The sequence below is a fragment of the Neoarius graeffei genome, chromosome 3 (assembly GCF_027579695.1).
Source record: "Neoarius graeffei isolate fNeoGra1 chromosome 3, fNeoGra1.pri, whole genome shotgun sequence".
NCBI lineage: Eukaryota > Metazoa > Chordata > Actinopteri > Siluriformes > Ariidae > Neoarius > Neoarius graeffei.
This window is the reverse complement of record NC_083571.1, coordinates 16,373,944-16,446,032: the sequence shown is the minus strand read 5'-3', so window position 1 is coordinate 16,446,032 and position 72,089 is coordinate 16,373,944. Positions and strand designations below refer to the sequence as shown.

The window sequence follows — 72,089 nt, the reverse complement described above, 5'->3', positions numbered from 1 at the left end:
GGGTCAGTAAAAATCTAAAAAGTTATTAATCCTATTATTTTAATTCTTAATTCAAGAGTTCATACAAAACATGAACCTTGTCATATGGTAAAAAAAAAATCATTTAGTTTAAATCTGCACTTTGTGTTTGGAGAATTAATTCTGCTTTTTTGATATGCTTTTATGATTAATTGAAAGGGTGAAGGCTGATGGTGCATCAGGAGATCGTATTAGCAACACAGCTGGCGAGGCGTTAGGATGTGGGGGGCTGATATGTGGGGCATTAAGGATAAGGCCACACATAGATGGGGAGGTGCAGAGGGCAGAGGGACACACAGCTGAGTTGTTTAAAAGAGAAGGGAGGGTTCCCTGGGGATAGCGGAATGGAAGAACAATAATTACATTCGGTAAGGTCACTCAGGGAGATGCAGAGGAAACCTAATGAGTGCTGCGTCTTTCATTCGAAACTGCCTTTGTTGCAGAAGAGCAGCTGTCACTTTAAAATGGGTCAGTCAACCATTTTGCCTTCTATTTTTAAGGTTTAGGTCCTTGGGCTTTGAAGGAAAGATAAGGTTGATAACTCGGCAGACAGTCACTTATGGGTCTTAGTGATATGGCTGATAGCATGAATGAAAACGTCAATCATCAAATGTCAAATCAAGGACATTATTCACATGGTTTATTCCTTTTTTTAAACAATAATTGCATACTGACATTGACTGTAGACAGTACAAAAAAAGACCTTAGCAAGTCATAATCTCTTGAATAAAAAGCTCTTTTGAAAAGTCATGGAATATTTCTCATCATGAGACTATTACTGTATTCTAAGACCATTAATCCTATTTCTACACATATTTACAAATTTCAAGCTTAAAACTGTCATTCAATTGGTAGGTAAATTTGCTTCTTTCTAGAAACTGACACTTGAAATAATTAACAGTTTTTCCACGAAATTGAGTCATACATGAGCTGATAGCTGACAAGGCGCGTAGCACCGAGTTGGCTATAAACCATGTATGATGAGATTGAGTGGAATAATTGTGTTATTCTATCCACATTCACTGGATTTGGAGAAACAGAGCATTTTTATTTTCAGCAAAGTTGATAAATAAAAACTTTATACAAAATGTCTGACAATCATTTCCGCTTAGGCAGATGTCTTAAAAACCTATTAATGGCTGCCCAAATTGACTTTAGTATTGTTTTTGTTGTTGTTGTTGTTTTTTTCTAGAAAGTGTAGTCTTGATGCCATGCCAAGGTATAGAATAGCTTTAGGCATTTATTTAATTCTTCCTTGGACATTTCAGTTATGTAATTTTCAAACTTTTTTGAGCTTTTGAACCAGTCTAAAAAAATTTCAACAAGTTTTAATGCTTAAAGATGAAGAATGTAAACAAACCAGCAAAATGGCAGTGGCAATTTGGGAAAAATGCTATAGAAATAATTCTTGAAAAATAAAAAAGATACGTTCTTACCATCAAATACTTTCATTCCCTTTTTGTTGTTGTTGCATTTTGGGGGGGGGTTTGTTTCCCAGTAGAGTTTTTATTTCATCCTCAGTTGGTTCAGCAACACATGCCACCATTTTGTTTTTCTCTATTCATGGTATATGAGCTGATAGTCTAATAGTAAAGTAGCTAATCAAATGCACGATTGCTCATATCCAGTGAATGTGGATATAATAAGTAAAATTATCTGCCAATAGCGGAAGACATGTTCCAGCTTGAAATAGGCAAAAATATAAGAAATAAAAAATAAAACAAAATAAAAAATATTGTATTAGTTAAATTTGCCTATAATATTTGTAGTATATATTTGCAGTAGAATGAATTGCCAAGGTTATTTAATAGTGGGGCACGGTGGTGTAGTGGTTAGCGCTGTCGCCTCACAGCAAGAAGGTCCAGGTTCGAGCCCCGTGGCCGGCGAGGGCCTTTCTGTGCAGAGTTTGCATGTTCTCCCCATGTCCGCGTGGGTTTCCTCCGGGTGTTCCGGTTTCCCCCACAGTCCAAAGACATGCAGGTAAGGTTAACTGGTGACTCTAAATTGACCGTAGGTGTGAATGTGAGTGTGAATGGTTGCCTGTGTCTATTAGACTGGTACCAAAATTCAAAAAAGTGCTTATTTAAGGAGTTAAAGGACAAAGTCGGCAAACAGTCTTATTTTGTCAATTTGGGTGTGCCGAATTCAAATCTGCAATATGCCGAGCTCTATCTGACCTCTGTTGACCTCTAGAGGTCATTGAACTTTGGGCTTGTAAACATCTCAGCTGAACCCAGTTTCTCAGCTTTCTAAGGAATGAAATGTACTAAAATGATTAATGAAGTTAGCAAATGGCCTTGTTTGTTAAATGTTTGGGTGCTGAATTCATTTTTCATTTGTAAAACGACATATGACCTCTGATAACCTCAAGGTCATTAAACTTGGCCTATAGGCTTATGCATTTAACGGCATTTTTAAACTGACTTTACTCCCCCAAAAAGAATATGAACAGACAAAAAACAAATAGAAAGGAACAAATACAACATTAAATGCCAGTCCATGTACATGTGACTTACTTTTCACAATGAGAATGCCTAGGCGATCACCTTACATAACATTGCATTACATTTAGCAGTTATTGTTTATACAAAGCTACTGAAAAAAGGACAGATTCAGCAGCATACAAAATGTGGGGGCATACAGGATATACAGGTTAATCAGGGTTATATGAGAGTTTTTTCTTTGCTGTTTGTTTTTTGTAAAGGCTTTACCCCGTTTAAAACAAAACAAAAAACAAACAACAAAGAAAAAAAACTCTCATATATACTAACCCTGATTAACCTGTATACCCTGTATGCCCCCACATTTTGTATGCTGCTGAATCTGTCCTTTTTTCAGTAGCTTTGTATAAACAATAACCGCTAAATGTAATGCAATGTTATGTAAGGTGATCGCCTAGGCATTCTCATTGTGAAAAGTAAGTCACATGGACTGGCATTTAATGTTGTATTTGTTCCTTTCTATTTGTTTTTTGTCTGTTCATATTCTTTTTGGGGGAGTAAAGTCAGTTTAAAAATGCCGTTAAATGCATAGGCCTATAGGCCAAGTTTAATGACCTTGAGGTTATCAGAGGTCATATGTCGTTTTACAAATGAAAAATGAATTCAGCACCCAAACATTTAACAAACAAGGCCATTTGCTAACTTCATTAATCATTTTAGTACATTTCATTCCTTAGAAAGCTGAGAAACTGGGTTCAGCTGAGATGTTTACAGGCCCAAAGTTCAATGACCTCTAGAGGTCAACAGAGGTCAGATAGAGCTCGGCATATTGCAGATTTGAATTCGGCACACCCAAATTGACAAAATAAGACTGTTTGCCGACTTTGTCTCAAAAATGCCTTTGGGTGTCACAATTCTGGATTTTGGTACCAGTCTATATGTGTCAGTCCTGTGATGACCTGGCGACTTGTCCAGGGTGTACCCGACCTTCGCCCGTAGTCAGCTGGGTTAGGCTCCAGCTTGCCTGCGACCCTGTAGAACAGGATAAAGCGGCTAGAGATAATGAGATGAGAACTCTGACTTGGGACCACAAAGCAATTTCATCAGATATACTAGAAACAGTCTATTGGTGTAAGCACTGATTTGTGGTAACTGGTGCACAACACCACCAACTTAATGAATTCAGCAAATGCCTCAAGGGTCCAAATCTTCAAAAGTGAGCTGATTGGAATTCATATATGTGAAAACCAATGCTCTCATCCTTTAGCGTTAAACCAGGAACCCGATAAAGAACTTTTTGTTGCTCACAAGCCAGATTGTAAGAGCAGCATCTTTCCAACGAGCACATCATTCAATGGGTTTAGTTTACTGATTGTTGAACATGGTCACCTTATATTTACACGAGTAGTGAGTTAATCAATGCCTCATTCAGTCAGTCAATCAGATTGGTCCTGTGTTGCTTTTTTCCTGCCACAAGGTGTTGCTCTGGTACTCGTTTGGATTCCAGAGAGCTACAATATTTGCAGTGCCATGATCCTAATATACTAGTATGGACTTCTGAAACTGTCTTTCGTGTCCAGGGTTTCCCATACATAGACCATTGTGTGGCGCAGCGCCACACAATGGATTCCTATCGCCACACAATCAGACTCGCGATTTCGGAAAAAAAAAATTCCATTGAGTATTGTTCCGTTCATTCATAGTGCTCTTTCTTCTCGTTCACACGCGTGCACACACCCACACAGAGAGAGACGGAGAGGCGTGTACACAGGCCTGCCGTTGCGCATATACCCGGACTGCAAGTAGGCCTGTTAGGCTAATTAAAAATAATGCAGCCTTCCCAATTTGCTATCCGACCCCTTATTTTAAAAGGTAGCCTACGTCGTGCTCGTGATGAGCTTTATCATAGCCTTCTTGGCTTACATGAAACGGACATCCCTGAGTCAGGCCAATTTTGATGCATACAGTAGCAGCTTGACGCGAGGAACCGGCCTTATTGCATTATCCCATTTATCCCGCTTCAGCATTCATGCAAGTTATTAATAATGGCTTGACATTGCTGCTGTAAGACAGGCAGCTACTGCTGAAACAACAGGTAAGGTGGAAACAGATAGACTTAAAAAAAAAAGTGGGGAAAGTAAATTTGATTCTATGTTTCTGATAGAGGAGGCGAGGAGGAAAACTGGACATAGGGAGACTGGATTTAATCCAGAATGGTTAACTGTGCCCCAGTTTAAACCATGGTTATACCATACTCAGCATGGTAATCAGCATATTGATTGATTTATTTTTATTTACTTATTTTGTATTATACATAATTGTGGATGTTGAATTTAGCAAATTAGATGAATGGTCTTTTATATTGTTTAAGGGATGTTCTACAGACTTTGTAGGCAGCACAAGCCTGCACCCAAGAAAGGTGCAAATCAGAGGGCATTTGTTGAGGTGGCTGCAGTCATTTACCGCAAAGACTACTTAGAAAGACACCTGAAAACAGAGCACCACCAGGAGAGCATCAGATGTCAGACATCACTTTCCTCTGGTACTTTACAAAAGGGAAAATGAATAACACATAATTTTATGTTCCAAGGGGAACACCTGGCAGCCTGCTTATGAATCTCCATAAATGGTCCCGAACCCAATGACTTCCCTTACGATAGGGCACTTGAGTTTTTTTTTTCAGGAAGCCACGCAGAATTAAATGTTCTGATAGGGCATGCAGGCTTTGCACCAATTAGGGTAATGCTTTTTCATTATTGTTAGTTGCCTTGGTGTTACCTTAAGTGGTTTCTTTCATCTAATTATGATATTTTATTATTTTGTTGTTACATTATACTATTTATTTCATTTTAGTATTGGTTGAGGTAAGTGTTGAGTTCAATATTTAAAATAAAAACCTCCAGCTTGTTTTTTGCACTTTATTCCTTGAATGCCAACTAAAGAATGATTGAACGATTGCCACCAAAAAGGCAAAAAACTAAGGTAAAAACTAAACTTTAACTTCAATTTTGGTGAGTAATTTTCATAAATTTAAAAGACAGGTTTTCCACCAACATCAAGCCCAGCAAACTAATGGCCTGCCCTGTAATGTAAAGTTGGGTCGAGGAATGAAACCAGGCAGGGTTCTGGTAAAAATTGCTTTAGCTGTCTTCTCTTAAAGAACTTAAAAGAATTTAGATTGAACTGAATAATCTCAAATGCTTCTTGTAGCTTTAAAATAGTCCCAGCAGGTGACTCTGAAGAAAAATACTGTGTGTTTGAACACTGCCCACTGTAGGTGCATTTGGGTAATTGAGTGATCAATCTCATTAAATCTGAAGGTTAATAATTAAAATTGAATCAGTCTCATTTTATCATTAGATCACTCATGGAATCAGTCTCATTTGAATCATACCACTGAATCATTTTCATTGAATCAGTCTCATATTATCATTAAATCACTCATGGAATCAGTCTCATTAATTAATACCATTAATTTTGGCATTTAATAATAAATTACCAAACAGCTAAATTATGGTATATTCCAAATTATTATGATCGCTTACCATATTACATAAAATCATATGCACCTTTGAATTCTTGGAGATTGGGGACTTCAAAGATATTGGAACACAAATAAACACACAGTTTGAATAATAAATGAATTTATTATAAAGATAAAAATGAATAATGGCAGTTGAAATATATACAAACAGTGAGAGATCCTTGATGTGTGTGTGTGTGTGTGTGTGTGTGCATGTTGTGGTGAAGGCAAAAGATTAACTTTGTGTGCTAATTAAGGTGTGTGTGTGTGTGTGTGTGAGAGAGAGAGAGAGAGAGAGAGAGAGGCCTTGTGTGTGTGGTCTACACAAAAGAATTAGCTCTGGTAGCTAACTCCACGTGTGTTTGTGGGGGAGGAGTTGACGTGGTAAGGCCTATGGCCTAGCAAAAGAAAGAAGCTAGCGTGGGATGCTAACTGAGGTGTGTTTGTGAGGCCAGGTGAGGCCTGTGACCACGTGTTTGTGTGTGTCAGGCCTGGTGACCACTTGTTCGTGTAGGCCTAGATCATAGGTGGCCAACCCGCGGCTCGCGAGCCGCATGCGGCTCTTTGCCTGGTGTCATGCGGCTCTCACCTTCACGTCCAAGTTGGTGTTCGTTTGTGGTTTTATGTGCGTTTTCGCTTCACTGCAGTTAATTACGGTTATTTTATTAAAGGTGCTTCGCTTGGTTTCATTACGGTATTTTCACATCATGACAAATGCGCAGGTGCGTTTGGGCGCGCAAGCCTGAGTAGTGGGTGAGTGCTCATTCAGTTTTGATGCCTTGAGTGAGAGTAGAGTATACTGTAAGTGTAAATAGTCATGAGAACACAGAACACATTGAATGAGAAGGTGTGTCCAAACTTTTGGCATGTAGTGTATATACATTATGTATTTGTTCATTTGTTTTCCAGTTATCAATTTGTGTGTGTGCGTGTGTATTCTTCTTTCAAAAATTTGAGCATTGTATTATATTTTATCTATATTTGCACTTGCACTGATCACTGTTCCCAGTGCCTATGGAGCTTGTACTGTTTGAGGAAATTAAATTAGCACTTTGTAATTTCCATTTTCCGACTGACTGTATTTATTTGAATACTTATTTATTTGAATGCAGGTCTTGTGCAGGTCATGCAATTGAGAATTCAAGCTGAATCAAAATGGCTTTTGCATTTTCGATGTTAAACAGGTAACTCCAAAATGCACTAGAATACAGGAAATTGCATCTAAGAAATCCAAAATTTTTCAGGGGAGGCCCCCCGGAACCCCCCCAATGGGGGGAATTCCCACATGTAAACAATGTCTGCCTTTGTGCCCCACCTACAATTTTCTTCACCAGTCGCCACTGTTGAAAATGACTGGCCTGTGGTCTTGGTACTGCAGTAAATGTATCATTATCATGTTGGTGTGGGGCATTGGTTAAGTTGGAGTGTGACATCAATGTGGCTGTGTGTGTGTGTGTGTCCGCACGCGCAGAAGGAAGGGTAATATTTGTGTGCCCATGTTCATGTGCCGATGTGGCTCTTTGCCGTAACACAGTAAGAATTGTGGCTCTTGGGCTCCGACTGGTTGGCCACCCCTGGCCTAGATTAATCTCGTGTGGCTAAGCTAAGACAAAGGAATGCTAGCTAAGGTGTGTTTGTGAGAGGCCACGTGTTTGTGTAGGCCTAGATTAGCCTTGTGTTTGGCTAAGGCAAAGGAAAGCTAGCTAAGAAAGGTGTGGGGGAGGACCACCGCGTGGTAAGGCCTATGGCCTAGCAAAAGAAAGGCTAGCGTGGGTTGCTAGCTAAGGTAAAGGAATGCTAGCTAAGGTGTGTTTGTGTGTGTGGACCGCCACGTATTTCTAAGACAATACACTTAGCTTTGGATGCTAACAGGACAAAAGAAATTAGCTGTAGGCTATTTTCACTAGCTTAACAGTACTGAATCCACTGAAACCTTGATAAGGTCAAAATGTGTGATAAGGAAATTAAAGTGTTAGTGAGGAATAAAGAGAAGCATGCACAGCCTATCTATTAAAACAACTGAGAGATTAAAACAAAACAATAATCAATTCAACACGCTGCGTGTTTACAGTGTAACAAACAGTTCCTGGGTTTAAATTCACACTACTTCAATAAAAGCTAATTCCTAAGACTAGGTTTTTTGATTATGCCCAAAAATGCCAGTCTTACTTCCGTATTTCGCTTCTGCGCGAGATTATGAGATGTCCCGAGACTTTTGGAGTTTTCACCGTTATGGAGATTTCCGTGAAGCACAGGGAATTTCTTGGAGAGGCTGAGTTCACAGGAGCCCGTAGAGTCTTCTGTAGAAAAACAAAGAATTCTTGGTCCGGCGCTTCGTAGCTCGTGGGAAGGAAATTTTTGTAGAACAATGTGCACAGCGCTTTGTTAAAAAAGGGTCCAGCTGCTTTCTCAACTTTGAATTAAAACTGCTTGGGCGGCAGTCGTGACGTCACTTCTAATGCGAATAAAACTGGTTGTAACTCGATTGAGTTAAAGATCACGCGACTCTGGAGTCTACCTTGGCCAAGTGTAAGAAAGAAATTGCGCTAAATCGTGGATTTTGCAAGAAAGAGGTCTTTTTCTGGTTTGCTCGGGTGAGCAGCCTCTGTGTCCAGACGGATTGAAGTCCAGACGGAAAAAAGGAGGAGCTAGGAGTTCCCGGGTTTCTTATGCTTTCATGGAGGATGTGACGTTGGTGATCCTGCCCACGCGTGACGTAGGTCAACGCGGAAGTTGGCTGATGGGAAATGTAGTTTTTAAAGGGACTGTACCTACACCACTGTAAACACTTTGCATTATGCATGGGGTGTATAATGCACTTTGCATTATACACCCCAATGACCGACTCCACCGACCGCCACGACACCACCGCACGCGATTCCCTCACTGGGCACAGTGGAGCACCACAAATTGCTACCTGGTCTGTGGGGAACACTGGTGTCTTCTCAAAATTAACAGGGTCATCAAGAGAATCCAGAATTTATAACACGTGAAGGGCTAAAGATAGGATTAAAAAAAAAGAAAAATCATTACAACTGAAATATTGTGTTGTCTTTAAATATATATTTAACTGAGGATTTCTTTGTAAACATCAGTCATACAGTCATACAATATTTTTGTACCAGATGCTCTGTTTACAGGATGCATAGAAATGGCGTTGAAAAGTGTGCAATATTTTGCACCATTTTCGTTGGCTGATCCAATAACTAACAATCACCTCAGTAGTGCCCCTACGGGATACATTTACCACTTTTAACATCATCCACAGCTGTGTTGGACTGAGGCTGGTTCTAGAGGACTTGAGACAGGGACTCATTTGAAATGACTACCGTGTAGTTATTGTCCAGAACTGGAAATGATGGTGCGTTCATGTGCTATGGGAATTATGGTAAATACCAAACGCCGACATGGAAAGCACACATGAACACCTCCTCTTGTGGTATTTTCCACTGGGCAGCTTATAGAAAATTTTGATACACGAGTTGCCGAGATGAGATGAACTTTAACCTTTTCAACATGGCGGCGAGCGGTACAAGACACTTGAATGGTAAGCATTGTACGCTACTAAAGTTTTTTTTTTTTTTACTAGTACTAGTGGGTAGTTTTTGGTGTCTATGCAATGTTGTGTCATTAACAAGTGTAATATAATACATTAGAAATCTGTTTCCTTTAAAAATGTGTTATGGTTTGTTTTTACCTATCCAGAGCAGACACTATTGCTAACAATAGCTAACTAACTATTGCTAACTAGCAGTCCGCATCCTTTGTCAACAACAACAAAAGCATGTGAACACAACACACTGGTAAATACCACTTCCCAACTGGAAAATATCATCTTCCCATAGCACATGAACGCAGCATGAGTCAACACTCGACAGCGTCCATTCACTGTACATGTACTGACTGATTCGGAGTCCTGGTCTCCATGTTTTCAACGCTGCATTTTCAGAAGTTAGAAAGAATAAAACATTTCATAACTGACTCTTGTATCAACAACAGTTCTAGCTTTGTTGGTAACATTTTGTATAGGTTAAAGTTGGTCCCATGCAGAGGTGGACAGTAGCAAAGTACATTTACTTAAGCACAGTACTTAAGTACACTTTTTGAGTATCTGTAGTTTACTTGAGTATTAGTTTTTTTGGAAACTTATGACTTTAACTTCACTACATTTGAAAGACAAATATCGTACTTTTCACTCCACTACATTTCTGTCAAGGTCCTCGTTACTCGTTACTATGAAGTGGCTTTGAAAGTGGATGGTTTTTCTTTTCTTCCTTTCTAAAACGTGATTGTTTTTTTCGCAGGTGACACTGAGACAGCCTATCAGTAATCACTAGGATCACGTCATGCCCATAGACTATAAAATCAAGTTACATTTTTTTCTCAGCAGCATTATTTAACACGATCAGTTAATGGCAGAATGGAAGGAGGCAGTTCTTCTGGGGAATGCACACACCCATGGGCTATACCTGGAACCCATGTTTCAGTTTTCTGAAAGGATTAAAGATTCATTTCGTTTTAAATGTTTGCCGAAAACGAACCACATCACGGTCTTCAAAAACTCGCCATCCAACCTGCGGAAGCATATTGAGGTATATATATGTTTTATTCCAAGAGAAAGCTTGCAATGAAGTTGCCTGCGCTTTTATAGCTAGCGATAATGTTGCAATAGCTATGCAGTCTGGTTTGTCAAATGACTTTCTATGTATTTGCCTGCCAAGTTGCCACAGCCTTGTCCATGGCTGTTAACACATAGCTTGTTAACTTGGACACAGTTAGCATGTAAAAACGGAGTTACGCTAACATGAATCATGTTAACTTATCTGAAGTACTTTTCAGAAATATGTTTTAGCATAGCCCTGTGATGACCTGGCGACTTGTCCAGGGTGTACCCCGCCTTTCGCCCGTAGTCAGCTGGGATAGGCTCCAGCTTGCCTGCGACCCTGTAGAAGGATAAAGCGGCTAGAGATAATGAGATGAGATGAGATGTTTTAGCATAATCTTGCCAGGGCGGCATGGTGGTGTAGTGGTTAGTGCTGTCGCCTCACAGCAAGAAGGTCCAGGTTCGAGCCCCATGGCCAGCGAGGGCCTTTCTGTGCGGAGTTTGCATGTTCTCCCTGTGTCCGCGTGGGTTTCCTCTGGGTGCTCCGGTTTCCCCCACAGTCCAAAGACATGCAGGTTAGGTTAACTGGTGACTCTAAATTGACCGTAGGTGTGAATGTGAGTGTGAATGGTTGTCTGTGTCTATGTGTCAGCCCTGTGATAACCTGGCGACTTGTCCAGGGTGTACCCTGCCTTTCGCCTGTAGTCAGCTGGGATAGGCTCCAGCTTGCCTGCGACCCTGTAGAACAGGATAAAGTGGCTAGAGATAATGAGATGAGATAATCTTGCCAAATAAACAGAATATAGAAATTTTTCTTTTCTAGTAGCGTTAACTACCCAATATGATTTCAAGCTTGAAACGAGTTTGCTAGCATGTCAGGTGGAGCTTCACTGACTAGCTAGCTTAATGTTAAGCCACCATGATGACACAGCATGCATTCATTTTGTGAATTTACATTTCTCTCTTTGGTAGTGGTATTAGGTTTGGTAAGCATTGTGGCAATAATACAACAAGGCGTTGACAGAAAATGTACTTTTAATACTTAAGTATTTTTAAAAGCAAGTACTTCCATAGTTTAACTTAAGTAAAAAATTGACTGGACAACTTTCACTTGTATCAGAGTAACATTTGACCAGTGGGATCTGTACTTGACTTAAATAATGAAGTTGGGTACTTTGTTCACCTCTGGTCCCATGTTAGAAACAGAGAATCGGCAACTAATATTCTGAGATAATTGGCATGTTGCCAAAAATGAATTTGGCATGGTGCCAACCAATCAGTGAAGCATCAAATTAAGTTACCTATAGCTGTTTTGCAAATCCATAATGTCATTCTGGTCCCACTTTACACCTAAGTGAAACATCCTGGACATCATGAAGGCCTTCTTCTTGGAAAATGAACCATTTTGGGTTTCATGTCAGATTTACGGTAATTTCCCTTGGTCCAATTTCACTTTGGTTGGTATTTCCTGCATACGGTGGCTTGGTAGTGTAATGCAGCAGGTATAACTCTACAGCCATAATCTGAGCATCTGATGTGAAAATCTGGCGGACTCACACACACATGTATATATAAATGTGGCAATGGGGGCGTGGCCAAGCGTCGGTTTGTGAATGGAGGGCAGGGCCGGGGAAGGTGAGGCATCATTACACTTGATATCAATTAATGTACGTGTTTGTTGCAAGGATGGTGGAGCATAAAAGGAGGGGGAGAGCAGAGAAGAGGTCTCTCCCAACCAGAACACGTGTGTATGTGTGAATGAGTAAAGCTGAAAAGCTGAACAAAATAGCTAAAATAAAGTGTGTGTGAGAACATCAACTCTCGCCTGCCATGCTTCTGTGCTTCACCCACATCAGGATCTGTTACAATAAACAATTATTCGTCGAAGGCGACGTGAATATCGATGAATAATTACAGAGATGAAGTTGAGGTTATTATTCACCGATATTCACTGAGCCTGAGGCGGATAATTGTTTTAGTATAAATACACAGGTGATTATTTTTTTTTATTAAGAATTATTTATTTCAAACTTCAAAAGCAGCATGCAAATGTAATACCGGCGTGGCGCAGGCTTGTGTCACTTATCTATTCCAACTCATATAAAATACTTTGAAATCGATAAAATAAATCACAATTCCACCTTACCTTTGAATAGTTTTAGACCAAACTTGCATTTTAGTGCTTTTAGGAACAGCATTTTCTTTCATCATTTGTAATTCTTCTTCACTTATGGTGACGAAGTGACTGGCTGCCATTTTGCTGAGTTGTTCAAGGTGATTATCGAGAAATAGTCTGTGTGCAGACTAAGCCCCTTTACATAGTCTAGTACTGGTTGCCGATGGAAGATAGCCTAGTTAAGACGTACGCCCAGTGCGCTCAAAGATACCAAACGGAAGCGTCGGTTAGAATGATCTTCTTACACATTTATTTTCTTATCAGTTGCAGTGACAAACATTAACTCATAATAAATGTATCAAAATAACAAAACAAACCATTCACTTACAACATACTTAAAGCACACACGGGCACAGTCGAAAAACTGTTTGCTTCCCCAGTCAGCAACACCTGCATTCAATTTTTCCCTTCATTATAAAGGCCTAGCGTGGACTGCAATGACCCGGTATACACAAAACAAATAGATAACCCCCTGGTGGCGTGGAGCAAAATTACAGGACATGACAAAGAGTTACATTCATGACACACAATGAATTATGGCTCATACAGTCTGAACTTCTTGACCAATCAGCTCGTGCAATTTTCTATAATCACCTGTGTATTTATACTAAAATATACACACTCACATGGGTTGTGAACTTGCAGAAGAAACTTCACACATCACAGTCTCATAAATTTCTCATTTGCCTAGTTTGTCTAAAAGCAGACACACTGCCATCAGAAGATAATTTTGATATTTTTTCTGACCCATAATGAACAAATGTCATTTCTGTCACATCTAAATATATGACTATTACTTAAAAATAGTGTGACGTATGTCACCCCATAATAACATACAACTATTTTCATAACTACTTGATACCTTTTTCAAATTATCACACACACACACACACATACACACTTGTGAATGAAATTAATTTAATGTCACAAGGACCAAATAGCTGAACATACGTGCACCAATCCAACCAAACTGAAATATAATGTTGGCTTGGGCAGATACTGTTTAGAAATAAACAACTTGTATTATTTCATTAAGTAGAGTATAATCTCACAAATTGTGGAGGAGTGTCATGTATAGTTCAAACATTTTGAATATTTTTTTTAAAAATGTGTGCGGTGATGGAATTGATGTCATGTTAGGTTTTGATTTGTCTGTACCAAAGGAGGTCAAATTGACAAAGTATCATCTAGGAATGTAGATCTCTGCCGCCTAAGAGATTCTGCCTCATGGATCTGGGAGCAAACAAACAGTCACTGACAAAGACACAGCTGTTCAGAGATGCTTCTCAGTTTATTGTAGGACAAACATTAATATATATTCACATTCAGGAGTGTGTTGCAGCGATGTGATTAGATAATGATGATGTGATTGATGAAGCTAAGTTACCTGTATATGACAGGGTAATGTAATGGATGATGAAGCATTACATCACTGGTCAGAATCATAATCTTATAAAAGAAGAAAGACATTACTCATCAAAATAACCTTCATTAAGCAGAGAGCAGAATGTGCGAGCGAAGATAAATCTCAAGGATGTCACTAGCCAAAACAAGTAGCAATCAGAACAGCCTGTACCAGTTCAAGCATGCCAAACACATCTCTAGCAATCCCTTCTTAGATCCTAAAGGGATCTGATGCATGCTTGATCACACTGGACTTTCCTCATCTTTTAGTTTGAGGTCTTGCAATGGTGGTATTTACATGTTGTACCAACATACAGGTCACAAGTGATTGTTATGAGAAAGTTAATACAAAGATTACTATACGTGTATGTGAAAAGGTGAGATGAACAAGTCCTCGAAGGACTTCTTCATTGGTGAATTGCTCCTGTCTTGTCAGCTGAGATGACATAAGGTAGGGATGCCAGACGATTTACATGTATTCACTATGGCTGGGAGTCAGTCAACCACAGATTTTGCCTCATGCTTTAGATTATTTTTGCATCATAGAACACTATAATAATCAGTAAGCTATCATAACTGTCTGCACAGAATCCTAAAGGTACGGTTCCATGAGCACAGTTCGAACCTTGAGATAAAAAGGAGAACTGGTTGCTGTAGCCTGGGAATCAGCATAAACTACTGCCATCTCCTTTACTTTGGGCACGTGGCACAAATGTCAGATGGCAGGCTCCCTAAATTCCTGCTAAATTGAGTTCCCGCCCATGCCTCTGGAAGTGTTGGACGCCCAAGACTAAACATCGTGAAGACGCTGGGTAATGATCTTGAGCTGTATCTAGGAGAGGATTACGATATTGTGATGGGGAAGCTTTGTGCATTGGCTCGAGCTAATGGCACCGAATCCTATGTTGCACCAAACAAACAATGATTAATAGATTGTGAGCAGGCAGACCCATCGCAAGACGGATTAAGGTATAAGGTTATAGAACATACCCACAGTTTATTAGAAACTCCATGGAATTTTAAAACAAACAGAAGTACTTATTTTTTTTAAACCCCAGACACAAACGAACATACAATTCAGTTCCACAGTGAATGTGCACTAGAATTAATGAAACAGAAAATACATTACAGCTGCTCTGATTTTAACAGTCATTTCTTGATTGTCCAGCAACAACCCTGTTGTACAATAAATCAGTGAAAAATAATAAAAAATATTCTTTATATAAATTAAAATACGCTGTAATTTTAAACAATTCAAATCCCTTTAAAAACAATGCTCACCTTATTTATAAACCATTTGATTTTGAAGATCGCTTAACTTTAAATAAGCTCTATATCATTTGACAATACTAATCCTTTAAAACTAAGATGCATAACAATCATTTCTTATTTCTAGAATATAAAACTGAATTAAAAAAAAAAAAACACTGGATAAAGCTGGCTAGAAAAATGTGTTGCTCCAGCAGATCCAGAACATTCCCAGTCACATCAGTGTTTCCCCAACCATATATCCCATCTCATCTGATTATCTCTAGCCGCTTTATCCTGTTCTACAGGGTCGCAGGCAAGCTGGAGCCTATCCCAGCTGACTACGGGCAAAAGGTGGGGTACACCCTGGACAAGTCGCCAGGTCATCACAGGGCTGACACATAGACACAGACAACCATTCACACTCACATTCACACCTATGGTCAATTTTGAGTCACCAGTTAACCTAACCTGCATGTCTTTTGGACTGTGAGGGAAACCGGAGCACCCGGAGGAAACCCATGCGGACACGGGGAGAACATACAAACTCCACACAGAAAGGCCCTCGCCGGCCACAGGGCTCGAACCCGGACCTTCTTGCTGGCGACAGCACTAACCACTACACCACCGTGCCGCCCCCAACCATATATTTTATATTTTAATTTATTTGGGGGGGGGAGGAGGTGCAACGGGACCCCAGCCCACCCACACATTTTAAGGTCAGAGAAAAAAACAAACAAACAGGGATGCAGGCACTAGGACCATGCAGAAACATCCCCCGCTCAAGCTGCGCTCAAAAAACGATTTGATTCAAACAAGAGTGTTAGCAAAGTCAGTGGCCCCCAGGTGATGGGCAGGGACAGCATGCAGAAAGTGGAGAGGTGAGCGAATTACAGAATCAAGCAGTAAGGTAGGAGAGGCTGTGGTACAGATAGGTGACAAATTAAAAACCAAAATGAAGAAGTGTCTTAGTAGTGAGAACACCATGAGTCTCCAGAATATCTTCAGTACTCCTTGCCAAGTCTGTGGAACTGTATTGGAGGGATGAACTTTCCTCCAAGATATTCCCTCACTTATATACAACTTTATTCAATCAGCTAATTTAATTGAGATCAAGATTTCTTTTGCAAGAGAAACCTGAGTACAGCAGATAGACCTCAGGTTGAGCCCTTTTGAGGATTTGTGCCTGTATTTTGTCCCCTGTCCATATAGAACACGACCAGCTCTCCTGCTGAAACTGTATCCCCTCAACACAGGACTCACTACAAGATCAGTGGCTTTGATCCAACTTGTATTAAAAAAATAAAAACAAAAAATTGTTTAAAAAAAAATTGTTCTAAAATAAAACGTGAAGACTTAAATATGACTCCTTTAACTGTTTGCTCACGTCCAAATGCTCTGTAATGGAAATCATGGGGAGGAGTCGTGCAGGTGACCATCCTCACCCCCCATCCCACGCCCCAAACCAGCAAACTTCAGGGAAACACTGCACGTATAAGGTTTGGTTCAAGTCTTTAGCTGGCACTAAAAAGTAATAAATTCTACAGTTGTGCTTCATGTATTTTCTCTTTATTTTAAAAGAATACCTCTAAACTAAAAAGATAAAGGCTAAGATTTATTCCCTTTATGGCAAGTTAATAAAAAAAAAAGAGAACTCTAAAAAGGCTTTCGCCATTAAAACTCACCACTGCTGACCTTTTGCACACACTCTGAATAGGACTTGTGGTCCAAAAAGTGTACAGAACAAACCTGTACTGTTTTACACTCCTCTGTACAAGTGACAGTGGTATTGTAACTGACCATGAAATAAGTGAAGTATTTCTGGAATTCTTTACTTTCTGGTGCTTCAAACTTTAGTGCAAGTTCATGCAGGCTTTCTGGCTGAATGTCCTTGATACCAAAAGCTTTGGTCATGATGTATTCCAGTCTCCAGTTGGGCTTTTCTTCCTGATTTGCTTCAGTCAGATTCAAGTAGAACTGCCAAAGATCCTTGAGACAGAAGGTGAGAATGTGTTCAGCAAAAGGGCAAAAACTAGTGCAAGACCCACCTCTATTGATGCATGTAAGCTTTTGTTGACTGAAAATGATGAGTGCATAACCCTACATTCACACCAGCACTCATATTGCTTCTAAGTTGCTCCTTGTGGGCGTGTAGAGACCACTACTGTTGGCACTCATGAGCATGCACTATATTAACTATAGTTAAATCGAGCTTCTAAAGCCAACTTGTTATACATACATTTAATACCGCACAAACCAGTGTGAAAATTGGTTGTTTGTTACATGTTCAGTTTCTTAGGCCCTGGTCACACTACAGCTTGCGATGAGTTTGCGAATACTTGGTGATCAAAAATTGCTAGCATCGCCACCAATCATGCAATACACGGTGATTGTTCTCCGAGCTTCGTGAGTTGTCTTTTGTTGTGTCTCCGCCTTGTGAGTGGCCAAAAATGTCACAACAAAATTCAATGCAGGCATTGAAATTTGGTGGCAATGTTTTCATCAGCAAACTAAGCAGTGAATACTCGCAGATGGGTTTGGAAATACTTCCCAAAGCTCAGGGAACCTTTGTCGAGCCTCTTGAGATATATTTGTCTCGAATCTATGTCCACGATGCTCGTGGGAGCCTCATCAACACAGCAGCTCGGCATAGCCTAACCTTCGCTGAGACTTAAAAAGTGCATTTACATTTGGGGATCCTTTGGCGCGTGTTGTACATGCGCTTGGGACCCAGTTGTTATGGGAAACTCCTGATGCTGATTTGAGCGCAATCAGCACGTGCATATAAGGACGCTTTTTCTTTTTTTTTTTTACAGAGACTTTGCAAGCATTCTGTCAGGTATGTGGCGGTAGATGGGTCTAAGTGCAGGAAGAGTGTTTATTAGCAGGAGTGATATTTACAAAAACAAAACTTAAAGCCAAATGTCCTTACATGCGTGTGCAGATTGTGCTCAAATCAGCATCAGGTGTTTCCCATAACGACTGGGTCCTGCGAGCGTGGCCTCTTGAGCGCACAAAGGCGTGACAGTCAAGTGTTCATCTGCTGTGTGACCACAACTTTTAGCTCGCTTGTATATCACCATGCATCATCACCAAAACACCTCATTTGATAACCCATCGCAAAGCATCGTGAGCCGTAGTGTGACCATAGCTTTCCTAGCTTTATTGCCAGTTTAGCAAAGCAAGTGAACTGTACACAGTACAATCTCAGAGGCAACAACAATCTCTGAGACTTCATTCCAAGCTTTTTTTTTCTTCTTCGCAACAATAAATAGGAACTAACTGCACATAACTTTTTTTTTTTTTATGAATAGGGATGTGAAGAAATAATGGACCACACGTAACACAGGATTAGTCCAAGGAATTGTCTAGATGTCACGTTAACATGTCATGCCTATTTTCTTTAGAATTCTCCATCTCGATTGAAATGTCGCATTGTCGCTGCTGAAATCGCAGCTCCATGTTGTGTAGAAAAATAACAGCTGTCTGTGTATTTATCTTAACATTCAAATAATTACCTTTTTCTGGAAATACAATATCAAAGAGGACAGCCTTATGTTCATAAGGTTTAACATACCTGTAAGCCATAGTCCTGGGAGTTGTACAGGTACATGCGGACGCCAGGGTTATTCGAATATTGCTCGAGAAAACTTCTGTATGGGGTCACAGCCGGCGTCACAAAGATGGAGTTAACAGGCTTCCCTGTAAATAATTGAAGATTTATGACTTGGCATCCAAAGAAATTTTGAGACAGACTTTACAGTTCTAAAATTATGGAGTGAAGAGACAGGACTCATGGTAATATAGATATTTAGGCACTACCTAAAAGCAGCGCTCCTGATGAGTGTATGAGCAAAATATTTGCAAGGGCACAAAATCAACCTGAATAGAATATCATAGCATATTGCATAGCATTGAATTGTGTAGTGCCATTTATTTCATGTTAATAAATTGCTGCATTGTCTTATGAGAGGGAGACCAATGAGATAATGAGCATTGCAGTTACAAATACATATTTATCCCTTTCTTTGACACCGCATGCCATGCACCAGAAACAACACCATGACATTTATTATGGTGTGACTCTGCTGGGTGCCTGGTGGACAGCAGTGAACCAGTGCCTTCACTTTATATCATTACTATATAGTTACCATCCAATATCAAACTTGATATGTCAAAGTTGTCTGGTTATAGCTGTCTTGGCCACGTGCTTTGGAGCTCAGCATGTGCAGCTGCAGACTGCAATTACGCCATTAGGACTAATGGTCATGCACCTGTTCCTGATTAGAACTCAATCACAGTGCATACATATAAGGACTCTCAGTAACACACAGACTTTGCAAAAGCCTTGTATTTTTGTATCGCTTTTCTGGTTTTGACCCCGTTTGTGTTTTTAGATTCTGGAGTATTGTATTTCCTCTGATATCCTGTTTGTGCCTCACTGGATCGCTGCCTGTTTTTCTAGTCTGCCTCAGTTTTGGATCTGTTTGCTAACGTGCTTTCAATAAAACACTTCCTGCACTCACATGACAAAGTGTCAACTGCCCAACAAGCTAGTCGACTAATAAAACTGTTTAACTAGTTTTATATGAAACTGTCGTGAATATTTTCTGTAAAATATGTTAGTAAATAACCACATGTTATTTTTTTAAAAATTAAATTAAAAATAAGCGCTGGATTAAAAACCCATCTATCTTGTGGAAATAAAGATACAAATTTTGTTGCCCGGTGGTCAAGTGTTTGTGACATATGTTGCCTTGCACTTCCAATTGGGTTCCCTGTGGAACATGTTCGTCGTTTGTTGTACGTACATCATATGGTAAAAAAAGCCATTAAAAATCAGGTCAACGCATGACCATGTTCTCTTAAGTATGGAACACCACTATCTTGAAGATGTCTATGAAATTATACAAAAAACATCCATCGGGCAGGATTTCCATGGGCACAAACAACTTGCTGATGATCAGACTGGTTTGAGCTGACCGGAAGGCTACGATCACTCTTTACACCTGTGGTGAGCAGAAAAGCATCTCAAAATGCATGACATGCAGAACCTTGATGCAGATGGGCAAGAAGACCACATCAAGAAGACCACATCAAGTTCCACTCCTGTCAGGCAAAAACAAGAATCTGAGGCTATAATGGTCACAGGCTCACTGAAATTGGAGAGTTCAAGACTGGAAAAATATCATCTGGCCTTTTTAAATCTTCAACTGTCCAGTGTTGGAGAGTCTGTGCCCTCTGTAGCTTCAGATTCCTCACTGCTAATCCCTGCATGAAATTACTCTTTTCGGACACTTAATTCAGCACTCTATATATACCATGATTTTTATATTATCATGATAGCTCTGGTTTCTAGCATTAGAAGTCCAAGTCACTTTGGTGATTTATTCTTGTACTTTTCCTTCTGTAATCCCATTCTGTGGTATCGAAGATTATGGGTTCCCTTTTTTTCAGTTCTACATCACGATTTTCTTGTTGAAGTAAGTAACTGAACTGAAGCCCCAATAGGGAAGTCAATTCATAGTCCAGGGGAAGGAAAAAAAAAAAAAAAAACACTTCAATAATAGGCCCACATTGAACAAGACAGAGGCAAATCCGTCAGATGAAACTGAGAGGAACCAGCATTAAAAGGGAACTCATACTCTTCTGAGTGAAACCATTACAGCCAACAGTCATGTAGAGAAGTCAAACTGCTCTAACAATGATGAATTTACACCATCTCCTGTAACAGTCACAGGTCATCTGACTGTTGCTGATAGGGTGATAATGGGATTATTTGCTGTCTATATTAAATATTATTCTATCCACATTCACTGGATATGAGCAATCGCGTGCTCTGATTAGCTACTCTACTACTGGGATATCAGCTCATATACCGTGAGTAGAGAAAAACAAAATGGCAGAGCGTGTTGCTGAACCAACTGAGGACAAAATCAAAACTCTACTTGAAAACAAAACCCCAAAAATATTATCAAGTATTTAAAAGAAACAGAAATAGCAAAAAGAGTATAGCCCCCGCCATATCTCCTGTTCCACACTCCAGCCCAGTCGATGGCAGATACACCTTTAAGTTGGTTTGCCAACTGCCCAAAAAACCCTAAAAAAGAAGAAACAAACCCCCTAAAAAAAGCAAAAAAAAAGCAAAAAATATGGAAAAAAGTATTTGATGATAAGAATGTATTTTTTTTTTACTTTTCAAGAATTATTATTATAGCGTTTTTCACAAATTGTCATTTTGCCGGTTTGTTTACATTCTAAGCAGAAATTATTTTGTACAAGTTTTTATTTATCAAATTTGCAAAAAATAAAAACACTGTTTCTCAAAATCCAGTGAATGTGGATAGAACAGTTATTCCAGTCAATCTCATTGTACGTGGGCTTATATGCTATGCACCTCATTGGCTATCAGCTCATGTACAACTCGATTTCATGGAATAACTTAATTATGCTTTCTAGAGGAAATGTGTTACCTTTACGATCCAGAAGAACCATCAAGCTGTCTCGATGAGTATGACCGTAAAACTGTCCCTGAATAATGTCACTGTAGTTTCGAAATATCTCCACAAGTCTTTCATTGTCACTCTCCCTCATGGCTGTGGTGTTTTTCGCATAGGGCAGGTAACCAATCGGGACATGAGCAATCACATAAACCTGTGAATACACCGAAAGAGATCAACATTTTAAAAACATTTATTTCATTCGTTTAGTTCATTTAAACAAACACCCACAAAAACCACATAAAATTCTAACACTATTTTAACAAGCAGCTCTGCTTGTTAAAGCCAAATAATTATCTGAAACTAAAATGATTTCTGAAAATACAAAGTATGCCAGTTCATCTTAAAATTATTCAGCCTCTAAAATAAACCGAAATGCTTTACCCTCTCCATGTTCTGTTTGGAAAGTTCCAGAGTGTCCTGTAGCCACTGATACTGGCCAGCTGGGTCAGACATGTTCACGGTTACTTTGTTGGGACTGTAGTAAAGATTTGTGTTCAGGCTCACCAGTCGGAGTCCAGGCTTAATCAACTGAGAGTAAAAGCCCCCTTCAGAAAATGAGAATCAGTGTGAGAATATGTATATATACACATTACACACACACACACACACACACACACACAGAGTACCAGTCAAAAGTTTGTACACCCCTACTCTACTCATTCCTAGGTTTTTCTGTATTTTCTACATTGTAGAACAATACTGAAGACATCAAAACTATGAAATAACACCTGGAACACACATGGAATTGAACAAAAAAGTAATAAAAACAAACAAATGTTTCATGTGGTGCAGCCATGGCCTGAAGGTTAGAGAAGCAGCCTTGGGCCCAAAGGGTCGCCAGTTCGATTCCCAGAAACGGCAGGGGAGTTGAGTGAGTGAACAGCACTTTCCCCTCCCTTTGTATCATGGCTGAAGTGCCCTTAAGCAAGGCACGTAACACCCAACTGCTCCCCGGGTGCTGTAGCATAGCTGCCCACTGCTCTGGGTGTGTTTGCACTCATTGCTTGCTTGTGTGTGCATGTGTGTTCACAGCTTCAGAGAGGAATTTCACTGTGCTTGAGTGTGCATGTGACAAATAATAAAATAATAATAAAGGCTTCTTCTAAAACATTTTAGATTCTTCAATGATGCTTTACACACTATTGGCATTATCTTAACCAGCTTCATGAGGTAGTCAGCTGGAATGCTTTTCAATTAACAGGTGTGCCTTGTCAAAAGTTAATTAGTGGATGAGTTTCTTGCCTTCTTAATGCATTTGAGATCAAACAACTTTCCTGGACCGGCAGGAAAATCCATGGCTGAAGTACCCTTGAGACAGGCACCTAACCCCCAACTGCTCCCCAGGAACTGGGTATGGGTATGTGGGTGTGCTTGTTGTACGTTGCTCTGGATTAAAGCGTCTACTTAAAAAAAAAATGCCTGTAACATGAAGTGTCTTCGAATGAATAAAAATAAAGAAAAATAATTGAATTAGAAAGTGTGTCCAATCTTTTGGCTAGTAAGGTGTATTTATTGTCTCATATAAAGCAAGGCACGTAAAAGTGAGACATGTTTGAAACACTTGATAAGGATGACAACGAAACCTGTAATTAGAATTAGACTGAGCCATAGTTCTTCTCCTAATACTCATTTCTCAAATCATCATGTTTCTGTCTGCAGAATTATATACAGTATGTATACTACAGCGGTATATTATCTATCCAACCAGGGAAAATGAATATTGCTAAAATACTAAAACTGTATGGTATACACACTGTGGTCTGGGAAAACCTACTGGATGCCTAAAACAGAAAAATTCTGACACCTCAACTAGAAGAAACCATAAATATACAGTCCTGTGTAAAAGTCTCAGGCACATGTAAAGAAATGCTGTAGACCAAAAAATGGCTTAAAAGATAATGAAAATTAAATGTTTCAACATAAAATATATATTATAAACAGCAGTAAGCCATAACAAATGAAACAAAGTCAATATTTGGTGTGAGACGACCCTTTGCTTTAAAAAAAAAAGTATCCGGTACAATGAGTGCAGTTTTATAAGGAAATGAGCTGTAGGTTTTACTGAGCATCTTACAGAACCAGCCACAGTTCTTCTGGACACTTTGACTCTCACACTTGCTCCTTAATTTTACAGCAAAACTCAGTAGCCTTCATGATGTTTTCTTTTTTTAATCTGAAAATTGGTCTCTTATGTAATATGCTGCTCAGATACAAACATTTATTTAGTTATTACATTTTTAATTTTGTGCTGGAAAACGAAAGTTTGGAACTCTAAAATGTTTTTGTGTTGTTGACTCGATAATGTCAAGTCAAATAGAAATCTATAACAAATTTGTATTGGAAAAAAAAAAAACCAGGGGGCCTAAGACTTTTGCACAGTACTATAGTTCACCAAAACAGTATTAACATCTTTTTATAGGGATATCTTGTGTAAGGAGCCATTTTAACAAACAGAGGGGTAAAGCAGTCAGTTTGCATGAAGATGTCTAAAGCCTTGCTAACTAATCATTATTTTCTCCCAACAAACATCATGCTTTGATCACATTTGTGGAGCGTAACAGGCTGAAGCAAAACAGACATACAGTTAGGGCCATAAATATTTGGACAGAGACAACATTTTTCTAATTTTGGTTCTGTACATTACCACAATGAATTTTGAACAAAACAATTCAGATGCAGTTGAAGTTCAGACTTTCAGCTTTAATTCAGTGGGTTGAACAAAATGATTGCATAAAAATGTGAGGAACTAAAGCATTTTTTAAACACAATCCCTTCATTTCAGGGGCTCAAAAGTAATTGGACAAATTAAATAATTGTAAATAAAATGTTCATTTCTAATATTTGGTTGAAAACCCTTTGTTGGCAATGACTGCCTGAAGTCTTGAACTCATGGATATCACCAGACGCTGTGTTTCCTCCTTTTTAATGCTCTGCCAGGCCTTTACTGCAGCGGTTTTCAGTTGCTGTTTGTTTGGGCCTTTCTGTCTGAAGTTGAGTCTTTAACAAGTGAAATGCATGCTCAGTTGGGTTGAGATCAGGTGACTGACTTGGCCATTCAAGAACATTCCACTTCTTTGCTTTAATAAACTCCTGGGTTGCTTTGGCTTTATGTTTTGGGTCATTGTCCATCTGTATTATGAAATGCCGACCAATCAGTTTGGCTGCATTTGGCTGGATTTGAGCACACAGTATGTCTCTGAATACCTCGGAATTCATCCGGCTGCTTCTGTCCTGTGTCACATCATCAATAAACACTAGTGACCCAGTGCCACTGGCGGCCATGCATGCCCAAGCCATCACACTGCCTCCGCCGTGTTTTACAGATGATGTGGTATGCTTTGGATCATGAGCTGTACCACGCCTTCACCATACTTTTTTCTTTCCATCATTCTGATAGAGGTTGATCTTGGTTTCATCTGTCCAAAGAATGTTCTTCCAGAACTGTGCTGGCTTTTTTAGATGTTTTTTAGCAAAGTCCAATCTAGCCTTTTTATTCTTGAAGCTTATGAGTGGCTTGCACCATGCAGTGAACCCTCTGTATTTACTTTCATGCAGTCTTCTCTTTATGGTAGATTTGGAATATTGATACGCCTACCTCCTGGAGAGTGTTGTTCACTTGGTTGGCTGTTGTGAAGTGGTTTCTCTTCACCATGGAAATTATTCTACGATCATCCACCACTGTTGTCTTCTGTGGGCATCCACGTCTTTTTGCATTGATGAGTTCACCAGTGCTTTCTTTCTTTCTCAGGATGTACCAAGCTGTAGATTTTGCCACTCCTAATATTGTAGCAATTTCTCGGATGGGTTTTTTTCTGTTTTCGCAGCTTAAGGATGGCTTGTTTCACCTGCATGGAGAGCTCCTTTGACCGCATGTTTTCTTCACAGCAAAATCTTCCAAATGCAAGCACCACACCTCAAATCAACTCCAGGCCTTTTATCTGCTTAATTGAGAATGACATAACGAAGGAATTGCCCACACCTGCCCATAAAATAGCCTTTGAGTCAATTGTCCAATTACTTTTGGTCCCTTTAAAAACAGGGTGGCACATGTTAAGGAGCTGAAACTCCTAAACCCTTCATCCAATTTTAATATGGATACCCTCATATGAAAGCTGAAAGTCTGGACTTTATGTCCATGTCCATTATATAATTATAACTTGAATATGTTTTAGTAAACAGGTAAAAAAAAACAAAATTTGTGTCAGTGTCCAAATACGGTATATATGGACCTAACTGTATTTAACAATTAGTCAATGAAATCGAGTCATACATGAGCTACACGCCATGTACGATGAGACTGTGTGGAATCATCTTTTGGCTGCTCCCGATTAGGGGTCGCCACAGCGGATCTTTCATCTCCATTGGTCCCTGTTTTCCGCATCCTTCTCCACCACACCTGCCACTTTCATGCCCTCTCTCACCACATCCATGTATCTCCTCTTTGGCCTTCCTCATTTTCGTGTGCCTGGCAGCTCCATTATCAACATTCTCCTTCCAACATGCTCTGCATCTCTTCTCAGGATGTGCCCATACCATCTCAGTCTCATCTCTCTTGGCTTAATTCCCAAGCTCTCCACATGTGCTGTCCCTCTGATGTGCTCGTTCCTTATCCTGTCCAACCTTGTCACTCCCATTGCAAACCTTAACATCCTCAACTCTGCCACCTCCAACTTTGCTTCCTGTCTCTTCGTTAAGGGTACGGTCTCCAATCCATACATCATAGCTGGTCTCACTACTGTCTTATACTGTACATCTTACTTTTTCACTTTTGCTGGGACTTTCCTATCACAAATGACTCCCGAAATCCTTCTCCAACTGCTCCACCCTGCCTGCACTCTCTCACCTCACTATTGCAGCCCCCATTTTCCTGCACAGTTGACCCCAGGTACTTGAATTCACCAACATTCTTTATGTCTACTCCTTGCATCTTCACTACACTCTCATCCCCATTCTCACTGATGCACATGCATTCTGTTTTGCTACTGCTCACCTTCATTCCTCTTCGTTCCAATGCATACCTCCATCTCTCCAAACCCAGCTCAACCTCCTTTCTACTTTCACCACACATCACAACATCATCCGGAAACATCATGTTCCATGGTGACTCTTGCCTCACTTCGTCCGTCAAGCTATCCATCACTATGGCAAACAAGAAAGGACTCAAAACAGATCTTTGATGAAGTCCTACCTTCACCTTGAACCATTCAGTCATTCCAACTGCACACCTCACTGCTGTTTCACTGTTCTCATGCATGTCTTGCACCACTCTAATATACTTCTCATTCACTCCACACTTTCTTATACAATACCATAACTCGGAGTTCTGGCTGAGCATGTGAGAGAGCAAGACGCAGGTGGAGAGAGCTCCCGGGTGTTGCTAACAATTTTTCATATTTCGCAGACATAGTTACGCCTCCGTATTATTATCTGTGGCAGCGGGGCCGTGGTCAAGCGTCAGTCTGTGAATGGAGGGCGGAGTCAGGGAAGGTAAGTGGTGGAATCACTGCACCTGATGGGAATTAACCTGTGTTTGTGTGTCTTCTCCAGTGACCGTGCCCTATAAGAGGAGAGGGAGAGCGGAAGAAGGCAGCTACTCCCAACCTGGATACTTGTATGCGTGCATGTGTGTGTGTGCGTGCATGTGTGTATATATGTGTGTATGTATGTAGTTGAAAGCTGAAAAGCTATAATAAATGGGTTTTTGAGAACTCAGTTCTGGCCTGCCGTGCTTTTGTGCTCCACCCACCTAGAACACTTGCTACAGTGGTGCTGAAACCCGGGACGGAGCGCAGGAGAGAACAGCCCCATGGAGTCCTCCACCTTCAAGGACCTGATCCATGCCCTCGCCACGGCCCAACAGAGCCAGCACCAGGCGCTGGTCGCCCTCCGGGAAGAACAGGAGCAAAGGTTTGAGGCCCTGGTGCTGGCGCAGCAGGAAGATTGCCAGGTGTTCCGGCACCTACTCGCGTCGGCGGGGTCCACCACCTCCACCGCCGTGGGCCATTCCCACCTCACCCTGACGAAGATGGGCCCGCACGACGACCCCGAGGCCTTCCTCGGTCTCTTTGAGCAGGCAGCAGAGGCATGGGGTTGGCCGGTGGAACAGCACGCGGCACGCCTCCTCCCCCTGCTCACGGGCGAGGCAGAGCTGGCCGCGCTACAGCTCCTCACCGACAGCCGGCTGGTCTACGTGGACCTCCGCAGGGCCGTCCTCCAGCGCGTGGGTCGCACTCTGGAGCAGCAGCGGCAGCGCTTCCACACGCTGTGCCTGGAGGAGGTCGGCCGGCTGTTCGCGTTTGGCCAGCAACTCCGGGACGCCTGCCACCGGTGGCTGAGGGCCGACAACCACGACGCCGAGGAGATCATTGATCTGGTGGCGCTGGAGCAGTTCGTCGCTCGACTTCCAGAAGGAACCGCGGAGTGGGTCCAGTGCCATCGCCCGGCGTCGCTGGATCAGGCCATTGAGCTGGCGGAAGACCATATGGCGGCCGTTCCAATGGCAGGACAGTGTGTCTCCCCTTCTCCCCTCCCCTCTCCCCTTCTGTTCCTCTCCCTCGCCCCATTCCCTCACCGCGGGGGCCGGCTCCACCCCAGCCGGCCCGCCGCACCCGCGATGTCCTACCCTTTCCTACTTCCGTGTCTGTGTCTTCCCCCCCTCAGGTGAGTGATATCCAGAACACCGGTGCAGAGAGAGAGCCTGGGCCAGTGTGCTGGTGCTGCGGGGAGCCGGGGCACCTCCAGCGCTCTGCGCTGGAGGTGGGCGCGGTGGTCCGGATCCCCGACGTGCCAGGAACCGTCCTCGATCGGGCCGGAGCGTATCGCATACCGGTGAGTATCCAAGGGGATACGTATCAGGCTTTGGTGGACTTTGGCTGTAATCAGACCTCAATCCACCAAAGCCTGGTGCAAAACGAGGCATTGGGGAGAGCACAATTGGTGAAGATGTTGTGTGTGCACGGGGATGTTCACAACTATCCTTTAGTGTCAGTCCACATTCTGTTTCGAGGGGAGAAATTTAGAGTTCAGGCGGCGGTTAATCCTCGCCTCACTCACTCTATAATTTTGGGGACTGATTGGCCGGGATTTCGGGATTTAATGACGCACTAAGTGAAGAGTAGGTCCTGCCGTAGTTTAGTGGGGGGAGGTCCCGGAATGGCATTGGCGGGAGCAGCTGTCACAGAGCCGCCTACGTCATCACCGCGTCAGAGTGAGGAGCAGCAAGCTCCTCCTCCCTCTCTCTGGGAATCCCTCACGGATTTTCCATTAGAGCAATTGCGAGACGAGTCTCTGCGGCATGTGTTTGACTAAGTGAGAATAATCGATGGTCAAATGTTCCAGCCAAACGCCACCCTGTCCTTCCCCTATTTTTCCATTATTAAGGATAGGTTATACCGAGTGATGCAGGACACTCAAACTAAGGAACAAATAACCCAACTTTTGATCCCAAAGAGCCGCCGGGAATTGGTATTCCAGGCGGCTCACTTTAATCCCATGGCTGGACACTTAGGGCAGGATAAGACACTAGCCCGAATAATGGCCCGGTTCTATTGGCCAGGGATTCGCGGCGATGTCCGTAGGTGGTGTACGGCATGCCGCGAATGCCAGTTAGTAAATCCAGTGGCCATCCCAAAAGCGCCTTTGCGCCATCTACCATTAATCGAGACCCCGTTCAAAAGAATTGGGATGGATCTTGTCGGGCCATTAGATCGGTCAACACGAGGGTATCGTTTATTTTACTTCTGGTGGACTATGCAATGCGATATCCGGAAGCAGTGCAGTTTCGCGATATCTCCGCACATAGTATTGCGGAAGCACTCTTCCACATTATCTCCCGAGTCGGAATCCCCAAAGAGATTCTGACTGATCAAGGCACTACGTTCATGTCACGCACACTGCGCGAACTGTATGGGTTATTGGGAATCAAGCCGATCCGCACCAGCGTTTATCACCCACAAATGGACGGCTTAGTCGAACGGTTTAATCGCACCCTCAAAAACATAATTTAAAAAATTTGCAAGCGAGGACGCACGTAACTGGGATAAATAGTTCGAACCCCTGCTTTTCGCAGTGCGAGAGGTCCCACAAGCCTCCACGAGGTTCTCCCCGTTTTAATTATTACATGGGCATAAGCCGCATGGCATCCTAGATGTGCTGCGGGAAAATTGGGAGGAGGGACCTTCCCCATGCAAAAATGAAATTCAATACGTTATTGACCTGCGTGCAAAACTCCACACACACACACACCTAACCCAGGAGAATTTGCGGCAGGCTCAAGAACGTCAAGTCCGCCTGTACAACAGGGGCACGCGCCTTAGGGAATTCACACCGGGAGACAAAGTACTCGTGTTATTGCCCACATCGAGCTCTAAATTAATCGCCAGGTGGCAAGGACCCTTTGAGGTCACACGGCGAGTCGGGGATGTCGACTATGAGGTGAGGTGAACGGACAGGGGTGCGGCGTTACAGGTATACCACCTCAATCTGTTAAAACGTTGGAGCGAGGAGGTCCCCGTGGCACTGGTGTCGGTGGTTCCAGAGAAGGCGGAGCTGGGACCAGAGGTTCAAAAGGGAAAATCGACATCACCCACCGCTCCGGTCCCCTGTGGAGTCCACCTCTCCCCGACCCAGCTCACGGAGGTCGCCCGGTTGCAAACAGAATTTTCTGACGTGTTCTCGCCCCTGCCCGGCCGCACCCACCTCATAGAACACCACATTGAGATGCCCCCGGGGGTGGTAGTGTGCAGCCGCCCTTACAGACTGCCCGAACACAAGAAAAAGGTGGTTCGGGAAGAACTCGAGGCCATGCTCGAAATGGGCATTGTCAAGGAGTCCCACAGTGACTGGAGCAGTCCGGTGGTCTTGGTTCCCAAGGCCGACGGGTCAGTCCGGTTCTGTGTGGACTATAGAAAAGTCAATGCAGTGTCTAAATTTGACGCATGCCCAATGCCTCGTATTGACGAGTTGCTTGATCGACTAGGCACGGCTCATTTTTATTCGACACTGGATTTGACAAAGGGATATTGGCAGATCCCCTTGACTCCACTATCCCGAGAGAAAACGGCCTTTTCCACACCATTTGGCTTACACCAGTTCGTCACACTTCCATTTGGGCTGCTTGGGGCGCCTGCTATGTTCCAGCGGCTTATGGATAGGGTCCTCCGACCCCACGCCACCTATGCGGCCGCATGCTTAGATGACATTATTATTTACAGTAATGACTGGCCGCGGCACCTAAAACACCTGACGGCTGTCCTGGGGTCGCTGAGGCGAGCGGGGCTCACAGCCAACCCAAAGAAGTGTGCGATTGGGCGGGTGGAAGTACGGTATCTGGGCTTCCACTTGGGCAATGGGCAGGTGTGTCCCCAAATCAATAAGACAGCAGCGATTGCAGCCTGCCCAAGGCCCAAGACCAAAAAGGGGGTGAGGCAGTTCCTGGGGCTGGCTGGCTATTATCGTAGGTTTATACTCAATTATTCGGACGTCACCAGCCCGCTGACTGACCTCACTAAAAAGGGGGCACCAGATCCGGTCCAGTGGACAGAGCAATGCCAGCGGGCTTTCTCTAAGGTAAAGGCTGCATTGTGTAGGGGGCCACTGTTACACTCCCCTGACTTTTCTCTCCACTTTGTTTTACAGATGGATGGATCGGGCTGGGGGCTGTTCTGTCCCAGGAGGTGGAGGCGGAGGACCGTCCAGTGCTGAACATCAGCCGCAAGCTGTCGGTGCGCGAGGGCAGGTACAGCACCATAGAGAAGGAATGCCTCGCCATCAAGTGGGCAGTTCTCGCCCTCTGCTACTATCTGCTGGGGCACCCTTTCACCCTATGGTCAGACCACGCGCCCCTGCAGTGGCTCCACCGCATGAAGGATGCCAACGCGTGGATCACCCGTTGGTATCTGGCACTCCAGCCGTTTAAGTTCGAAGTGGTCCACAAGCCGGGGGCGCAGATGGTTGTGGCGGACTTCCTCTCCCGTTGGGGGGGTGGGGGGGTGGGAGTGTCGGCTGCAGGCCTGAGTCGGGCAGTGGGGGTATGTGGCAGCGGGGGCGTGGTCAAGCGTCGGTCTGTGAATGGAGGGCGGAGTCAGGGAAGGTAAGTGGCAGAATCACTGCACCTGACGGGAATTAACCTGTGTTTGTGTGTCTTCCCCAGTGACTGTGCCCTATAAGAGGAGAGGGAGAGCGGAGGAAGGCAGCTACTCCCAACCTGGATACTTGTGTGCGTGCATGTGTGTATGTGTGTAGTTGAAAGCTGAAAAGCTATAATAAACGGGTTTTTGAGAACTCAGTTCTGGCCTGCCGTGCTTCTGTGCTCCACCCACCTAGAACACTTGCTACATTATCTTTAAAGTTTTAGAACGTTTTTTAATTGAAATAGCATCAGAGAAATTGCATCAGTACAAGATTACTGCCACAGCTATGCCTGCTACTAAGCCCATGTTTACATTAGACCGTATCAGCGGATCATCAGATTAACATTTTTAAAAGGATTAGTGTGCACACAGCAACACCAATACACGATTTGCGTGCACACAGCAACACCAATACACGGATACGCTCGGCTCCGCAGGCATCCTGCGCTCCAAATCACTCCGCCCTGAACAGCGAGTGCCCTCTGGAGGGTGCGCACTCCGGCCTTGCGCAGCTCACAGAGCAAGCGAGTGAAGTGCACAAGCTGTGATTCGGGACTGAGCCGCTGTGTGTGTGATCCCAGCGCATATCACTTACCACTTGCAAGTGGAAGGATGGCAAGCCTAAAGACGATCATAACTACACAATGGGCAGTATTTGCATCAGTATTTGCAGTATTTTCATACTTTTATACTCTTTAATGAAAGGTGATACAAGGCGGAAGTCCGCGCTGTTTTTCAGCAGTCGCATCACATGACCAACACCAGCGAATCAGGAAGGTGGATGTCACAGTGACGTTGTCCAATGACAACGCCAGCTAGAGCTCAGCACAGCGTATCCGCGTATTCTCAATGTTTACACAGCACCGGAGCTGACACGATCTGGATTGAATACGTGGACCCTGGCGGATTCCCGTTTTCCGGCGTTTCCAGGCGGTTTAATGTAAACGGACAGTGCATCCGCGAAGAAAACGAGACAGATACGGTCTAATGTAAACTTGGCCTAAGAACTCTGACCATGCTAGCGCTTCATCTGCTAATACTCATGGCGCCTCCCCTGTTAAACTACCTGTGGATTTGGACAATCTTCGTTCTGCTTTAATGACTGCTCTAACATCTGCCATCACTGATCAACTTAAACTGGCGATAGACGCTGCTCTGGCACCAATTGCTGCTGCGATTGAGGGATTTACAGCGAAGACTGATTCTCAAGACCACTGTATTGTTGATTTGGAGCAACACTTCTCCTCTTACAGTGACCGAGTTGTGTCGCTAGAAAGAGCGGTTGAAGATCTTGCCACGGCTAACAAGCAGCTAATTGATAAAATGGAAGACCTAGAATCCTGCTCCCGCCGCTGCAATCTTCGTGTCATTGGCATCCCTGAGGGGGCAGAAGGAGCTGATCCAGTAGCATATATGTCCAATTTTTTTGCCAATGTTCTGGGGACAGGTGTATTCCAAATCACCACCACTTCTGGACAGGGCTCATCGCATCGGCCCTAAACCATCAAACCCCAACACCGAGGGGCTAAAGCCAAGGGTCTTCATCGTTCGATTCCACTATTATCAGGACAAGCAGCAAGCCTGGCACTGGGGGATTGCCAACAAGAATCAGCTTACTCACGACGGTCGTAAGGTCTACCTTTTCCCGGATTTCAATGCTAGCGTTGCTAAAAAGAGGGCTGCTTTCACCAACGTGAGACGATGTCTGAAGGAGAAAGAGGTGCAGTTTTCCCTGCCCAACTTCGTATCGACCATGGCAATGAGAAACTCCACTTCAATTTGCCGGTGGATGAACAGAGCTGGTTTGACAGTAACTTTCCTTCAGGGTGAAGTAAGGTCCATTGGACTTTCTATATGTGACAGTATTTTGGATCTTTTGTAGTTTGTACAGTGGTTTGCCTACTTATAGTTTATCCATCAATGGCAGTTAGCTTACTGGTAGGCTAGAACTAGTTGCTATCTCATTAGCAGCTAACGTTACTTTACAGGTTAACCTAGCTCTGTTAGCTTGCAAACTAGCTTTGGAGGGAATGAACCTGTGCATGTTTTTATTTTAACTATGGTTTGCTATTCTTGGGTCTTTTATAGATTTTTTGAAATGCTATTACTAGTTTATTTTGCTTATACATTCATATCTGTAAACATGACTGATTTTGCATTGTGTTTAATCAGGGTGTCTACAGGTTTGTCCAAGTAAAATTTAAGACTTTTTAAGACCATGTTCCAAAAAAAATTAAGACCAAATCTAAAGTCACGCAAAAACGTACTCGTTTGAAAAAAAAAAAAAACTATATAATTTAATGTAACTTATTGTTCTTGTAAACATTCACCAGAAAACACTATTCTAGTAGAAGTACTTCATTTCTTTTCCTTGACAGGCATTCACACACTCAGAACACAATATAAGGATCGGATAATCTTGTAACTATGTGACAATCAGAATGCAGTCACAATGTTTGAATCCAAGGCCATCCTTAAAAAAAAAAAATTTGTTTCCTGTCCACCGGGTGAGCAAAAAAATTTTCAATAGGGAGGGAGGGATTTTTTTTTTAATGGATGGATAAGAAAATCGCAAGGCTGTGTTTGCTTTTTCTTTCAGTACTTTTTTTTTTATTACAAAAGCAGACACATTTAATAATATGACAGTTTAATCAACTGAAACTTGTACAAAAACTTTAAGTTAGCATTTTAAATGCTGACTGCAACATTTGTAAAACTTTTACAAAAGTACTTAAAATGTCCGACACATGGACTTTTTGTAGTTCTAAATCGACCGTTAGGCCTAGTTCGGATGAAATTACACTATTAAAATGATCACTGAATGATTTGTTTTTCTGAATCTTTACTATTTTGTTGTTCACTAGAATACCATTTTGCGATTTCACACTTAAGCAAATGTTTGAAAACTCCGGATCTCCTTCCTTCATGGTGGCTGCCATTTTTTTGTGCCGCACGGCGCATGCGCAGAGCTGATTCGACAGGGCTTTCCACAAGCGCCGGCTATACAGCCGACTACACAATTAAGTCCAGCCGGCTACTTTAATGACTATTATTTTTGTAGCCCACAGGCTCTAAATATTAATTTTCGATTTTAATAAAATTAAATGTTTATCTAACGGACTGACAATGTCAAACTGAACCGCACTCATTTAAGTTGCGATTCGCGCTGTTTGTACCGATAATAACCACAAATTCCCCGCCGACTTCGTTGATCAAGGGAGAGTAACTCATCCGTGGCCCCGACATGCGGTATGCGCGGGCGCACTCGGCGGAGGCAGTAGTGTGTCGGGGCCGTCGGAGGTGACATCAGAGGGAACAGAAGCAGAGATGACGCTTATTTTGTCTCCAGTAAACCAGTCTTCTCTCGTTCAATTACGTGCTGGCATCAAAAGACACCGTTGGTTGTAAATGAAACCAAACTGAGTCATTGGAGTGTATTTGCATACACAAATGGAGAAATGTTCGCTGAGTGTTTAACTGTGTAGCCCCACTGCAGACCGTTGTCGTTGTTAATTCATAGCATGCTCAGCTGCGTGAATGTGTCATGCACCGAAAATAAGAGATTTACAAGCCAGGAACGCCTCATGATGCAATATGCAAGAAAAGAAAGATGATTTACTGCCATTTTACTTTGTATTTGAGTAAAATGAATAAATAAATGGTCTGTGGAAAATACATTTAATCCTGGGAGCTGCGTGCACAGGAGTTTATTATTAGTGATGCAGTGCTATGCATTGCAAACTATTGACTCCCATATAGGGAGCAAAGCACAGCAAACTCTTGTTCTTCCGTTTTTCATCTTCTGTACAAATTTCGATTTCGAATAACCCAATAACCGTACATCGCACACAGACAAACAATACATCAAAACGTGCGACTCGATCGGACTCGCTATGCTATTACTTTGTTCAGCATTCTACAAAAAAAATCACGCAAAATTTCCCATTCATTTTCTATGGAATTAATTGAAAAAAAAATCGCACATTTTCAATGCTTTTCAAACATCCGCTGCTCTGGCATGCTTTCACCTAGAGACATGATTCAAACTTTAAAATGGAGACAAAATTATCTTGTGTGGATCTGGTATTCAACTTTTTTCCTAGGTTCTATACTTTTTGATCAGTCACAGATCAAACACCATGATCAAATCTGGAGAAATTCAGACTTTATAATGGGTGTCTATTGCGTTACACACCAGCAGGGCTCAGGAGTTTAGAGAGCTTGAAAAAAAAAGCTCTAACTTTCTCATTTAAACTGTGTTTTCAGCCACAATTTTCACTCTACACACAATTTTCTCAAAAGTAGTAGCCACACTTGTCTTGATTCACACAATGTGTCTACCTGAGCGATAGGATTTACAGTTTTTGAATGAGAAGCCTGAAAGTAAGGAGAGGACAGCCACGCTGCCCCATAGACTCCCATTATAAACCTGGCTGCGCTTTTACTGCAAAATCAGAAATGTCACTTGTTTTTAACTCGCTCTAGTGTCCACATTTTTTACACTAGGGACAAAAAACACATCAATGTGTTTATGGGAGCCTTGTAGCGCTCAATGTGCAAGAATTTTGTGAATAGCTCCTTTCGTTTCCGTGTAAATCAGCGTTGTTCGAGGAGAGGGAACTCTGAGAAAAAGCGCTCTTTGCTTGTCATATTGTGTCTCTTCCCTGCACCTGCACCTACCAAGGCAACGAGCTCCACTCAGGGAGCAGAGAGGGGAGGGGCTGCTCTCTCTCTCACACACACGATAGGACTTACACAACAGATCAGGCACTGAGTGGTTGTCAAGCACGCGTGTGTCTAGCAACCGGTGGATTCGGAGCCTGCGCGGTATAATTGTGAGCATCAAAAACGATTAAACTTTTTCCCCATCCAAAGTGTACCACATTTTAACGATATGACTGAGTAAAATCTCCATAAATTTAAGATTGAAAATTTAAGACCACGGGGTTTGAAATTTAAGACTTTTTAATGGCCTTATTTTAGGAAAATTAAATTTAAGACTTTTTTAAAGACTTTTTAAGGACCCGCAGCCACCCTGTTAATGTTAGGTTAACAATGAGAATTCTCAAGGTGATTGAGCTGCGGTCTAGCTCTAGCCCAGTTAATACGGTTCTGACTTGCGTTTATCGCAGGGGTGTTTGGATAATCTAGTTTAAATACTAAATGTGAATTTTTCGCCGGGGAGCCTCCCTGTTCAGAAGAGGTGACTTGTTTTGTTTAGATGCATCGGAATCAGACGAGGAGTTCCCCTGCGATTTCTCTCCCTTGGGGAGGGAGATTTAGGGACTGGGGGAGGGGAGGGGAGGGAGAGGGGGATACTTTTACCTGTGTGCGCATGTGACTTTGTTTCATTTTAATGTGTTTATTTCCTCATTTACGTGTTTTGATATGATTTTGTTAGCCTTACAGTTTTTTGTTTATATGGTGGTTGCTCTGATATTAGCCCTCCTAGCTGAGGTCCTTTTGGTTTTTGCTAGGTGTGTGCGCTGTATTTCCAGTTTATTTCTCATACCCATCTTGCTGTTTTATTCACCCTGATTTAAGATATGGGTGATCATGTTAAAACTGATTCATCCCTGAGATTCTTGAGTTGGAATTTAAAAGGGATGAATAGCCCTGTGAAGAGATCTAGAGTGTTCTCTCACTTAAAACAGTTGATCTTTTAAGTAGATGTGACTTTTCTCCAGGAGACTCATCTGCGTGTTAAGGACCAACATAGGATAAAACCCCCTTGGGCTAAGCATTATTTTCACTCTAATTTTGATTCCAGGGCCAGAGGGGTTGCCATTCTAATCCACAAAAACTTACACTTTTCCGCAGCTAAAGTTATAGCTGATAAAAATGATTAAATATCTATCATAATGGGCTCTATTAACCACACACCTGTTTTTTTGGTGAATGTATATGCTCCTAATTTTGACAATTTGGAATTTGCTAATAAACTTTTAATGCAGATCCCAAATCTAAACACCCATTTATTAATATTTGGTGGAGACTTGAATTATCAACCCTGTGTTGGATCGATCCAGTGCTCGAACCAGTGTGCCATGGGCCATGTCAAAAGCTTTCTCTGAATTTATGACGCAGCATAAATACACTGACCCTTGAGATTTAATAACCCTCTAGCTAGAGAAAACTCATTCTTTTCCCACGTACACCATACATTTTCTTGTATAGATTACTTTTTTGTTGATGGCTCTCTACTCCCAGAGGTTATAAACATAAAATATTTACCTATTGTTGTTATTTCAGATCACGCTCCCCTGGTTCTTGATATTGACTTGAATTCCCATCGTGTGGACCGACCCCCATGGAGGCTGAATTCTTTACTTTTATCTGACCCCTCTTTTTATTCATTAATTTCTTCATCCATTGACACTTTCCTTAGGATAAACAAAACTCCTACAGACGGACAGACGGACTTTTCCAATGCCATTCTTAACACTGATCGTCAGTATGCACTGGATCCATCTCCTGAGCTCTATAAACAACGCCTTGACCTTCAGGCCGAGTTTGACCTCCTGTCAACAGGGGCAGCAGAAAGGTTATTGCTAAAGTCTCGTGGCTCTTACTACAAATATGGTGATAAAGCCAGTCGCCTTCTATCACATCAGCGAAAGTGTCAGGCAGCAGAGCGCACTATTCCACAAATTAAAAACCTCTCGGTAACATTAACTTTCGACCCTGTTGAGAAACTGTACTTTTAAATCCTATTATTCTTCACTTTATACCTCTGAGTTTCCAACCAACTCCAACAATATGATCCATTTTCTTAATAGCTTGGATGTCCCTAATATAGGGCGGCACAGTGTGTAGCGGTTAGCGCTGTCGCCTCACAGCAAGAAGGTCCGGGTTCGAGCCCCGTGGCCGACGAGGGCCTTTCTGTGCGGAGTTTGCATGTTCTCCCCATGTCCGCGTGGGTTTCCTCCGGGTGCTCCGGTTTCCCCCACAGTTCAAAGACATGCAGGTTAGGTTAACTGGTGACTCTAAATTGACTGTAGGTGTGAATGTGAATGGTTGTCTGTGTCTATGTGTCAGCCCTGTGATGACCTGGTGACTTGTCCAGGGTGTACCCCGCCTTTCGCCCGTAGTCAGCTGGGATAGGCTCCAGCTTGCCTGCAACCCTGTAGAACAGGATAAAGCGGCTAGAGATAATGAGATGAGATCCCTAATATAAATTCTACTCTAGCTGATCAACTTGATGTCTCTATAAATTTGGATGAGGTTGTGGGTTCTATCATGTCATTGCAATCAGGCAAAGCTCCTAGTCCAGGTGGTTTTCCCCCTGAATTCTATAAGAAATTTCACATTCAATTAGCCCCGTTGCTTCCATCTGTGTTTGAGGAACCTCTAAAAGCAAGGTTCACTCCCCCCCCACTCTAAGACAAGCTTCAATTTCTCTTCTGTTAAAGGAGGGGAAAGACCCTGATCTGTGTGGCTCCTACAGGCCCCTGAGTCTCCTCAATGCCGACATAAAGGCCCTGGCTAAGCTGTTAGCTACCCGCATTGAAAATGTTCTTCCCAGTATAATATCTGATGAGCAGACTGTTTTCATAAAAGGCAGACATTAATTTTTCAATATTAGAACGCTGTTTAATATTATCTATTACAAAGACACAAGTCAACTCCCTGAAATAGTCATCTCTCTGGATGCTGAAAAGGCTTTTGATAGAGTCGAGTGGGAGTACCTCTTCACTGTTCTGAAAAAGTTTGGCTTTGGGGATACACAAATATCCTGGATACGCCTCTTGTACACCTCACCCCCTAGCCTCTGTCAACACCAATAATATCAGGTCTGAATATTTCAATGTATCTCGTGGAACTCGCCAGGGTTGTCCACTCTCTCCCTTGCTTTTTGCCATTGCTATGGAGCCCCTCTCTATAGCTATCAGAAATTCACCCTCATTCCTGGGGATAACCCATATGGGCATTGAACACAGGCTTGCGTTGTATGCAGATGACTTGCTTTTGTACGTTACTGATCCTCTTTCTCAACTACCCAACATTCTGTCTTTATTACAAAACTCTGGCTCTTTTTCTGGGTACAAGCTCAATCTACAAAAAAGAGTGAATGTCTCCCTATAAACTCAAAGGCTCTCCTGCTTTCTCAGTCTGACCTACCATTTCATCTGTATAACTGTAGCATCAAGTACTTGGGAGTAACTGTTACTCATACATTGTCTGCTTTATTAGATGCAAATTTTACACCCCCCATGAGGGCTGCTTTCCAGAGGTGGCGTAATCTGTCCGTCTATGCTTGGTAAAATTAATGCAGTTAAGATGAACATTTTTCCAAAATTTCTGTCTTTTTCAATGCATCCCTCTATTTTTGCCAAAATCATATTTTAAATCTATTGATCAAGCTGTCATTTCCTTCATATGGGGAGGAAAGACTTCTAGGATTAGGAAGTCCCTCTTGCAGCAGTGCTCACTCAGTGGAGGACTCTCATTGCCAAATTTTATGTATTATTACTGGGCAGCAAATATCCATAAATTTCTGTTTTGGGTACATAACCCCCAAACCCTGTGGTGCCAACTTGAGATGAGGTCTTGTGTGTCGTCCTCTCTTCCTCCTCTTCTCTTCTCATCACTCCCGACATCTCCCTCTTGTTACACAGATAACCAAATTGTCTGTACCTCCTTGAAAATTTGGTATCAATTCAGGCGCCATTTTAAGTCATACTCCCCCTCTACTCTTATGCCTATAACCCGCAATCATCTTTTCCCACCTTCTCTTTTAGACCCTGCATTTCACTCGTGGGAGAGAAATGGCATACAGACGTTCAACAAATTATACACAGGCAGAGTTTTTGGTAGCTTCACAGATCTATCAGCTTCACATGATTTGCCCAAAACACATTTATTTAGATATTTTCAAATTAGGCATTGTGTCTTAAATATTTTTTCTGACTTCCCCTCTCCACCCCCTAAGCAGCCATGGGAAGACTTCTTTAAACTCAAACCCAATCAGAGGTCACTTGTTTCCCAAATTTATCAAGGTCTTCGGTCATTTAACACAGAGCACTGCTCTAAAAGCTGTGCTATCTGGGAGCAGGAGCTGGGCTTAGAGTTTGAGGAAGATTTCTGGGAGAGAGCTGTTAACAGAATGTGTCATTCTTCATCATGTGCCCGTTTGGGCTTGATTCAATTTAAAATTGTGCGAAGATTGCATCTGTCAAGTTCAAGGCTATCAAAAATATACCCTGACATTGAGGACACCTGTGTGAAGTGTGGAGGCACACCTTGCCACTTGACTCATATGTTTGCGTTATGCCCCAAACTTGAATATTACTGGAACTCCATGTTTAAAATCCTCTCAGAAATATTAGGAATCACTCTGGAACCATGTCCTCTTGTAGCCATATTTGGTGTTTCACCCAGCGCACATGTCCTCAGCAAGACCCGTGCAAATGTTGTGGCCTTCGCCACCCTACTGGCTAAGTGTAGAATTCTACTTAACTGGAAATCACCACAGCCCCCTCTTCGATCTGTCTGGTTGAAAGACCTCATGTTTTTCTTAAAATTAGAGAGAGTCAAATTCACTCTACATGGGGACACAAGTAGATTCTTCAAGCACTGGAGTCCTTTTATAGAATACTTTACTGACTTACAAACACTCCCATGATCTAGTATGTTTAAGACTACTTTCCAACCCACCAACTTTTAACTGTTCTTCTATACCAGCCTACTACTTAGGATATACAGTGGTGCTTGAAAGTTTGTGAACCCTTTTGAATTTTCTATATTTCTGCATAAATATGACCTAAAACATCAGCAGATTTTCACACACGTCCTAAAAGTAGATAAAGAGAACCCAGTTAAACAAATGAGACAAAAAATATTATACTTGGTCATTTATTTATTGAGGAAAATTATCCAATATTACAGATCTGTGAGTGGCAAAAGTATGTGAACCTCTAGGATTAGCAGTTAATTTGAAGGTGAAATTAGAGTCAGGTGTTTTCAATCAATGGGATGACAATCAGGTGTGAGTGGGCAGCCTGTTTTATTTAAAAAAGAGGGCTCTATCAAAGTCCGATCTTCACAACACATGTGGAAGTGCATCATGGCACGAACAAAGGAAAATTTCTGAGGACCTCAGAAAGCATTGTTGATGCTCATCAGGCTGGAAAAGGTTACAAAAGCATCTCTAAAGAGTTTGGACTCCACCAATCCACAGTCAGATTGTGTACAAATAGTTGGTGAGGTCACAAAGGACCCCAGGGTAACTTCTAAGCAGCTGAAGGCCTCTCTCACATTGGCTAATGTTAATGTTCATGAGTCCACTGAACAACAAATGGTGTGCATGGCAGGGTTGCAAGGAGAAAGCCACTGCTCTCCAAAAAGAACATTGCTGCTCGTTTGCAGTTTGCTAAAGATCACGTGGACAAGCCAGAAGCCTGTTGGAAAAATGTTTTGTGGACAGATGAGACCAAAATAGAACTTTTTGGTTTAAATGAGAAGCATTATGTTTGGAGAAAGGAAAACACTGCATTCCAGCATAAGAACCTTATTCCATCTGTGAAACATGGTGGTGGTGGTAGTATAATGGTTCGGGCCTATTTTGCTGCATCTGGGCCAGGACGGCTTGCCATCATTGATGGAACAATGAATTCTGAATTATACCAGCGAATTCTAAAAGAAAATGTCAGGACATCTGTCCATGAACTGAATTTCAAGAGAAGGTGGGTCATGCAGCAAGACAACAACCCTAAGCACACAAGTCATTCTACCAAAGAATGGTTAAAGAGGAATAAAGTTAATGTTTTGGAATGGCCAAGTCAAAGTCCTGACCTTAATCCAATCGAAATGCTGTGGAAGGACCTGAAGCGAGCAGTTCATGTGAGGAAACCCACCAACATCCCAGAGTTGAAGCTGTTCTGTAGAGAGGAATGGGCTAAAATTCCTCCAAGCCGGTGTGCAGGACTGATCAACAGTTACCGGAAACGTTTAGTTGCAGTTATTGCTGCACAAGGGGGTCACACCAAATACTGAAAGCAAAGGTTCACATACTTTTGCCACTCACGGATATGTAATATGGGATCATTTTTCTCAATGAATAAATGACCAAGTATAATATTTTGTCTCATTTGTTTAACTGGGTTCTCTTTACTTTTAGGACTTGTGTGAAAATCTGATGTTTTAGGTCATATTTATGCAGAAATGTAGAAAATTCTAAAGGGTTCACAAACTTTCAAGCACCACTGTATTTTTGGGTGTGTATTTATTCTTTACAGTTTGTCTTGTTTTTGCTTTGTTCTCATTTTTTGTTCTCCTTTACTGTTAATGTTTTAGATGTCCTTGCTTGTGATTTGTGTGCCTGTGATGTATTTGAATGCCTGTTTTGTGAAGGGATGGGAATGGTTGGGTGGGGTGGTGGGAGTTTGTGCTCTTTGACTTTCATACGAATATTTGTACTGTAAAATTTTACACTTGTGCTTTAAAAATGAATGAATAAACCTTGACCAAAAAACAAATACCATAACTCATCTCTTGGCACTGTATCGTATGCCTTCTCCAGGTCTACAAACACACAATGTAGCTTTCTCTGGCCTTCCCTGTACTTCTCCATTAACATTCTTAAAGCAAAAATTGCATCCAACATGCTCTTCCTTGGCATAAACCCATACTGCTGTTCACAGATTGCTACCTCTCTTCTCAATCTTGCCTCCAATACCCTTTCCCATAGCTTCATGGTGTGGCTCATCAATTTTATCCCTCTGTAATTATTGCAGCTCTGTACATCTCCCTTATTCTTGTATATTGGGACTAGCACACTCTTTCTCCATTCATTTGGCATTTTCTCATTCTCTAGGATCTTATTAAACAATCTCGTTAGGAACTCCACAGCCATCTCACCCAAACATCTCCAAACCTCAATCGGGATACCATCTGGTCCAACTGCTTTCCCAGTCTTCATTCTTCTCATGGCTGCCCTCACCTCATCCTTACTAACCAACTCTGCTTCCTGATTTGCTGTCTCCAATGAATCTGACCTTTTCTCTCTTGGATTCTCCTCATTTAATAAATCCTCAAAGTATTCTTTCCACCTTCTTAATACACTGTCAGCACATTTCCATTTACATCTTTCATCGCTCTTATTTGCTGTACATCCCTCGCTTCCGTGTTTCTCTGCCTAGCTAGTCTGTACAGGTTTTTCTCTCCTTCTTTGGTCTCCAGTCTTTCGTACAACTCTTGGTATGCATCTGCTTTCGCCTTTGCTACTGCTCTTTTTGCCTTATGTCTCGTCTTTCTGTATAACCGCCTGCTTTCCTCATCTCTCTGATCGTCCCAATTCTTCTTTGCTAGCCTCTTCTCTTTTTTAGAATTTCCTGCATTTCTGTATTCCACCACCATGTCTCCTTGTCTTCCTTCCTCCTTCCCGATGACCACCCTAGCACCTTCCTTGCTGCCTCTCTTACTAGTATAGCAGTAGTATCCCAATCTTCTGGCACACTTCCATTACCACTCAATGCTCGTCTCATTTCTTCCCTAAACTCCTTCTGATGTTCAACCTCTTTTAGTTTCCACCACTTAATCTTCGGCGCCACTATTTCACACTTCCTCTCTTCACTTTCAAGCTCATCCTGTACACGACCACTCGATGTTGTCTAGCTACACTCTCCCCTGCCATCACTTTACAGTCTCCAATCTCCTTCAGGTTACCCCTTCTGCAGAGTTTGTAGTCCACCTGTGTAGATCTTCCTCCACTCTTAAACGTCACCCTGTGCTGCTATTTCTTCTGTATTGACTATTGCCAAATTCATCCTCTTTGAAAAATTAACCACCATTTGCCCTTCCACATTTCTCTCTCTTACACCATATCTGCCCATCATGCCCTCATCTTCTCTGTTTCCCTCACCAACATGTCCGTTGAAATCTGCTCCTATCAGCACGCGCTCCTCCCTCGGTATACTTTCTATCACTTCATCCATCTTTTCCCAGAAAGACTTTCTCTTTATTCTCACATCCAAGCTGTGGGGCATACGCACACACAACATTGATTACCACTCCTTGAATCTCCAACTTCATGCCTATCACTCTATCTGACACCCTCTTCACATCAATCACACTGTTGACCAACTCTCCCCTCAAAACAATACCAACACCATTTCTCTTTCCATCGACTCCATCATAAAACAACTTGCATCCACCTCCAATGTTCTTGGCTTGCTTCCCTTCCACCTTGTCTCCTGCACACACAAAATGTCTTCTTTCCATCATACCTGCTAACTCATTCGCTCTGCCAGTCAATGTTCCCACATTCAGTATTCCTACCCTCAATTCTAAGCTCCTTCCCTTCCATCTTTCATGCTCTCTCCTAACACGCCTCCCCCCTCTCTTTCTCCTTCTCCGTTTTGGCACAACAGTAGCATACTTTCCACCAGCACCCTGTTGACCAACAGTACCGGAGGCAGCCGTTGTTAACCCGGGCCCCAACCGATCCAGTATGGTATTTCTCTTTTCAATCTGCATGTTAAATTTGGCACAGTTTTACGCCGAATGCCCTTCCTGACACAACCCTCTCCAATTTATCTGGGATTGGGACTGGTACCAAGAGTACACTTATGCACCCCCAGTGGCTGGAGACTGAGTGGAATAACTGTTTTATTCTATCCACATTCACTGGATTTTGAGAAACAGAGCATTTTTGTTTTTATTTTTTGCAAATTTGATAAATAAAAACTTTATACAAACTGTCCGACAAAATCATTTTCACTTAGGCGGACTTCTTAAAAACCTATCGATGGCTGCATAAATTGACTTCAGTGTGGGTTTTTTTGTAGAAAGTGCCGTCTTGCTGTCATGCCGAGGTATAGAATAACTTTATACGTTTATTTAATTCTTCCTTGGACGTTTCAGTTCTGTAATTGTCAAACTTCTTTGAGCTTTTGAACCAGTCTAAAAAAAAAAAAAAAAATAAATAAATAAATAAATAATAATAATAATAATTTTAAATGCTTAAAGATTAAGAATGTAAACAAACCAGCAAAGTGACAGTAGCAAGTTGTGAAAAATGCTATAATAATTATTGGAAAAAAAGTTGTTACCATCAAATACTTTTATTCCATATTTTGTTTTTTTTTTATTTTTGGGGGTTTGTTTTCGAGTAGAGTTTTTATTTCATCTTCGGTTGGTTCAGCAAAATGTTCCGCCATTTTGTTTTTCTCTACTCACAGTATATGAGCTGACTGACTACTCTACTACTAGGCTATCAGAGCGCGTGATTGCTCATATCCAGTGAATGTGAACATATGTTTTACTCCAGCGCCTCAGTCAAAATGAAACCTTTTAAAAAGTATTATTTTTCAGTTTTGGAGTTGGATGCATCCATATGTTAAAATGCTAGAACACTTTTTGAAGTGGTTGAGATATATGCAAAAGAGAATTTTCAGTTCAGGAAAACCTAGGAAGAATCTGAGAGCATGAGCAGGTATTTTAATACTGAAAAGGTGTTCACAAGAAATGGCAAATATAATTCAGTATATACCTTTACATAGAGTAATGAGGGCTTCTGGTTGTAGCCATGAAGACCAAAGTCTGGCTACAGCCTGGTAAATGTCATTTTCTTTTACTTGAAGTTGATCCTGAAAGAGAAAACTGATATTACAGTTTGCATGAGCTGACATAGCATGATTTATCTGATTTATGTAAACATCCAAAAAGTCTTGAAAGATTGAAGGATTGAGTGAAAGCAACAACTTGGTTCCTAACATGCTGCACTCAAATAGTCACTTACACACTCTCTTTACATCTGATTTTAAAAAGGGGAGAAAGATCTTGGATGAGCCTCCAAGTCTGTTATAGCCAAGATGGTTTAAGACCACAACATAAAAAATACAAAGATAATGGTGGTTAAAAATGAAAAGAGTAGCTTGAATTTTTTTTGGAATTTAGCAGTCATAACCTGCTGGTAATCTAGCGGGACACACACACACACACACAGTGTCTTGCAAAAGTATTCATCCCCCTTGGTGTTTGTCCTGTTTTGTCGCATTACAAGCTGGAATTAAAATGGAGTTTTGGAGGGTTAGCACCATTTGACTTACACAACATGCCTACAACTTTAAAGGTGAAAACTGTTTTATTGTGACACAAAAAATAATTAAGATGAAAAAACAGAAATCTGGAGTGTGCATGGGTATCCCCCCCAAGTCAATACTTTTGTAGAGCCACCTTTTGCTGCAATTACAGCTGCAAGTCTCTTGGGGTATGTCTCTATTAGCTTAGCACATCTAGCCACTGGGATTTTTACCCATTCCTCAAGGCAAAACTGCTCCAGCTCCTTCAAGTTAGATGGGTTGTGTTGGTGTACAGCAATCTTCAAGTTATGCCACAGATTCTCAATTGGATTGAGGTCTGGACTTTGATTAGGCCATTCCAAGACATTTAAAATGTTTCCCTTTAAACCACTCCAGTGTAGCTTTAGCAGTATGTTTAGGGTCATTGTCCTGCTGGAATGTGAACCTTTGTCCCAGTCTCAAACCTCTGGCTGACTCAAACAGGTTTTCTTCCAGAACTGCCCTGTATTTAGCACCATCCATCTTTCCTTCAGTCCTGACCAGCTTTCCTGTCCCTGCAAACGAAAAATATCCCCACAGCATGATACTGCCACCACCATGCTTCACTGTAGGAATGGTGTTCTCAGGGTGTTGGGTTTGTGCCACACATGGCATTAACCCTGATGGCCAAAAAGTTCAATTTTAGTCTCATTTGACCAGAGAATCTTCTTCCATGTGTTTGGGGAGTCTGCCACATGTTGTTGGGCAAACTTCAAAATGTGTCTTCTTAAGCAATGACTTTTTTTCTGGCCACTCTTCCATAAAGCCCCGCTCTGTGGAGTGTACGTCTTAAAGTGGTCCTATGGACAGATACTCCCATCTCCACTGTGGATCTTTGCAGCTCCTTCAATGTTATCTTTGGTGTCTTTGTTGCATCTCCAATTAATGCCCTCCTTGCCCGGTCTGTGAGTTTTGGTGGGCAGCTTTCTCTTGTCAGGTTTGTAGTGGTGCCATATTCTTTCCATTTTGCTATAATGGATATAATGGTGCTCTGTGGGACATTTTTTATAACCCAACCCTGATCTATATGTCACAATTTTGTCTCTGACATGTTTGGAATGCTCCTTGGTTTTCATGTTTGCTTAGTCGTGTTACAGATTGATTTATACAGACATCATGTGACAGATCATGTGACACTGATTGCACACAGGTGGATCTTAATCAATTAATTATGTGACTTATGAAGTGAATTGGTTGGACCAAATCTTATGCAGGGGTTTCATATGAAAGGAGGTGAATACCTATGCACACTCTAGATTTCTGTTTTTTCATCTTAATTATTGTTTGTGTCACGATTAAAAAAAAAATTGCCTTTAAAGTGGTAGGCATGTTTTGTAAATCAAATGGTGCTAACCCTCCAAAAATCAATTTTAATTCCATCTTGTAATGCAGCAAAACAGGACAAACACCAAGGGGGATGAATACTTTTGCTTGGTTTTCATGTTTGCTTAGTCGTGTTACAGATTGATTTATACAGACATCATGTGACAGATCATGTGACACTGATTGCACACAGGTGGATCTTAATCAACTAATTATGTGACTTATGAAGTGGATTGGTTGGACCTGCTCTTATTTAGGGGTTTCAGACAAAAGGGGGTGAATACCTATGCACATTCCAGATTTCTGTTTTTTCATCTTAATTATTGTTTGTGTCACTACAAAACAACAATTTGCACCTTTAAAGTTGTAGGCATGTTGTGTAAATCAGATGGTGCTAACCCCCAAAAATCCATTTTAATTCCAGCTTGTAATGTTACAAAACAGGATAAACACAAAGGGGATGAATACTTTTGCATGACACTATATGCCACAGTAAGAATAACTTTGCTATAATGAAGACTGGCCTGACGCAAAGGAAAGAGGTGCCATACCTGTGGCCAGTAGTCGTGGTTGCCCAGGGCAGGGTACACTGGCAGCTGAGGGAAGAACTGGCGTATGGTGTGCGTCATATTGCCGATCATATTTATAACAGTGTCTGTGGACAGCTTATCTACTGGAACATGTGGAGGGCTGTCTCTACAGAAGAGAGCTTAGATTTAACACAAGTTCTGCTGTGGATCCAGGTGAAGAAATACTGGATATAAATTATATTAATGCAGCACTAAGTGCATCATTGCAATTTATTAACCAGAGCAGAAAGACAAACTCCACCGAGAAACATATTACACATATTTATAGTAGGGCTATCAATCGATTAAAATATTCAGTCGTGATTAATCACATTATTGTCCATAGTTAACTCTCAATCACAAATTAATGGCACATTTTTAATCCGGTCTAAATGTACCTTAAAGAGATACTTTTAAGGTTTTTGTGGAGTAAGAGTGAACAAATATGCTTGCTTTATGCAAATGTATGTGGCCAGGTCAGGAAGGACAAGGCTGGACACAGCAAAAATTATTTTTGTGGGTATTTTATTCCCCCACTGCATTTAAAAAAAATAAAGTAGCATTAACTTTATAATTTTGAGGCTTTAGCACAATTCAGTGTGAACAAAACAATATGTATTTTCCTCTAATTCTGTACTTAACTTCCCACCTCAAACTATCCAATAAAATAAACTAAACAAACTTGGTGATGTGGACTCTGGACAACAGTAGTGGCTATCTTTTAAAAAAAAGAAAATAAAAATACAAAACCCAAATAAATATATTTGTTAAGCCACGCATCACTCATACATTTCTCAGAATAAAACAAACTCTCTCACTCCAATGTGCAGCCTGTGCGCCTTAACACACCTTCTTTTCTCCACTCTGGACCATCAAAAGTGTATCAAAATGCACATTTTATGTAAACAGTCAGAATGCAACAATATCAACAATTTAAGTTGATTCTGTACATAATTGCACTTTATCATGACTTACGCCGAGCTTACTTATGACTTGCTACATTGCTCGCTCGCACTACATCACTTCCTGATTTCCCAAACTACGGGGGAGGGGCACAGAACATGCATGCGTTAATTGTGCGTGAAAAAAAATTAGTGCCATTAAAATGAATTTGCGTTAATGCATTATTGCGTTAACTTTGACAGCCCTAATTAATATACAGTACTTATCTAGCTATGATTTACTTAACAATATTTGTGCTAATTCTTTCTGCTGTATTTTAATTATTTATACTGATAAGTTACTGGGTGTGTGTCGCCCTGACATCATTACTGCTAGTTCACTTACAATTGTATGTAATAATAAATCAAAAGGGAAGACATTCTCATGATACTGTTGAGACCTGAAACTAAAAGAACGAAGCGCTTCTTTTCTCACTCGGTATTGTCCAGGAACATTCAATGTCATATGTGATGTGCAGCACAGAAGTAGTGAAGAGAGCAAAAGTTGGACGCAAAGTTCAAGAATGCAATGTAGTTATATAACAGAGTTGCACTGAGCTATGGCAGAGACTCAATTCATCTAATTAGCAATCTGTGAGATGACGAGCACGATGGTGGTAATGATGGTATTCAGGTGAAATTCGAAGCTTGAGTGTACAGGTGAGGAGTTGAGAGAACAAGGCAGTTGGGATGGGACCAGAATATCAGGTGGCATTGTTAGGAATTTTAAACACCTCAATGTGAAGTCACTGGTGGCTTCAGAAATGTGTCAGGGTCCAAAACTGAAACTCATGAAGGGCAGCATGATTAACATTCACTGTGCATTGAATAATTTCGCTATAGTCTTCCTGCAAGATGTATGACGAATGAATGCGCTTGTATGAATGTGCTATAAATCCGCTGCACCTGATATACTTTTGCCAGGACAAACGATCCACCACCCAAATGATATCTGTGCCCATGATGTTGTCCCTTTCCACTGATGGATGAGGGAGAGAAGTGCTGACACCAGTAAGACATACAAATAATTCTAAGTGCTATACACTCTAGAAATGAAAGGACCTGAAATGGAATAGAAATGCAATGACATTTCAGATGAAATGTCCTCATAGGTATAATATTACTATATATTATATAAACACAAGTGTTTTACTGGGAAATATGCCACTCGTATTTTTCATATGAACTATATCCAGGACATGAAGATCCAAAACATGAAGATCCAAAACCATGACATATTTTTCTAAATGTCACTCGTGAGGAAATTGCTGAATTATTTTGATAAAGTTGGGTACTTTCTGTTTGTGAATGGGTCTATATAATAAAAGGAAACTCACATGTTGGCTTGAAGATATGAAGTTTATCTTCTTGTGTTGAAAAATTCGTATTTGTCATATAAAATACATCGCGGATCTGAAGGACACATTTAAATATTGGCTGGCGTTGAGTGGCATATCAGACAAGTTCAATATCATGCTAGCTGAATGGAATATATCTGATATACCCACGAAAAAAAGCCATCCAGCATTATTATTATTATTATATATACACATTCCTTTCAGGTGTTCAACGCATCCTTCTCTTTCAAAATTCTCTCAAAATCTTCTGCTTTTAATGAAGCAAACCTGGCGGCCATGTTTGTTTACAAATTGTCAGTCACTCACTAGCATGGAAGTTTTACATCTCTGACGCGTCTCTTTTGATAGATAGATAGATAGATAGATAGATAGATAGATAGATAGATAGATAGATAGATAGATAGATAGATAGATAGATAGAAAATATATGAAGGAGATACACTGTATAAAAGAAACTGAAGTAATCTCTGTAAAAATAATTAAAATAGTAAAAGAGCCATTCAAAAAAATGATCAGAGACAGTGAAGGGAAGCGCTATAAAGATATGTAAGGAATGTGGGTAAAGGTGAGAAAATAAGAGGAGGTAATGAAAGGGAAAAAAAGTCAGGAGATACTTTTCTTGGGGCAAATTTGATCAGCTATGATGATTTAACACATAAGCCAAATACGCACGATGTGAGTGGTAAGATAGCGGCTAGATGGCTTCACTCGTTTCTATAGCGGGGAATAGGCTATGAGTTCTCCAGATTTTAAATAGAGCTCAGTGCATTAGCCTCGTCTTCTCTCCTTCCCGGCTGACAAAGAAATGATTCTGTGCATGCGCCACAGAAAACTTTTGTCATTGGATATTCACGAGTTCTGACGTGTGACATCGTATTGTCTTGACACTGTGCAATATTATAACAATATTGCACGCTCATTCTCCATTGGGGAGAGTGGCATAATACACGGAGGATAAGCAATATGATAATATTGCACGCTATCAGTAAACCCACTAGAAGGGAATAGAATACGTTTTTATACCACGAAAAAAGTGGCCCGTATGTATAATAATTCCTGATATTTCACTCTGATAACGTCACTCCCAGTGTTTTCCCACTGACTATGCATTGTCAAAATGGCGAACCAGTTCAAAATTAAAATTATTTTGATTAACTTGCACATTTTTTTGTGGCTGTGTCCAAATAACATAAAGAACATTACACAGTGGCGCAAAGATATGAAGTTTATCTTCTTGTATTGAAAATATTTTCACTCGTTTGATTCGCTCATGGGCGACAGGGTCGTGTAGTGGTTAGCACTGTCGCCTCACAGCAAGAAGGTCCTGGGTTCGAGCCCAGCAGCCGGCGAGGGCCTTTCTGTGTGGAGTTTGCATGTTCTCCCTGTGTCTGCGTGGGTTTCTTCCGGGTGCTCCGGTTTCCCCCACAGTCCAAAAACATGCAGATTAAGCTAATTGGTGGTCCTAAATTGACCATAGGTGTGAATGTGAATGGTTTTGTCTCTGTGTCAGCCCTGCAATAACCTGGCGACTTGTCCAGGGTGTACCCCGCCTTTCGCCCGTAGTCAGCTGGGATAGGCTCCAGCTTGCCTGCGACCCTGTAGAACAGGATAAGCAGCTACAGATAATGGATGGATGGATGGATGATTCGCTCACTCGTGAATATGTTCACCACTTGAAGATAAACTTCATATCTTCATGCAACTGTGTAATATCCTCCATTTATAATGTCATTTTAAATCTCCTACCCAGTCCAGATAATAAATTCGGGCTCAAGATCCACACTTTTCATATAACTGAAGGCAGACAGAATTAGCTCATAAGGAGAGTCACACATAAAATCTCCAAAAACCCCTGGGTCGGATGCAGGGAAGCCCTTTGAGGAGTAACACACTTTGGTGCGATCTTCTGTGACGTGGTAGGTAGGATCGATGTGCAGGTCTGAGATGTGCCAGAATTTACCTGTAATTGGAAACAGTGTTCTATCAGTCATTTCTTCTTCACTGTTAAATCTTTGGTAATCATACTGGTATCACAACAGCAATTGTGTTTTAGAGCCAACATGGCTTTCACGCAATACCACAGAACATGGTCCTTGTAGAAAGGTTTTAGACTAGGTGATGCATGAGTGGCATTAATATTCAAATTTGGACACAAACCTGTGCGAGTAGTAATAATGCCCATTCATGTGCACTCATTCAAACACGAATGATTGAATGGATTCATCCTGTTGTGTGTGCGCTACAGTTCTAGACGACAGCTAATTTAACCAAATAGATGTACTGTTTCATAGTAGCTGCAACAAGCATGTGTTATTCTCAGTTTAATTTTTTCGCCAGATCCTAACAGCCCTGAAAGACTTAAATGATTGCTCAATGCCCAAGATCCTCTGGACAAGCAGTTTCTTTCCATCTCTTAGAAGCCTGAAAGAAGTGTGGGGTCAATAACACAATATATTTTGAAACTGTTGAAGGAGTTTTGAATAAATTATGATAAAATTAGGCTACACATCAAGTAATTCAAAATGATGACATTAAAATGTTCATGTTAAAATGTTTTTATGCTAACATTGAGTTCCAGCCCTATGAATATCAGCCCCAGGTCATTTTTCCCCAATTTGGAGGAGTTGTAGTTCAACAACAAATTATCAGACTGTCTAATTGGCAACTAGGGTGGACTTTCAGCAGAAGAAACATTGGGTGCTTGCAATTCAATACTTTCACCAACTTTGTTGGAGGAGGTTATGTTTTCGCATTTGTTTCTTTGTTCCTACCATAACTCAAAAAATAGTGAACAGATGTGGCTGAAATTTGGAGGAAAGTTGAGCCATGGGCTAAGGAACAATTTATTAGATTTTGATGCAAATCTGGATATGTATGTTGATCCAGGACTTTTTTTTTCCTTGTCTGTTCCCAACGTAACTCAAAAAGTAGTGAACAGATTTTGATGACGGTTAGATTTTGAAGCAAATCTTTGTGGCTTGGCAAAGGCATGCACTCTACCCTTCTAGTTTAAGCATGGTTTTAGGCATGGGCATGCCAATGTTGAAGTTTAGACCTAAGCTTCGACAGACCTTGCAATACAAGTATAAAAATGTGCATATAATAATATTTTGCTGTTTGTGTTCTCCACTTGTTAATCCAAAGCCCTAGAAAAGTTCATGTTCCTGAATGGGATGTGAAAGTCCAAAGTGTGTGTGTGTGTGTTTTTTTTTTAAATATGTTTACAGCCAAATATTTTAGCATGCCAGTTCATCTCACATAACGTATAAACCCCGCAGTGATGCATCATTTTCTCGAGCTTTATATTGTTTCTGAACACCAGTACAACACAGCACTCTGACTTGCAGTAAGTGAAGCACAAACGTTATACTTACTTATATCCACCAGGGGTCTCTCTCTAAACTCGACATTTCTTGGTGCAGCACAAACCTGCTGGTACAAAAGCAAAACAAGCCAGCAAAACAAAACCAGTCCCATGATTCCAATTAATATCACTCAGTCCTGATCCTACTGCATAGTCCAGGAAGGACGAAAACCCAGTCCGGAAGTAAACAGAGATCACGTGCTTTCAGAGTTGACCACGCAGACCTGGGAAAAGACTGGCTATGCAGGGAACAGCCACTAGAGGACAGTGTACTCATTTCTATCATTTGTCATGTAGCTCCTGATATCAAAATCCTGATTCATGAAAAATGTTTTGCATCAAATCTATATCAGGTTATGTGATTGATCAGCTCTCCTATACTGACTTGTTTATGTTTAAAATGTGTAATAAAATCAGATAAGAGAAGACTTTAATCATCCCAGTGGGAAATTTATTGCCAATAGTAGCTCGATAGGGGGGAAAAAGAGAGAGAAATATGGGGGGATTATAAAAACAATATGAAATAGCAATAATAAAAAAAACGATTAAACAAACAAATAAATAAATGCAGTGATAAGAAATAAGCCAAGAGCATTATTACTGTATTATATACAATACTGTACAAAAGTCTTAGACACCCTATTTTTCATACAAACTTTTGGTTATAGATTTCTATTTTATGGCTTCTACATTATCGAGTCAGTACAAAAATATTTTAGAGTTCCAAACGTTTTTTTTTTTCCAGCACAAAATTAAATGTTACAGGGGGGGAAGTGTATCCAAGCTGCATATTACATAAGAGAGTACTTTTCAGATTAAAAAAGAAAACATAATGAAGGCGACTGGGTTTTGATGCAAAATTAAAAAGCGAGTGTGCCCGTCAAAGTGTCCAGAAGAACTGTGGCTGGTTCTGCAAGATGTTCAGTAAAACCATTTCTAAAGAGTTTGGACTCCACCAATCCACAGTCAGACAGATTGTGTACAAATAGAGGAAATTCAAGACCATTGTTACCCTCCCCAGGAGTGGTCGACCAACAAATCACTCCAAGAGCAAGGCGTTCAATAGTCGGCGAGGTCACAAAGGTCCCCAGGGTATCTTCTAAGGCAGGGTTGCAAGGAGAAAGCCACTGCTCTCCAAAAAGAACATTGCTGCTCCTCTGCAGTTTGCTAAAGATTACATGGACAAGCCAGAAGCCTATTGGAAAAATGTTTTGTGGATGGATGAGACCAAAATAGAACTTTTTGGTTTAAATGAGAAGCGTTATGTTTGGAGAAATGAAAACACTGCATTCCAGCATAAGAACCTTATCCCATTTGTGAAACATGGTGGTGGTGGTAGTATCATGGTTTGGGCCTGTTTTGCTGCATCTGGGCCAGGACGGCTTGCCATCATTGATGGAACAATGAATTCTGAATTATATCAGCGAATTCTAAAAGAAAATGTCAGGACATCTGTCCATGAACTGAATCTCAAGAGAAGGTGGGTCATGCAGCAAGACAATGACCCTAAGCACACAAGTCATTCTACCAAAGAATGGTTAAAGAGGAATTAAGTTAATGTTCTGGAATGGCCAAGTCCAAGTCCTGACCTTAATCCAATCAAAATGTTGTGGAAGGACCTGAAGTGAGCAGTTCATGTGAGGAAACCCACCAATATCCCAGAGTTGAAGCTGTTCTGTACAGAGGAATGGGCTAAAATTCCTCCAAGCCGGTGTGCAGTCGATCAGTCGATCAGTCGATCAACAGTTACCGGAAACGTTTAGTTGCAGTTATTGCTGCACAAGGGGGTCACACCAGATACTGAAAGCAAAGGTTCACATATTTTTGCCACTCACAGATATGTAATATGGGATTATTTTCCTCAAAAAATAAATGACCAAGTATAATATTTTTCTCATTTGTTTAACTGGGTTCTCTTTATCTACTTTTAGGGCTGGTGTGAAAATCTGATGATGTTTTTGGTTGACTGTTTGGTCGACTATACTGATCGACCATTACTCCCTGTCATCATCATCCTCAACAACCAGCATCATCACCTCCAGGGCCTCGTCGACTCAGGGGCGGACAGGAACCTGATCTGTTCCGCCACTGCCAAGCGTCTGGGAATCCCGCTACTCGCTCTCGACGTTCCTCTCACCGTCCTGATACTCAATGGCACCGGCTTGACCACCATCACCCACCTCACCGCCCCGCTCACCCTGAGGATTTCCGGTAATAATTTTGAAACCATCCAACTTCACGTTATGAACGATCCCCACGTACCCATCGCTCTAGGATTACCTTGGTTAATGCAACACAACCCCCACCTAAACTGGGCCGACAACTCCATCTTAGGCTGGAGCCAGTCCTGCCTAGCTTCCTGCATGAACTTCGCTCTGCCTTCCACCAAGCCACCACAGCCTTTAGCCAGCGAGTTTCCCGACCTGGACCTAAAGCTTGTCTTCAGTAAGACCCGAGCAGTGTCCCTCCCTCCTCACAGACCCTGTGACTGTGGAATCGACCTCCTGCCCGGGACGGCGCCACTCAAAGGACGACTCTACTCTCTCTCTCCCGTCAAAAGGCAAGCCATGGAGAAATACATTTCCGAGTCCTTGGCAACTGGGATCATCCACCCTTCTTCCTCCACAGCAGGAGCAGGATTCTTCTTTGTGGAGAAAAAAGACAAGTCGGTCCACCCCGCATGGATTATCGAGGTCTCCACGCCATCACGGTCGAGAACCGCTACTCACTACTGCTCATGACCACGGCCTTTGAACTACTCCAGGGAGCCAAGGTATTTACCAAGCTGGATCTATGTAATGCTTTCCATCTCATCAGGATCAGGGAGGGAGACGAGTGGAAGATGACCTTTAACACCACCATGGGTCACTACGAGTACCTCGTAGTCCCCTTCGGCCTGACCAACGCTCCCGCAGTCTTTCAGGCACTCATGAACGACGTCTTAAGGGACTATCTCAACATCTACGTTTTTGTGTACCTGGATGACATCCTGATCTTCTCCCGCTCCCTGGAAGAACATCGGGGTCACGTCCGGCAGGTCCTCCAGTGCCTATTAAAGAATAAGCTGTTTGTCAAGGTGGAAAAAAGTGAGTTCCACCAGAGCTCCGTCTCGTTTCTGGGGTTCATCATCTCCCCAGTGAGGATCCAGATGGACCCCCTCAAGCTTAAGGCAGTCGCTGACTGGCCCACCCCATCCTCGTGGCGAGAGCTCCAGCGTTTCCTGGGATTCGCTAATTTCTACAGGCGCTTCATCCATGACTTCAGCACGGTGGCCGGACCTCTCACGGCATTGACCTCAATCAAGAGCCCGTTCAAGTGGGGGGAGGAAGCAGAAAAAGCCTTCTCAATGCTCAAACGCAAGTTCACCACAGCACCCATCCTCACCATACCCGACCCGGCCAAGCAGTTCATTGTGGAGATCGACGCTTCCGAGTCCAGGGTCAGAGCCATTCTCTCCAAGAGGGCCAATGACAACAAGGTCCACCCCTGCTCCTTCTTCTCTCACTGACTGTCCCCTGCTGAGCGGAACTACGACATCGGTGATAGAGAGCTGTTGGCCGTCAAGCTGGCGTTGGAGGAGTGAAGACACTTGCCCGAGGGGTCGGATCTCCCCTTCATTGTCTGGACCGACCACAAAAATCTAGAGTACCTCAAGTCTGCCAAACATCTCAACTTACGTCAAGCCCGATGGTCTCTCTTCTTCTCCCGATTCCAGTTCACGCTCTCCCAGGCTCCAAGAACGGCAAACCTGATGCCCTGTCCAGTATATTCTCTTCCCGCCAGGAGGAGTCTAGAATGCCTGAAACCATCCTCCCTCCACACTGTCTGGTAGGGGCTGTCCTACTTGAGGTAGAGACGTTAGTGCAGAAGACCCTGGAGCAGGACCCCGGGGCTGGTAACTCTAGCAATATACCACGTAACCATCTGTTTGTTCCCTGTTCTGTGCGAACCCAGGTGCTGCAGTGGGGTCATGGCTCCAAGTTGGCTTGTCACCCGGGAGCTGCTCGAACCCTGGCACTCATTCAACAATGTTACTGGTGGCCACTGATCAAGGAAGATGTCCAGGAGTTCATGGCAGCCTGCGACACGTGTGCCCGGAACAAGACAGCCAATCGACCCCCTGCCAGCTTGCTGAGACCCTTCCCGACTCCTCGTCGACCCTGGTCACACATTGCCCTGGACCTCATCACAGGACTTCTCAACTCAGGTGGCAACACATGCATTCTCACAGTCATTGACCGTTTCTCTAAATCAGTCCACTTCATCCCTCTGACCAAGTTTCCCACAGCTAAAGAAACTGCCGAACTACTCATCCTTCACATCTTCCGCATACACGGACTCCCCTCTGACATCGTCTCTGACCGGGGCCCTCAATTCACTGCGCAGTTCTGGAGGGCCTTCTGCAAACTCATTGGGGCCACCTGTAGTCTCTCATCAGGGTTCCACCTTCAAACCAACATCCAGGCGGAACGGGCAAATCAAGACTTGGAAGCAGCACTCAGGTGTATGGCGTCCAGGGATGCCAGTTCTTGGAGTAAGTACCTACCTTGGGTTGAATATGCTCACAACACTCTGCCCTCATCTGCCACAGGTCCAACCACCACTCTTCCCCAACCAAGAGGAGGAGGTCACTGTACCTTCAGCCCAGACCTTCATATGCTGCTGCAGGAGGACGTAGGCATTGGCCTGGAGAAAACTCCTACGCTCCACCCTAGCATCCAAGAGGCAGGCTGACAAACGCCACTCTCCATGCGCCATCTGCCTCTCAGAACTGTCTCCCGCAAGCTGGCTCCCAGATATGTAGGACCCTTCCTCGTCAGTAAGGTAATCAATCCATGTTCCGTCAAACTGGCATTACCACTCACCATGCGATGCAATTCAGCCCACGTTCCACATATCACAGTTGAAACCTGTGTTCATTCTGAAGTTGTAAATTCTGTTACAAATGAGAAACTCTATGTATAGTCTTCCACTGTCAGGAACTTTTCACCTTCTCCCCTGATTGTTTGCTCGTTGTCCCACAGATTACCAGTGCTGGGTAATTTGAGATGAAAACTGGGTTGTCGGCTAAGAAGCACTGCAGGAGGTGAAGAACTAGGGCTGGCTCCCAAGATAAATCTTGACATCTCTGGAAGCAAGCCCTTGCTGTCAAGTTTGAGACAGGGCTGTACGCTGGCCCTTTTTTTTTGTGCACATAGCATCGGTGCTACAGAGGTTGATCAATATATAAATGTAATTGTCCAGTGGTCAAGTGTTTGAGATACATTGCCTTGCACTTACAATTGGGTTCCTTGTGGTAGTATACGTATGTTGTTCATAGATGCATATACCGCAAAAGCCATCAAAAATCAGGTATATGAATTATCATATTTTCTTAAGTATAGAGCTTTGTTCCATGCGCTTCACACATAGGGAGCTCTGCTGTTATTATTATTAGTAGTAGTAGTAGTGGGCGGCACAGTGGCGTAGTGGTTAGCGCTGTCGCCTCACAGCAAGAAGGTCCGGGTTTGAGTCCCGTGGCCGGCGAGGGCCTTTCTGTGCGGAGTTTGCATGTTCTCCCCGTGTCCGCGTGGGTTTCCTCTGGGTGCTCCGGTTTCCCCCACAGTCCAAAGACATGCAGGTTAGGTTAACTGGTGACTCTAAATCAGGGGTGTCAAACCTGATCCATAAAGGGCCGTGTGGCTGCAGGTTTTCATTCCAGCCATGCAGCAGCACCCTGATTTGGCTTATTCAATCAACTGACACACCCACCCTTTAATCAAGGGTGGGTGTGGCTGCAAGTATTTGACTGTGTGAAGACAGTTCAGTTGATTGAATGAGCCAAGTCAGGTGTGCTGCTGCATGGCTGGAATGAAAACCTGCAGCCACAAGGCCCTTTATGGATCAGGTTTGACACCCCTGCTCTAAATTGACCGTAGGTGTGAATGTGAGTGTGAATGGTTGTCTGTGTCTATGTGTCAGCCCTGTGATGACCTGGCGACTTGTCCAGGGTGTACCACGCCTTTCACCCGTAGTCAGCTGGGATAGGCTCCAGCTTGCCTGCAACCCTGTAGAAGGATAAAGCGGCTAGCAATAATGAGATGAGATGAGATGAGTAGTAGTAGTAGTTGTGTGTGGTGGGGGTTTTTTGTCTTTTTTTTTTTTTTTTGGTCACACAGCCTGAAGTTCTGTTGCAGGCACATATAAACTCCATTAAAAACTACAATAAGTAGTCTGTGTTATTTTAGGTTACTCAGTTACACACCAAGTTTCACTCTTGAGAAGTATACCGAGAAATGTGGTTGTATTCATTTTCAACAGTTTGCATCCATACTTCTTTGTTTCCCTCGGAGAGAACTGGATTACTTGGTATTGGTGAAAAGGAGGTTTCCTACAAATGTTACAGTATATTACAACTGAAATTGCTTTGAAACACAACAACGAGACCATCAATGACTGCGTAACTCATTCTGGCCCTGTCTAATCCAGAAGGAACGATCTAAAGCAGGTCACCTTGCACAATAAATGTTGCAAGCTATATATAGAAGCTATAAATATCCTAGGAATACCTACCTATTTGCCAGAAAGAATCCAAAATGGCAAGGAATTGACAGAGAAGAAGCAATTTTTGTTGAACTGCTCGTTAAGGCTTAATTAGTCCATAACTTCATAAATAATTGTAATTAAGCAGATCTGGGTAGAAGTTATATGCAGCCTAAGTACCCCTACCTTCATGCCAGAAAATCAAAATTGGTGAAGAATTACCGGAGAAGAAGCAGTTTGTGTGGAAACTGCTCATTAGGACTTAATATCTTCATTACCTCGCCTGCTACAAAGTAAGTGGGGTGAGGTATTGTTTTTGGTCGGGTTTCTTTGTTTTTTTTTTTTGTAAATGATATTACGGGAAAACGGCTGGATCAATCTTCAAGAAACTTTCAGGCTAGATGGGCATTGGTCTCAAATAGAACTTCTAACATTTTGAGGGTCATCTGGTCAAGGTCACGAAAAAGGTCAAAATCATTTTTGTTGTGGCTACTGTCTCATATAGAGGCGCTAGCCACTATGTCATCGTGCTGTAAGAATGTAAGTGTAACGATCATGTGCTGCGCGTGTGCATACACGTGTTCTGATTAAAATGGTTGGTGAGTGTATACAATTCGGTTCACTATTCAAAATAAATGGACTAGACTGAAGAAATCACTTTCAGACATGTTTATGCTTATTACTGAAGAAAAGTGTGTTCGACTGAGCTCTAGCGCCAGGCCATTTCCAGGAAATAAAAGTTTCGATCATGGTGACAGCATGTGTATGTCAGTCTCGGTTTGGAGATTTCAGTTTTGAAAACTGTAAGAGTAGAATAATATAAAGTACAGACACTTGGTATATTTTGCTTCTGTGATTTTTTTTTTTTTTAAATTGTTCATTTTTGGATTATGCTTCGGTTTTGGGGCTACTGCCTCATAGAGTAAATATATATGCTATATTTACTGTATGGACATGGTATCCAGGCCTAGACATTAAGCATTTACCACTGGTGGCCCATTGGGCCAGTGGAATTGAAAAGTTACTGGCCCAAATGGAAAATGTGGTGGCCCGAATGCGCGCGGTACCCGAACCACGGCTGCTACAGGCAGCCACTGCAAGCGCCGCAGGTGCTTGTACAAAGAGGGGGGTCCAGGGGCCTTACCCCAGAAAATTTTGATTTTTCAATTCATATTCGTGCATTCTGGTGCATTTTCAGGTGAAATTAATGAAAATAAGATTATTCATATTTTGCTAACATTATTATATCTTTATTGTTTGTTTGCATTTCTTGTTCTATCAATTTCTTAGTTACATTTAAAAATTTCCTTTGTTCTTGTTCTCTGTTCATTTAACACATGCTGTTGATTACTGTTTTACATTAATTGTTTGTATAAGTTTTAGAATAAGCTAAGTTTTGCCTCACCATGCAACTAACTTGTTTATAGAATAAGCTTTGCCTGTAACCCACCCTGTGTGATGTAGATATATTTTCCTTTTTTGTCATGGTTTCAACTTTGGCTCATATATTCTCAACATTGTAGATATTGAATTCTCACCACTGTAGATATTCTTATAGAAATAGAAGTACAATTAACTTTTTAAATGCACCTTTATATAATAGCCACAAGACACACACAGGCCAGTCCCAAGTCTGGATGAAAGGTGAGGGTGGCATACTAACCCTTATCATGCTGGATTTAAATGGGCATTTTTAATGCCCATGAAGAAGTTTTATTTCTTAATTAATAAAATATCATGAGAATCATTGACAAACCATACATTTCCTGAAAGGGTGGACTTTGGGGAATAATCTAGTGAGATTTTTGCAAAGCCTTACCTGCTCGGGGGTGATTTATAACCCTAATTACCTATTAATTAGCTAATTAACAGGTATGCTCAGGTGAGCCAAAAAGGGGTGAAATGTTGTATTTTTTTAATAAGACAAGATATAAACACCAAATTTTCAGGATATGTCCTTGGGGGAACTAGTAGTACATTTTTGCAAATTCAGCTCATTTGCATAAACCGTTGCCATGGCAATAGCAGATACCCTAGCAACTGGGGGTATACTGGGTTTAGCATGGTCTGGTTGTACCAGAGAGGGTCAGAATAGTTATTATTTTTGTTGTAATGAACTAATGTAGACCTAGTTTGGCTATTTTGATAGATTTCATCATCTTTGGATATTTGAATAATATAATATATGGGGGGGCGGCACGGTGGTGTAGTGGTTAGCTATTTTCCTGCCAAAATGACGCTTCCGAACAGCGCCGAACATCTCCGAAGATGCACGAAGACGACACACTCCTGCCGCAGAGCGGAGCGTGACGAAAACAAAGATGGCAGACATCGTATCGAAAAGGTGCATTTTACAAACAATTTCTTCACAATTCTGGGTAAAATATGAGTAATAAAATTTGTTAATTTGTATCGAAAACGTACTGGCCCGCCCAGGCCACTGTTTGGCCAAATTTAGTGGCCCGAACTGGCCCGAAAGATGTAAAAAACACCACTGGGCCATCGGGCAAGTGCTAATGTCGAGCCCTGGTATCAGAAAACTATTTTATTTATAAGCAGTAGCCACATGTACCCATAGGTTACCTATTTTTTTTCGCAATATCTTCCTTCATATTCATCATAAGTGCTACTGGGCGAGGTTTGTTTTGCCTGGCAACACTTGTTATTAATTACAATTCTGCAAATTTGAGTAGAAGCTATGTGTACCCCAGGCAGACCTACCTTCATGCCAAAAAGAATAAAAATCAGTGAAGAATCAAGAGAGAAGAAGCGATTTTTGTGAAATGTGGATGATGCCGGATGGATGACGGACAGATGATGGACAACACATTGTTCATCTAGTTTTCTTGGCTAAACTGCCAAGAAAACTAGAATGTAACAAATAATCATCGGCCAGGTGAGCTAATAATTGTGATAATCTAGCTGTCTTTTTCCCCTGATCTCCACAAGGTTCATCCATTACACTGTCTAACTTGGAAGTTAGTTTCCCCAGAATATTCCATTGATGTGTGCTTAAAATAGTACAGCAACGCTAGTACTGCGTATCTTGGTGTCTATCTTGGTGTCGCCAGTTAACTGAGACTATGAGACACCTTCCCGAGTGGGATGGATACCAACCAGCCCTGAAAACTACTCCAGTTATTTCTAAATCCCACATTGCTATTCAAGCACCACCTGAACATCCAGCATTTCAGCCACCAATTCATCAACATTTCAATTGAGATGGAGACTTCTGTACAAATTAGGCATGGCATGGTAAAGTGACAAATCCAAATGATTCCTTGAACCAATCCTATGGCACGTGAAATCCATTATTCAGATCCCTACTTCTAATTTTCCTATGTGCAGTTAGTTCTGATTTACTGTTATGAAGAAAAATAAAAGCTTGGAAGTAAGTAGCAGCGATTGTTGTTGCCTCTGGTGAATACATGTAACTAATACTGTAGAGTTAACTTGCTTTGTTAAACTTCCAAGAAAACTAGAATGTAACAAACAACCAATTTTTGCACTCATTTGTCTGGTATTAAATGTATCGATAACAAATTGGCTTTAGAAGCGATGCTGCCCAGCCAAAAAAGTCACCATTTGGATTTAAATCAAATCCATAAGAGCCCCATGTGGACAGTTGGGGGTCGCGTCTGGAGGACGCTCTGGACTCTTGCAGTGGTGCTTTTGTGGCTGGGGACTGCAGTTGACTTGCTGACTTTAGGGCTGCAGTTGACTTGCTGACTTTGGGACTGCAGTTGTCGTGAACGGTTTTGCGCTCGGGTTTCCGTCTGTGGGGGTGGGGGTTTATAGCATCAACGAAGCTGACTTTGTTAGGACTGTTAATGTTATAGTCATGTTGTTTGTTGTTGCCCAAATGAGGATGGGTTCCCTTTTGAGTCTGGTTCCTCTCAAGGTTTCTTCCTCATGTCATCTGAGGGAGTTTTTCCTTGCCACCGTTGCCACAGGCGTGTTCACTGGGGATAGATTAGGGATAAAATTAGCTCATATTTTAAGTCATTCAAATTCTGTAAAGCTGCTTTGCGACAATCTCATCTCATTATCTCTAGCCGCTTTATCCTGTTCTACAGGGTCGCAGGCAAGCTGGAGCCTATCCCAGCTGACTACGGGCGAAAGGCGGGGTACACCCTGGACAAGTCGCTAGGTCATCACAGGGCTGACACATAGACACAGACAACCATTCACACTCACATTCACACCTACGGTCAATTTAGAGTCACCAGTTAACCTAACCTGCATGTCTTTGGACTGTGGGGGAAACCCACGCGGACACGGGGAGAACATGCAAACTCCGCACAGAAAGGCCCTCGTCGGCCACGGGGCTCAAACCCGGACCTTCTTGCTGTGAGGCGACAGCGCTAACCACTACACCACCATGCCGCTGCTTTGCGACAATGTTTATTGTTAAAAGCGCTATACAAATAAACTTGACTTGACCTTTTGATTGGATAATTACTGCAGTGATTAATGTGTTTCAGCTGATATAAATTCTTCTAACCCTAACTGATGCAGTGAGTAGCTTCCCATTTCTGAAACAAACAAGTCAGAAGACGTGTCCCAACTCATGGAAAAGATGTTACTGTTTCAGAAGGTCAAATTATTGGCCTGCATCAAGCAAAGAACACAACTAAGGAGATTACTGAAATGACTGGAATTGGGTTAAGAACTGTCCAACACATTATTAAAACCTAGAAGGATAGTGATGAACCGTCAACTTCGTGGAAAAAATTTGGTTGGGAAAGGATCCTGACTGGGGTGGCACAGTGGTGTAGTGGTTAGTGCTGTTGCCTCACACCAAGAAGGTCCAGGTTCGAGCTCTGTGGCCGGCGAGGGCCTTTCTGTGCAGAGTTTGCATGTTCTCCCCGTGTCCGCGTGGGTCCCCCCTGGGTGCTCCGGTTTCCCCCACAGTCCAAAGACATGCAGGTTAGGTTAACTGGTGACTCTAAATTGACCATAGGTGTGAATGTGAGTGTGAATGGTTGTCTGTGTCTATGTGTCAGCCCTGTGATGACCTGGCGACTTGTCCAGGGTGTACCCCGCCTTTCGCCTGTAGTCAGCTGGGATAGGCTCCAGCTTGCCTGTAGAACAGGATAAAGCAGCTAGAGATAATGAGATGAGCTGAAGGTCCTGACTGCCCATGAATGATCAGAGATCACTTAAATACTTGGTGAAGTCAAATCGTAAAAAAAAATTGACAGTAGAACTCACAGCTATGTTTAATAGTGAAATTAAGAGCATTTCCACACACACTGTAATGAGTGCACAGGATTGGGACTAAACAGTTGTGTGGCCATCAGAAAGCCACTTGTTAGTGAGACTAATCAGGAGAAAAGGTTTCAATTTGCTAGGGAGCATAAAGTTTGGACTCTAGAGCAGTGGAAAAAGGTCATGTGGTTCGATAAGTCCAGATTGACCTTATTCCTGAGTGATGGGTGTGCCAGGGTAAGAAGGGAATCTCATGAAGCAATGCAACCATCATGCAAAGTGTCCACTGTATAAGCCACTAGAGGCAGTGTTATGATCTGGGGTTGCTTCAGTTGGTCAGGTCAAGACTCAACAACATTATGGGGCAATAAAAAGAAGTCAGCTGATGACCTGAATGTACTGAATGTCCAGTTTCACATCAATGGATTTTTTTCTTCCCTGATGGCACAGGCATAAAATTAGGGTTCAGATTGTGAAAGAGTGATTCAGGGAGTATGAGGAGTCATTTTCACACATGAATTAACCACCACAGAGTCGCAACCTTAACCCCGTTGAGAATCTTTGGGATACTGGAGAAGACTTTATGCAGTGGTTCAACTCTCCCATCCTCAACACAAGATCTCAGTGAAAAATGAATACAACTCTGGACTGAAATAAATGTTGTGACATTGCATAAGTTTATCAAAACAATGCCACAGTGAATGTATGCTGTAATCAAAGTTAAAGGCGGAGCAACCAAATATTAAAGTGTGACTTTTTTTTTTTTTTGGCAGGGCAGTGTTTAAGCATATCACAAATAAGATAAATAAAATTAGCTAATGGAAAGCTGGTACCCAGCTTCTGGTGGAGAAAAACTACAATGTATTTAATAACTTGCAAACAAGTAGCATTAACTCAGACTGTTTCAGAGTGGATTGTGAACAACTGAGCACTGATGATGTTCTTTAATTTAAAAAAGCCACCTCTCTACCCTTAAACAACCCTTTAGATCTCTCCTCCCTGAAACAGAATTATGTACTTGAAACAATGCAACAGACTTATGCAGCCATTGATGCTTCATTGACCACTAAGACCTCTGGTTTAGAACTTTCAACCCATACTTTACACTCCTCCATTTTAGCTACTAAGCCTCTGGCACTGATATTTGAGTGTTTCTGTGAATAGAGAGATGTGTATCCCAGAGCCGTCTCTAGGCCTGCGTAATGTGGAGAGATCTAAAACCTGTACATACAGCAAGAACTCCCCAGGGCCTACTGTGAAAAAATTCATCTCTGACATTTCTTAGCTGTTGGAAAAAATCTAAATAAATGTGAAAATGGCTAACTTGGCTTGTCACACCTGCAACCATGGTTTGAACTAAGTGTTATTTCTCCACTGAAAGCCAGCAGACAAGATTACCCTCTGTGCATGTCATGGATATGAGTGTGTTTAAAGAAAATACAAGTAAACTTGATGCAGCTTTTAATCATTTTGATGGCAGCTCAGCCAAAGTAGGTGTCCCATGAACTTGCTGTCAACTATGTGACGGTGCTGAATTCAGCCCCAGCGTTGCAACGGTTACTCAGATATAAGGTTCGTCTGCCTCGTGTTATCTGGCAGGGCAACAGAACAACATCTTGTACACACGATCGTGTGTACTGCTTTTGGTATATGGTTTTTTTTTTTTTTGCGTGGAGTTGAGTGTGTAAAAATTGAAGCATACCTTTTTTATGTGTCAACTATGTGACGGTGATTAACTGTGGTAAGTAGTCAGTATGATGAAACAAAGTAGCAGCCCACTTCCTTCACGCACATGACCCTGGGTGGATAACAGGTTGATACCAACGGACATGGCAAGACAAAAAGCCCAAAATTTGTCAACTGTGATGTCAACTATGTGGCATCTAATTTAAGGAAGATTTAGCATTGCCAATGCAGCTGGACATTGCAGTGCAGGCTACAATTCCATCAACAATGTCTACTGATGAAGCCAAATTCAAGACAACAAGCCATTTGATTTTCACTTTAAAAGTAGACGGCCTTTTGATTTCATAAATTCAGTAAAATTTAGTTCCCTCTGAAATTTGGTCATTGTGATATATGTTTATTTCTGTAATATCTTTAAAAAGCCAGGTCCATTCTGTGGCTGGGAAGTTATTTAATCTGAGGGGATTCCCTAGCAAATAATATGCATGAAATCGCTCGCTTTGCACAGTTAAGCAGACAGAAGAAGTCGGTGTGTGTGCATGCACAGGTTTACCTTGTCTTCTTCATCTTTTGGGTTTTACACCAGTTGGCATCCAGTGTTGCATTACTGCCATCTACAGGTTTACCTTGACCGTGCACTGACGGTTACATCATTGTCACTAAATGAACAGCTGATCACACCAAGATGCTCACTGACAGCAGATATTTATTAGTTTGGTCCTGCGTTTCCTTTCCTTCGCAACATAACGTCGTCTGTGTTCCGAGCGATGTTGCTTGGTGGCATTGCGGCGGCTGTGCAGGCGGTTTGGGACATACCAGCACTCTGCATCTGTGCTCACTTTGTGGATCCATGGTGTTCCGAGTGATGTTGCCCGGCAGCGTCGCAGCGGCTGTGCTGGAGGTGTGGGACTTGTTTTCATGTGCCTTTTGGTGGGACTGTGGCTGCTACACCATTGGAATGACATCCTGACCTCTATTTGGTGGAAACCCCCCCCCATAATTGTAAAGTGACCTTGGGTTTTGAGAAAGGCACTATATAAATTGAAAATAATGCTAATAATGATAACAATTAGGATTATCTTCTCACTTTCTGTTACTGCAGTCAGTCTTTCACATTTCATTCGCACACTCACATCCTCCATTTTTGTCTCCTGTTTCAAATTTGTATCCCACAGTGCCTTGCGTGAATGAGGAAAGCCCACCACATGATGCATGACGTAGTATCTTGAATTGGGTTATGGTGAAGCAAGAAAAAATAGCAAAGAATTTAGAGCCACATATTGCCCTATTTAAAAAAAAACCTGGAAGTCTGTGATTCGAATTCAGTAGCTTTTGGTCCACTAAACAAAAATAATTGGGTGTCAGGGAAAATTCTTTTTATGACCTAAACTTGAAAAATCTGAAAGGCAGTCTACCTTTAAAGTACAGGGTGCACAAAAGGTAACAAGTCTAGCTTAGTTATCATTAGCTGAAATATCTTGACTACATTTAGTCCCAAATTAAGATTTTTAAAAAAAAGTTAGTATTTTCTGTCATTTATACAAAATACTTAAGGATTACAGCCACCAGGATTGTATTACAGGAATAGATAGTAGCTGGGTTATCTGTCACATAGTTGACATCTCACAAAATGATGGATGTGATTAGTGTTGTGGGCGGCACGGTGGTGTAGTGGTTAGCGCTGTCGCCTCACAGCAAGAAGGTCCGGGTTCGAGCCCCGGGGCCGGCGAGGGCCTTTCTGTGCGGAGTTTGCATGTTCTCCCCGTGTCCGCGTGGGTTTCCTCCGGGTGCTCCGGTTTCCCCCACAGTCCAAAGACATGCAGGTTGGGTTAACTGGTGACTCTAAATTGACCGTAGGTGTGAATGTGAGTGTGAATGGTTGTCTGTGTCTATGTGTCAGCCCTGTGATGACCTAGCGACTTGTCCAGGGTGTACCCCGCCTTTCGCCCGTAGTCAGCTGGGATAGGCTCCAGCTTGCCTGCGACCCTGTAGAACAGGATAAAGCGGCTAGAGATAATGAGATGAGATGAATGAGATTAGTGTTGTATACTGAAAAATATAAAAGCATTTAAGCACGGCTCTGCAGTGTACCTTTCACTTGGGATGTGGTACTATCATTTGGCAGTATTTATACCAAAACCCAACATACTTTATTTTTGCCTAATTGCCCACCCCAAATTTCTCCATGTTCACAGAAACACTCATATCAAAACATCAGTGAAACAGCCAGGGTGGACCTAAACAATATCAGAGAGCATAAGCAATAAAACAAAAGAACAACTATATTCAAACACTATATTGTGGTTTAATGATGATTTCTGAAGTGAATTATAGTCATTTGTCATTACATAGGAGCAGCCACACATTATAACAATCTGATTCAGTGTTTATTTTATGCTTGGCCTCTGATGAAACAGAATTAACTCTAGTTGTACTAATAACGCCTCTCATCTCTATATTCGGACACCATCTCATTTTTCCGACATTTGGATATTCACATTAAAATATGCTTCGAGACTGGTAAGTGGTCCATCATTTATGCCTTCTGATAGGTGTGGGTGGATACAATGTTCCCAAAGGTCAGTATCTGCAAAATGCAAAGAATAATGTATTACTACATGCTATACGACAACCTTTTACATTCACAAATATGCAAAAAAAACCTTTACGAATGTGTATTTTCAGCACATTCTTACCATGATCATGTTCACACCCTTGACCTCATAAACAATTGTGGTTTGTTTATCGTCCCACTTCTGCACCTGGACAAGTTTGCTTCCTTCTAGGTTTACAACAGTCTAGAAGATAGTTAAGCCTGTGTTAATTATATGGATGGATTTAAAACACTGAGTATTTGACTCTACAGTGTTTTGTATACATATTAATCTCTCTTGAATGTTTTCATATGTTATAGAGTTACAGTTTGGAAAAGAAATGGACTTCATTGAGTGTCATTAATCTACAACCCCTTCTCTGATTAATTAATAGCATCTTTTCTTGGTCACTAACTTTTACTGGATGATCTCTTTTAGGCAGTTTTGATTCTTTTTTTCTTTTTTTTTAATAAACAAACCTTGATTGATACAAAGACTTGTTTTGTCAAAAAGTTCAAGTTCCTCCTATGCCAGGACCTGATCTTCCCAGGCAATCTCCTGTCCCAGTATTAATCAGGCTCTTAAGGCACATTGGGCAGTGCCGATTTTCGCTTCTCTTGCCCTCAGCCTCTCACCTATACAGCTAGGGTTACAGTGGGGGTCCAGTCCTCTGGTAACTGCGAGAGTTTGACTCCCCACTTGCAACTGTATTGCAGCATGCCTTACCAGATAGCGGTAGGTACCATTTTTATGATGGTCTTTGGTATGACCTGACCGCGAGCATAACTTGTACTCTCCTGATCGAAAGGCAGACATGCTAACCACTAGGCCAGCTCATGGTAGACTTATTTCTACCCATACAAAACAAGTCTGTTTGTCACTGGCCAGAAGGGATATTTGGGTTAGAAATCTAATGGCCCTTCCCAATTCCAGGTGACCCTTCAATCTGTCAAGCATGAGAACAGGGACAGACCAAAGAGGGGTTTGAGTGAGGACTGTAAATCTAGAAATGAGTGACCACATTATTTTCACTATTTTACCTTTTTTATTTGTTTGTTTTTAGAAAACCAAAATTAATTGCAAATTTGCTAACATTAAGCTGTGCTAATAATAATTTTGGTATAATCAGTTTTTAAAAAAAGAGACTTGCACAATTCATTCTATAGTTCTACTATTAGGCAAATATAACAACTTTTCCAAAAGTGCAGAAACTTAAGGACACTAGAATTAATAGATTTACAGTACTTAAATCATGAAGTACAGTTTTTAGCTCACCGGCTGTAGGGCGATGAGCGATTGACATCACATGGCGTCCGTAGTCTGTCCACAATTCACAAAAATTGCTACTCCTCCCTGAGTTTTCAATGGATTGTGATTCTGATTGTTTTGTTTGGAAGCTCTTACTAGTGTGCA

At 41.9% G+C, this 72,089-nt stretch overlaps 2 protein-coding genes across 3 annotated transcripts in view; both read right to left on the bottom strand.

Annotated features, from left to right (window-relative positions):
• Positions 1–14,033: 14,033 nt before the first annotated feature.
• Positions 14,034–54,831, bottom strand: smpdl3a (sphingomyelin phosphodiesterase acid like 3A). 2 transcript variants are annotated; one of them, XM_060916441.1, is made up of 8 exons: positions 54,674–54,831; positions 53,046–53,259; positions 48,983–49,127; positions 46,538–46,634; positions 22,298–22,461; positions 21,887–22,067; positions 18,991–19,115; positions 14,034–17,402 (listed from the first exon to the last, which is right to left on the bottom strand). In XM_060916441.1, the coding sequence occupies exons 1-8, from the start codon at positions 54,774–54,776 to the stop codon at positions 17,088–17,090; spliced, it is 1,344 nt and encodes a 447-aa protein (XP_060772424.1). In that variant the 5' UTR covers positions 54,777–54,831; the 3' UTR covers positions 14,034–17,087. The 2 variants fall into 2 exon arrangements, with proteins under 2 accessions (XP_060772424.1, XP_060772425.1); XM_060916442.1 differs by lacking the exon at positions 54,674–54,831 and having other exon boundaries at positions 53,192–53,259.
• Positions 54,832–70,483: 15,652 nt separating this feature from the next.
• The window catches only part of LOC132882727 (fatty acid-binding protein, brain-like), a 6,217-nt gene continuing 4,611 nt past the window's right edge, over positions 70,484–72,089 (bottom strand). Inside the window, exons 3-4 of the mRNA XM_060915827.1 lie at positions 70,779–70,880; positions 70,484–70,669 (exon numbers count right to left, since the gene is read on the bottom strand). Of these exons, the coding sequence (XP_060771810.1) occupies positions 70,619–70,669; positions 70,779–70,880 (153 nt within the window). The 3' untranslated portion in view covers positions 70,484–70,618. The remainder of the gene's footprint in view (positions 70,670–70,778; positions 70,881–72,089) is intronic.

What these genes read in the sequence shown, in the direction of transcription:
- smpdl3a (XM_060916441.1), bottom strand. Translation starts at nt 54,776, where the DNA reads ATGGGACTGGTTTTGTTTTGCTGGCTTGTTTTGCTTTTGTACCAGCAG. An exon ending in CCTCATTACTCTATGTAAAG is followed by an intron (nt 22,462 to 46,537) that starts GTATATACTGAA and finishes CATTTTCTGAAG; the next exon opens with GGGGCTTTTACTCTCAGTTG. An exon ending in GGTTCTTCTGGATCGTAAAG is followed by an intron (nt 19,116 to 21,886) that starts GTAACACATTTC and finishes AATTATTTACAG; the next exon opens with GGAAGCCTGTTAACTCCATC.